At 41.2% G+C, this 53,708-nt stretch overlaps 1 protein-coding gene and 1 pseudogene across 6 annotated transcripts; one reads left to right on the top strand and one right to left on the bottom strand.

The window, feature by feature from the left end:
- Window positions 1-2,093: 2,093 nt before the first annotated feature.
- On the bottom strand, window positions 2,094-3,326 carry LOC112585474 (annotated as a pseudogene).
- An 8,193-nt stretch (window positions 3,327-11,519) lies between these two features.
- On the top strand, window positions 11,520-50,877 carry PIP5K1A (phosphatidylinositol-4-phosphate 5-kinase type 1 alpha). 6 transcript variants are annotated; one of them, XM_025287863.3, is made up of 16 exons: window positions 11,522-12,050; window positions 20,940-20,978; window positions 28,575-28,606; window positions 33,545-33,625; window positions 36,122-36,252; window positions 36,670-36,787; window positions 36,969-37,121; window positions 39,173-39,472; window positions 41,779-41,984; window positions 43,303-43,386; window positions 44,200-44,248; window positions 44,452-44,536; window positions 45,683-45,829; window positions 46,029-46,158; window positions 48,873-48,921; window positions 49,249-50,877. In XM_025287863.3, exons 1-16 carry the CDS (start codon window positions 11,969-11,971, stop codon window positions 49,249-49,251), a joined length of 1,689 nt encoding a protein of 562 aa, XP_025143648.2. In that variant the 5' UTR covers window positions 11,522-11,968; the 3' UTR covers window positions 49,252-50,877. The 6 variants fall into 6 exon arrangements, with proteins under 6 accessions (XP_025143650.2, XP_025143652.2, XP_025143648.2 ...); XM_025287865.3 differs by lacking the exon at window positions 45,683-45,829 and having other exon boundaries at window positions 11,520-12,050; XM_025287864.3 differs by lacking the exon at window positions 20,940-20,978 and having other exon boundaries at window positions 11,523-12,050.
- The last annotated feature ends 2,831 nt before the right edge of the window (window positions 50,878-53,708 follow it).

The following is a 53,708-nucleotide window of genomic DNA, read 5'->3' as shown; positions in this document are numbered from 1 at the left end:
CAACAGCATTGACTTTTATTCATTCATGTTGTCACCTGAAATGTCATCTGTTGGATTTAAATGTTCATTAATGTAAGTGGCTGAACAAATCTATTTTAATGGATATTCAATTCATTAAAAAAACCTCAATATCCCACATAGTTAAAGTCACTTCCACATAGCCTTGTGACAACTCCCACACCAAAACAGTACTTTATTTTGTAAATTTTGACCCATTATTACTCCCATGTTATGGTCTTTTCAGCTGTCAAGCGTACAAGGTGAAGAAAAAATTTAGTTAGATGGGGGTTGCATCTGGAAAACAAATTCCTTAAACTCCACATACACATTTCAAAACTGCTGGGTCCCAAGTCCATCTATGAACCCCCAGGCTGCCAGTATCATGTGCAGCATACTAAAGCTATACTATCTGAATAGCTTATTCATTCTGCATAAATCAGGTCAATCAAAATGTCAACCTGTAACAGACAGCGCACTTTTAACTGAACATGCAAAATATTCACTCTCTTGAACTTTACATCATCATTTGATGTCAAACAATGAGGCAAATCCCAACAGTATATACAAAAAACAGCTTTGCATTTACAAAAGATTGTTTCCCATACTAATTAATCTGGACAGCTAAATGCTCAAAATTCTCCAAGCCAGGCTTCAGCAATACATGAACCATGAACTTCCAGATGTTCAAGCTGGTTTTAGAAAAGGCAGAGGATCCAGAGATCAAATGGCCAACATCCACTGGATCATCAAAAAAGCAGGAGAGTTCCAGAAAAGCATCTATTTCTGCTTTATTGACTATGCCAAAGCCTTTAACTGTGTGGATCACAATAAACTGTGGAAATTCTGAAAGAGATAGGAATACCAGACCACCTGACCTGTCTCTTGAGAAACCTGTATGCAGGTCAGGAAGCAACAGTTAGAACTGGACATGGAACAACAGACTGGTTCTAAACAGGAAAAGGAGTACATCAAGGCTGTATATTGTCACCCTGCTTATTTAACTTATATGCAGAGTATATCATGAGAAATGCTGGGCTGGAGGAAGCACAAGCTGGAATCAAAATTTCCAGGAGATATATCAATAACCTCAGATATGCAGCTGACACCACTCTTATGGCAGAATGTGAAGAACAGCTAAAGAGCCTCGTGAAAGAGGAGAGTGAAAAAGTTGGCTTAAAGCTCAACATTCAGAAAACTAAGATCATAGCATCTGGTCCCATCACTTCATGGCAACTAAATGGGGAAACAGTGGAAACAGTGGCTGACCTTTTATTTTTGGGGGCTCCAAAATCACTGCAGATGGAGACTGCAGCCATGAAATTAAAAGACACTTACTCCTTGGAAGGAAAGTTATGACCAACCTAGACAGCATATTAAAAAGCAGAGACATTACTTTGTCAACAGAGGTCCATCTAGTCAAGGCTATGGTTTTTCCAGTAGTCATGTATGCATGTGAGAGTTGGACTATAAAGACAGCTGAGCGCCGAAGAATTGATGCTTTTGAACTGTGGTGTTGGAGAAGACTCTTGAGAGTCCCTTGGCCTGCAAGGAGATCCAACCAGTCCATCCTAAAGATCAGTCCTGGGTGTTTGTTGGAGGGACTGATGTTGAAGCTGAAGCTCCAGTACTTTGGCCACCTGATGCGAAGACTGGCTCATTTGAAAAGACCCTGATGCTGGGAAAGATTGAGGGCAGGAGGAGAAGGGGACGACAGAGGATGAGATGGTTGGGTGGCATCACTGACTCAATGGACATGGGTTTGGGTAGACTCCAGCAGTTGGTGATGGACAGGGAGGCCTTGTGTGCTGCAGTTCATGGGGTAGCAAAGAGTCAGACATGACTGAGTGACTGAACTGAACTACACTCATTGGTTTATGCAACTTTATTGAAAAAAATAAATCAATTACTAGCAGAGCTATTAGTTGATCACTTATCCATTGACAACTTGCACCATTTATTCAGTGCTATATTAAACAGTGTATTGGAAGACAGATTAACTCCAAGTTAGAGCTCCAAGCCTCCTAACAATTTAAATGAAAATTTAAAAATGTTTGAGACCGTATTTTTTAATACAAAGTGTGTTTGACTTCCTATTTCCATTCTCTGTAGAACAAGAACAGGTCATTCCTTTATTGACATGCATAAAATACATCACATTTTCTGTTCTGCTGATGCTATAAATTCAATAAATTCTCCAGCCACATCAGTTATGAGCATAAAGTATATCATGTAACCTCAAATCTCTAACAGTGGAATGCTTAAACAAGGATGGATGCTGCTAGAATAATGCTGCTTCCTTTGATGTGACAACTCAGCATCCATCTCCCTCCCTCTCAAGATGATTCTTCAGCATGTTAGAGCAGTGAGGAAAGGTTTTAGTCTCATAACCAAGTTAGAGTGAACACATTGGCCACATATTACACATACTACATTTTTTAAAAAATTCTGAATCTTGCACAACTATTCTCTTATAACTACTTTACAGTTTCTAAAAGCAGTTGTTGTCCAAAGCTGGAAGAACTTAAGTCTTCTCAGATGAGCATGTGAATGGAGGGAGGTAAACAAAAAACATGAGGTCTGATACGGGAGCAGTCCGGTAAGAAAATCAGAAAAGCAACACTGATTTAAAGTTTATCCCAGCTATAATACAGGTTATTCTGTCTTTAAGGTAGAATCACATGGCATACTTCTGAGTCCATTCCCGAGATATTCTGTTGTACTTATCTCTGTCTGTTTTATAGATCCATGCAGTCTCGGGCACTAAGGGGTCACCTGGGTTTGGATCACATAGCAGTGAACAAATGGATAAAAGAACTTTAGAAAGTTAAAGCAGGAGACCACTGTGATCTTAGAATATTGAGACAAATGCTGCCATTACTGTTAATATTTGGATCATAAATTCTTATTGTAAATACAACCTTAGGTGGTTTGAAGGGGTAGTCTGTAGGAAAATAAATTATCAAAAAGAACACACCATCTTGATATGGGCTGTTATTAGGTCCCATAATTGTGACTTGCCAATGAAACATATCATCCCCCAACTGGACTTGCAGAACATTGTGCTGGAGGGTCACGGGCCAAATCACTTAGTTCCTTATTAGTGTGTTTCAGCACCATAGTCTGTGCTTTTTGTCTGGCTCCTCACTATCTTGATGTGTGCTGGAAGGTCCAGCCAAAACTCTTGATTATCCCAGTGACTGGGAAGGATTGTCTATTTATCTCACATCAGCTCTGCCAGACACAGGCGCTTGGTATCGAGGAGGTGGATCTCGCGAGAACCTCGAGGCTGGTTTCTTCAGCACTCAGCCTTCTTTACGGTCCAACTCTCACGTCCATACATGACTACTGAAAAAAAACATAGCTTTGACTAGACAGATCTTTGTCGGCAAAGTGATGTCTCTGTTTTTTAATATTGTCTAGGTTTAGCACAATTGCACTCATCTCACACGCTAGTAAAGTAATGCTCGAAATTCTCCAAGCCAGGCTTCAGCAATATGTGAACCGTGAACTTCCTGATGTTCAAGCTGGTTTTAGAAAAGGCAGAGGAACCAGAGATCAAATTGCCAACATCCGCTGGATCATGGAAAAAGCAAGAGAGTTCCAGAAAAACATCTATTTCTGCTTTATTGACTATGCCAAAGCCTTTGACTGTGTGGATCACAATAAACTGTGGAAAATTCTGAAAGAGATGGGAATACCAGACCACCTGATCTGCCTCTTGAGAAATCTGTATGCAGGTCAGGAAGCAACAGTTAGAATTGGACATGGAACAACAGACTGGTTCCAAATAGGAAAAGGAGTATGTCAAGGCTGTATATTGTCACCCTGCTTATTTAACTTATATGCAGAGTACATCATGAGAAACGCTGGACTGGAAGAAACACAAGCTGGAATCAAGATTGCTGGGAGAAATATCAACAACCTCAGATATGCAGATGACACCACCCTTATGGCAGAAAGTGAAGAGGAACTCAAAAGCCTCTTGATGAAAGTGAAAGTGGAGAGTGAAAAAGTTGGCTTAAAGCTCAACATTCAGAAAACGAAGATCATGGCATCTGGTCCCATCACTTCATGGCAAATAGATGCAGAAACAGTGGAAACAGTGTCAGACTTTATTTTTTGGGGTTCCAAAATCACTGCAGATGGTGACTGCAGCCATGAAATTAAAAGACGCTTACTCCTTGGAAGGAAAGTTATGACCAACCTAGATAGCATATTCAAAAGCAGAGACATTACTTTGCCAATAAAGGTCCATCTAGTCAAGGCTATGGTTTTTCCAGTGGTCATGTATGGATGTGAGAGTTGGACTGTGAAGAAGGCTGAGCACCGAAGAATTGATGCTTTTGAACTGTGGTGCTGGAGAAGACTCTTGAGAGTCCCTTGGCCTGCAAGGAGATCCAACCAGTCCATTCTGAAGGAGATCAGCCCTGGGATTTCTTTGGAAGGAATGATGCTAAAGCTGAAACTCCAGTACTTTGGCCACCTCATGCGAAGAGTTGACTCACTGGAAAAGACTCTGATGCTGGGAGGGATTGGGGGCAGGAGGTGAAGAGGATGACAGAGGATGAGATGGCTGGATGGCATCACTGACTCAATGGACGTGAGTCTGGGTGAACTCTGGGAGTTGGTGATGGACAGGGAGGCCTGGTGTGCTGCGATTCATGGGGTCGCGAAGAGTCGGACACGACTGAGGGACTGAACTGAACTGAACTGAGCATAGCTTTTCTTCCAAGGAACAAGCATCTTTTAATTTCATGGCTGCAGTCACCAGCCACAGTGATTTTGGAGCCCAAGAAAATAGTCTGTTACTGCTTCTCTAACAGAGCAGGATGAGCACAGCCCTTAGCAGGTAGAATTGCTGTGTCTCATTACTCTGCACCTTGCAGGCAACAGGTCCTGTTCAGCTATTGGTCAGCGCTGCAGTGGGTCCTGCCCACTGGTAACTGTCAACAGGGGACCATTAGGGAAATGATTCAGTCAACAATCCATGGGGTGGTGATCATGAGATGGAGAGTGAGATAAAAGGCAGATGCAGGCCTTCTCCTGGAGGCCCCCCAGCTTACCCAGCCTTGGGCCAGCAGGTGAGCTGGAGGACCCAGGGAGCAGACTAGGGAGCCCAGGGACTATGTCCTGCAGGGCTCCAGAGCCCTCACTAAGGCCCTCCACTAGCTGGGGCCCAGACTTGAGAAGCAGTGAACCTCTTCCCCATCTCTGTCTCTGTGACCCACTAGCAGTGGCCGTCTGTATGAGTCACAGTCTGTGAGATCTGGTCTCCCCATTTGGATGGTCTGAGGAGATTGAGGGCCACTTGGGTTGGATGCCTGGCTCCGTCAGGGATGACAGCTGGGCAGGATATGGGAACCTGGCCCTGAAGGAGCTGCCAACTGAGATCTGCTTCCTCTCAACCAGGACTGGGACCTTGGAGGGTAAAAGTTGTGCCTTGGGACTTTGCCCTTTCTGGTCAAGACAGAGAATAATATTCATCTGGTAGAGATTTTCAGGAACATCATTATCTGACCATGACCTGACCTTGAGAACAAAGGATCTGACACCCAGAAGTCTATAACAACTAACCATGCCGATCCCTCACCTTTTCCTTTTAAAGGGACTTGCTGACAGCTTTCAGCAATTTGGGGGTTCTAGGATATGAGCCACCCATCTTCTTGTATGAATCTGTAGTAAACCTTTCTCTCTTCCAAACTCTTATGTTTAGTATTTATGGGCCTCACTGTGCATCGGGTGCATGGACTTGCGATTTCGGTAACACTTCCACTTTTCCCTCTTCTACTTGCCATAAAGTGATGGGACTGGATGCCATGATTTTTGTTTTTTTAATGTTGAGTTTTAAGCCAGCTTTTTACTCTTCTCTTTCACCCTCAGCAAGAGGCTCTTTAGTTTCTCTTCAGTTTCTGTCATTTAGAGTAGTATCATCTGCATATCTAAGTTTGCTGATATTTCTCCTGGCAGTCTTGATTCCAGCTTGTGATTCATCCAGCCTGGCATTTTGCATGATGTACTCTGCATATGAGTTAAATAGGCAGGGTGACAATATACAGCCTTGATATACTCCTTTCTCAATTTTGAACCAGTCTGTTGTTCCATGTCCAGTTCTAACTGTTGCTTCTTAACCTGCATACAAGTTTCTCAGGAGACAGGTAAGGTGGTCTGGTATTTCCATCTCTTTAAGAATTTTCCACAGTTTGTTGTGATCCACACAAAGGCTTTAGTATAGTCAGTGAAGCAGAAGTAGATGTTTTTCTGGAATTCCCTTGCTTTCTCTATGATCCAGTGAATATTGGCAATTTGATCTCTGGTTCCTCTGCCTTTTCTAAACCCAGCTTATAGCTTACACATCTGGAAGTTCTTGGTTCATACTGCTGAAGCCTAATTTTAAGGATTTTGACCATGCTTTACTAGTATGTGAAATGAAAGCAATTGCATGGAAGTTTGAAAATTCTTTGGCATTGCCCTTCTTTGGGATTGGAATGAAAACTGACCTTTTCCAGTTCTGTGGCCACTGCTGAGTTTTTCAAGTTTGTGGACATAGTGAGTGCAGCATTTTCACAGCATCATCTTTTAGGATTTGAAATAGCTCAGTTGGAATTCCATCAACTCCACTAGCTTTGTTCATAGTAATGCTTCCTAAGTAATACTTTTGAATTGTGGCGCTGGAGAAGACTCTTGAGAGCCCCCTTGGACAGAAAGGAGATCAAACTAGTCAATCCTAAAGGAAATCAACCCAGAATATTCATTGGAAGGACTGATGCTAAAGCTGAAGCTCCAGTACTTTGACCACCTGAAGAGCTGATTCACTGGAAAAGACCCTGATGCTGGGAAAAACTGAGGGCAGGAGGAGAAGGGGGTGACAGAGGATGGGATGGTTGGATGGCATCACCACTCAATGGACATGAATTTGAGCAAACTCTGGGAGATAGTAAAGGACAGGCATGCTGTAGTCCATGGATTGCAAAGAGTTGGAAACAACTTAGTGACTGAAGAAAAACAACAGTGCTTCCTAAGGCCCACTTGACTTTGCACTCCAGGATGTCTGACTCTAGGTGAACGACCACACCATTGTAGTTATCCAGGTCATTAAGACCATTTTTTTTTTAATGTGGACATTTACTACTTAAATCAACTCGTTTGATAAAAAAACATTATATTTTAAGATAATACAAATACATATTAAACTAGTTATAAATTGTGATTCTTTTGAGTGCAAACGAGTGGTTACCCAAAGAAGAAATAAAACCTCCTTGTGTGCTCAGTCGCTAAGTTGTGTTCGACTCTTTGTGACCCTACAGACTGAAGCCTGCCAGCTTGTCTGCTGGGGATTTTCCAGGCTAGAATACTGGAGTGGGTTGCCATTTCCTTCTCCAAAGACTTTTTCTGTATAGTTCTGTGTATTCTTGCCACCTCTTCCTAATCTCTTCTACCTTTGTTAGGTCCTTACCATTTCTATCCTTAATTGTGCCCAACCTTACATGAAATGTTCCCCTGATATCTCCAATTTTCTTGAAGAGCTCTGTAGTCTTTGCCATTCTATTGTTTTCCTCTATTTCTTTGAATTGGTCACTTAAGAAGCCCTTCTTATCTGGCCTTGCTATTCTCTGGAATTCTGCATTTAGTTGGGTATATCTTTACTCTTTTCCCTTGCTTTTTGCTTCTCTCCTTTTTTCAGCTATTTGTAAAGCCTCCTCAGACAACCACTTTGCCTTCTTGCATTTCTTTTTTTTTGGGATGGTTTTGGTCACTGCCTCCTGTACAGTGTTGGTGCAACTGTTTATCACATTTGGCCGTTAATCAAAAGGTTGGTGGTTTGAGCACACCCAGGGACGACTGTCCTTGAGGCCTTTTTAAGAAACATTTCTCAAAACCCAGATTTTGTCACTCTTCCACTCAAAACTGTCGAATGACTCCCTGTTGACTGTAGGATAAAGTCCAAAATCCTTGTGGCAGAATAGTAGTGTGATTACTTTAGAGTCAGCCAAACGTGAGTTTGCATTTGAGCTTAAATTCTAGCCATATGACTTTGTACAAGTTACTTTACCTCACAGAATTTTAGTTTTCTTATCTGTAAAGTGGGAGTGATAGGTATTAACCTAAGTATTAATCTACCCTTTAAGGTGGTTGAGAAGATTAAGAAATGTAATCCTTATAAACTGCTTAGCACAGTATTGAGTAAGCACATAGATGTTTAGTAAGTAATAATTATTAACACAGTCATATCCTTCATAATTTAGCCTCTCCCTGCTTTTCATGGCCTCAACTCCTGCCACATCAACCTATTCTAGCATCATTTCCCTGACACCAATTCTCTGTAGTGCCTCTATGCTTTTCTTCTCCTTAAAAATCTCTTTCTTGTCTATCTGACAAAATTCCAATTCTATAATACAGTGACGTCTTCTCACATACCCTTCCTCTCTTCCCAAAGTTTCTAGAACCATTGAGATCATGCCTCCTAGAACTTCAGGAATAGTTCCAATCTCAAATAGTTTGTGGTGTCATCAAGAATGTATCTAAATAAACCCATTTGCATTGACATGGATGGCCCTAGAGACTGTCATACAGAGTAAACTGTGTCAGAAAGAGAAAGACAAATATTGTATATTGTTTATATGTGGAATCTAGAAAAATCATACAGATGAACTTATTTGCAAAGCAGAAATTGAGTCAAAGATATAGAAAACAAACTTACAGTTATCATAAGGATAAGGAGGATGTGTGATGAATTGGGAGATTGGGACTGACATAGATACACTATTATACACAAAATGGGGGTTCCCAGGTGGCACAAGTGGTAAAGAGCCTGCCTGCTTGATGCAGGAAATGTGAGACTTGGGTTTGATCCTTTGGTTGGGAAGATTGCCTGGAGGAGGGCATGGCAACCCACTCCAGTATTGTTGCTTAGAGAATTCCATGGACAGAGGAGCCTGGCAAACTACGGGCCATGGAGCCGCAAAGAGTGGGACATGAATGAAGAGACTTAGCATGCATACATAAAATAGGTAACTAATGAGAACTTACTGTGTAGCACAGGGAACTCTACTCAATGCTCTTTGATGGCCTAAATGAGAAAGAAATCTAAAAAAGAGTTGATATATGTGTATCATTTTGCTGTACAGCAGAACTAACACACCATTGTAAAGCAACTATACTCCAATAGAAATTAGTTTAAAAAAAGAATGCATCAACTTCTCTTCCCCATTTTTATTCTGAAAATATGGTTTTCAAAACACAGCATTTGTGCATACTTTATGATGGCACCTATTATGTTTTAATGATTTCTGTGTCTGTCTCTCATTAGTCTGTGATCTTTTTGCAGGCAGAGACTTTATCATCTGTGTATGCCAGAATTTCCCATAGTTGAGGACATAGCTAATTCCATGAATTAATTAATGACTAATTGAGTGAATAAGGTATCATTGTCTTATTTTGCCTCTGTGTTGAACTAACCACTCCATTTTGACCTGAGGTACTGTTCTAAGGCATGAATGTCATGTTAGTAAGGCTGTGTGTGTCTTTGTGTGTGTCTGTGCATACACTTTGTCCTTCAAGTTCGTATGTGGGGCCCTATTTTGAGATCACCAGATTGCCCCCCTCTTTCCAAAGTGTATATTGGTAAACTCCCTTTTCCATTTCCTCGGGGGCACCAGGCCAATGTGTCCTGCTTTGCTCCTGTTTCCACACACTGCCACATCACTAGAGTATTGCTATGCAAGGAATGTTAATGGGGAAGAGTGGCTCTGTGACTCAGAGGCCAGCCCAGGGATTAAGCTGTAGTGGAGGGAAAGACAAGGTTTGGGGGAGAATACAAAAAACACTGTTGGCTTTATGCCTAGTGGCTCAGATGGATTGTTGGCTTTATGCCTGGTGGCTCAGATGGTAAAGAATCCGCCTGCAATGCAGGAGACCTGGGTTCTATCCCTGGGTTGGGAAGATTCCCTGGAGAAGGAAATGGCAACCCACTCCAGTATTCTTGCCTGGAGAATCCCATGGGCAGAGGAGTCTGGCAGGCTACAGTCCATGAGGTTGCATAGAGTCAGACGTGACTGAGTGACTAAGCACACATGTAGAAAACACTGTTAACTCCACTTTTTGATTTTTGCCTTCATCCATTCATATATTCAGTAGACATGTATTGGGCACCTACTCTGTGCCAGGCACTATTCTAGACGTCTGAGATATAAAAATGGATAAGAGGTCATCTTTGCCCTGATATGTTCAATCTTTGAGGAAGAACGAGTAAACAGACTGACGTAATACAAGATGGTAGGAGTAATAGTGGCTATTTTCTGGTACATAAAGGATAAACAAAGACCCCCAAAAACTACAATACAGGGTTCTCTTGTTTCAGGAAGCTTGAAATCTAATTCATAGATCAAATTCAAGGGAGGTGATCCCTCTCTTGACCTATGCCTTGGTGAGTCAGGCTAAGAGGCAATCCAAGCATTTGAAGTTTGTCTACTTTCACTATAAAAAAAAAAGATGAATAACCCAGCAGGTGGCAGCAGGGAAACAATTATTTTACATCTTGATGAGGGACGAGTAGAAAGCAGAGGTAAATGCTTGGGATTATGTTCTGGACGGTCAGGTACTAGGTTCCCTTTCAAAGACCCAGAAGACATTCGGATAGAGAATAACTAAGCCCATGTTGGGGGCTGCAATACCCAGGATTTTAACCCCATTCATTTTCATTTATTCATTCCACAAATAATTATTGAGCCCTTACTATGTACAGAGTTACATCATGGGAGGAGCTGGAGATACAAGAATAAAACAGTCCTTACTCTCTGGCAGTTTAGTCTGTTCAGAGATAGGTCTTCATATTTCCTATCAAGGTTCAGAATCTCCAGGGTATTTTATTAAAACTGAGCGGGGTTAGTACGAAGATCAGACTAGAAAGGGGAATTTCTCTGAGTCTCAGTGACCTTTGGAGAGGTAACAGAGAGGCCAAGGGCTCGGATCACAGGAAGACTGTTGTTGTTTCTGATCGTCTTCCGTGGCCTTTTAGACAGGACTTCATTCGTTTATTTATCAAATATTTACTCAGCTCCATCACTGTGCCCAGCACTGCGCTTGAGGCAAAGTGTGGATCTGTTTCGAATGTCATTCAAAGGAAGGCAAGACACGCACGCTTGTTAAATAAAACAAGGCAGTAAAGTCGGAAGAATACTTGGTGGCATGTGATGTTTTGTGATACTTAACTGTTTAACGTCTTTGACTAGACACCAGCGCTTCAGTCGGGAGGTCTTCCTGGGCTCTGAATGCCAGCCCGGCATACTCTTTTCTAGAGCTCAGACTTCTCGATTTAGTCCCGTCTGAGACTCCCTTGTATTTTGACTCACCAAGCCACCGTAGACAGAGCCGCACTGTCTTCCTTCCTTGGATATGCCAAGGCGCGAGGGACCCGTGTCATGTGACCAGACTCAGCCTCCTGATTGGCTTGCCTCCTCTCAGGGCCTCCCTCCTCCCCCATTGGATGGGGTGGCCGCTGAGAAGAAAGTTGGGCGCATGCGCGATGCCAGGATTTCCTTGGCCACCGGGAGCGAAGCTGTGGGGTTGGGCGATAAACAGGCTGTGGCTAGGGAGAAGGGGGAGGGGAGTTCGCTCCGCAGGGACTTCTCATTCCCCACCTTTTTCTTTTAGGTGTGGTTTGATCCAGACGCAGTTTCCCGGCAGCCGCTTGAGCTTACTGTGTTGTGAAAGGGGAAAGTAACTCCTGCGGAAAGAGCTTAAAGTTGCTAAAACGGTGCGAGACAAGAATTGTCCCCCATGCCATCCTAATGGTTCCGCCCTGAGTTGGTCCCGGAGCCGGTGCGGCGTATCTGAGAGAGGCCCCGGAGGGGGCGGGGAGGTGGCTCGCAGAACGCGGGTTCTGTGAAGATACGTGGGGAAGATTCGACTCCGAGAAGAGGAAGAGCGCGATAGAAAAAGAGACGCCGCTGAGGGGGAGGGGGCTGCCAAGATGGCGTCTGCCTCCTCTGGGCCGTCGGCGGTAGGGTTTTCATCCGCGGATTCCGGCGTCCCTCCCTGCACCTCGGCCTCAGGTAATCAGGGCGTGGCGTGGGCTGGGGGCTGATGACTGTGCGATGGCAGGAAGAGCGAGACCCAGGAAGGGCACCTGTAGCTGAGTATGTTTGAGGCGTTGCCGGTAAGGAGGACCGAGAACTAGGGTTTCATGTAGCTTTCAGAGCAAGCAGAGGGAATGTGAGGAAAGGATGGATTTGATTGAGAAAAGGGAAGCTGTCAGAAACACTGGCTGTCTTCAAGGAGACCGAGTTGAGGACTTTGAAGGAGTAGGGTCAGAAAAGGATGGAGATTGACGGTGGGAGTAGGGAGGAAAGAGAAAGGGAATCGAAGGGAGCAGAGAAAGAGTAAATAGAGGCTTAGACTCCACGTTGATTGTGGGGTTAATTGGACAAAAACGTGGAAGAGAAACCATGGGACCTAAAAGGTATGGAATCGTTATGGGATGCTTTCCAATGCTGGGGCGTTAGGGGATTGGGGATTTTGTTGGGGGTGGGAGTGAGTTATTGGAGGCTCCTGAGAGCCTCCCCCTAATGCGTCATTCCATCTCACTTCGTGCCTCCCCTCCCCCCAAAACGCGCGCGCTCGCTCGGACAGATACACCTACACGTTTTATCAAACATTCTCCTCTGGAGACTCCCATCTCTTGACTGCCCAGCTTTGGGAAGGAATGGGAAGTTTTTGAAGAGAGCCTGAGGTATGTGGAAAAGCAGGGTTTAAAAGACACTGAAAACATGGAGAAGGCGGAACGATGGAGTCTCGAATTGCAGTAGAAGTTGAGGGAGGTGATGCAGGAAATTAGGCTTGAAAAGGATAGGGTGGGGATGGTTCTAAGTGCTGTGTAGGAATATTGCATAATAGGAAGTGGACTGGAAGAATGCTTAGGCACGAAATTGGCACTTGGAGAAGGGAGCCAGGGAATCTAGCTCAAAGTAGTTAGAAACTGTTGAAGATTGAGGGAGGGCTAAGGAGCCCACAGGAAAGGCAACAGATTGCGTGTAGGAGGGGAAAATGTGTGGTGTTGGGATGTATGTTGGAGGAGGGAGTGGAGTTTGAGTCAGAAACTGTTCTAGAGCTTCCATCAGAAATGTCTGGGGTTCCACGGTGACTGTTACCTATACACTGGGAACAGGAGAGGCCGCCAGATGATGGATGCTCTACCCGAGACTTTGACACTTGCTTAATCCTGGGATTGCATCCTACTCGTTTTGAGTTGACTAAATAGAGGGTTCCACCTTTTCCTGTTCAGTTCAGGTGAACACATACTTGGTCATAAATATCTTCTTCACAAACTGGAGTTTTGTTTATGTACAGTCTATTTTTAGTTTCTTGAGAGGTGTTTTTTTGCCTTTCCTATAAAAGATTAGTGGGCCAGAACAACTCCTGTTACATTCTAAGTGTGAAGAAGGATAAAATTAAAATGAAAGTTTTTAAATACAGTAGCTTCTTAATTTAAAACCTCTTTTTCCTCTCACCCGGTGGTGAAACAAGAATAGTTGTGTACAGTCTTTAAGCAGACTTCTTAACCATCAGGTCATGTATTAGAAACAGCTTAATCTTAAAAGCCTTGTATTTTTGTGTTTATATCCCAGAATTTGATTCAGCCTCTATCTCACGAAAATATTGTCCACATGGACAGATTTAGGAGTAAAAATATTTCTGTCATATAGTGATGTCTTCAGGTTTTTGCTCCTACTTCAGATAGTCCTACTAGTTTTAGGTGTCACTATTTGATACTTTTGTATGTTTTTATATTTTTTGTCAGATCTAAGACTAGCAGGAGGTTATTCAGATAGTGTAAATGTTTTTTGCTGTTGTGTTTTCACCAGAAAATAGAATAATAGATTGCAGTCAATTTTACAGCTTCTTGGCTTTATTGTGTTCATATGTGAGGTCAAGATACAAAAATGGCTACAAGTTTTTTAAAAAATGACTAAAAACAAATAGCTTTGGATTCCTTTTTTTTTTTTTAACTTTTTTTTTTCACCTTCTTTCTCTGTTTCTTTGGCAAATATTGAAACTGTTGGATTAAGAAATTCAGAAATATTCTCATAAATATTCCTGAAAGCATGGGATTATTGTGTACAGATACACCGTGTTGACTTCTTTTGCATATCTGTATGTTCACTTCTGTTTTGGCTTACTGAATTCAATAGAATATTTCATATTTCATTTCAAGGATATGTTTTTGAAGAGGATAAGGTGTTTGATTTAGATGCCAAAAAGGCTGTTGAGAATGTGTTTTGTGGTTGGAGGAGAGTGGTGCTCTATCTGGATACTACCAGGGGAATAAAGGCATTGGCAGGAATAAATTGGTTTATGGTCTCCTAAATTGTTAAATGCTAAAAGGCTAGCTTTGTAGAAATTCAAGGTAGGAGTGTGTGTGTTTGTGTTTTAATCATTCTAAAATCAACTTATTGTCCTTGGATGTTTAGCTGAACTCACTTAAATATTGGTGAAACTGAAATCCTAAAGGTAAGATTCTCTGGCAGTGTATACAAAACAAGAATGTTAGGATTCAGGGACAGATTGATGTTTTAGATAAGTCATTCATAACCTTTTAAGGTTCAAAATCTTTTGGCATTCAAATTAGAAAGGATGGGTAATTTAAAATAGTTCTTCCCTGCCAGTATTAAACCCCCGTCTATATTATTTAATCATTAAGCTGGAGCTGGTCTTTTATGCTGCTGACAGGTTAAATACAGGAGTTAAAGCAAACCATACACTCTAAGAGATGTTTGAGAGGTCTTTTCCCATTGGAGTAATTACCATGTTTGGATTAGTGGGAGGTGATTATAAATTAATGTCAATCTTACAGGAGCCATCATCATTTCCTTGTTCTTATACTTTGTTAATAAAAGGTGATGCAGTTTGCGCTCAGCTGTTCGATGTGTAAAGGAAATTTATTCCTTTTCTTCCTTTCTGTCCTAGCCTCATCATTTGGTCAGTGGTACCACTTAAAAAATAAAAGCACTGATGAGATGCTGTTGACAGTGCTGCCGTCTGCCACACTAGCGACAGTATAGAGAGCCTGTTCCCCTGTCTGCAGTTTGACTAGTTCATCAAGAATTTGAAAATAAGCCACCAAGTCTCCTTTTTACTACCAGAAAGGGAGTAAAGTTTCTATTTTGGCGACTTGATTTGAATTTGGTGGAGGAGTTAAAAAGTAAAGTTAGAGTATTAAAGTGTCCCTTGCTCCCCTAAAATAAGAGCTGTAATAAAATCCTGTGTGACTCCCCTAAGAAAAAGCACTTGAAACCTTAGAAAATCATGAACCTCTAGCTCCTTTTGCTTCAGACCAGAACATTTCTGAAATTGTCACACATTACCAAATGATTCTATCATGAGTACAGATGATTTGGAGGTAACATTTATAGCTCCTTTTCTGATTTTCCCTTAAACTGCCGAGGGAGACCCCAAAAAACACAGGAAAGAAACATTTTTGCCCAGAACTTTTGTAGTAGAGCCAGTCTCATCAGTCCTTGATTCTGGTGGCTTTGTCCTTCCCAGCAGAGCTCCACCAGTAAATGTATGCTGTGATCTGATAACTCCAAATGGTAGGAATTTCATTGAGGATTTTTTGTCTGTGTTCTTTGTGTACAGTGTAAGCCATTTGTAGACTGATCTCTTCCCCTTTAATTTTTCTATACTAGTGAAAAGTAAAGCAACTTAAGCCACATTATTGGGGGGAGAAACTGGAGTTTGGAACTGTAAAGACAGAACAGAATGCCATGTAATGAGAATATCAACAGGTATCCTTTTGGTTGATATTTTATAAGTAAGGAGAGATTTTTCTTTATGCTTTTTCCACAGAGGGCTTACACCCACATAGCCCTTCTTTTTAATTTTGTCACCTTGGTAGATTCTTCCAGAAAAGTGACATCAGAATGTCACTGTTTTTTAATTATCCATTTATTTCTGCCATGACTGCTCAAGCCCAGGGTCAAGTATAATTATATAGACTTAATAGGTATCTAGTATCTGTTATTAATTGGTAATGTGTACTTAGAAATTAGCCTTGAATATCAAAATACATATTATGTCTTGTTAATTTCTTTGTTAATTTCTGTGTGCTGTTCTGAGTTGATGTAAAACTTCTGATTAATAACTGTGCTCAAATATGTGCTACCTACTAGTTATTACATGTTTTATCAGCCTATTTTTTAAATAAAAATAATGGAAACTACAACTTGTGAACAACTTCACCAGGCCAAACTCAGGTAACTGGTGAGAAGTTCTGAGTTGGGGTTGGGGGGTATTTTACCCATTAAGCTGGATGTTTACTTTCCTAGAATTTTGGCATAGTCTTGCTTGACATGAAGAAAGCAAAAAGACCAACGTTGTCAGTTTGGTTTTTGTTTTTACTGAGTGTGTTCTCTTGATCAAGGATAGAAGTATACTTCAGGAAGTATGCCAATTTCTGATAGCCAGGCAGAGGGAATCTGTTTCTTTTGTGTTCTAAACCCCAGCCCATCATTCAGTCTCAAAGAGAGAGTGATTGGACTGATGGTGTTTCCTAGAGGAAACCCCTTCCTGGCTCATTTCCCCTCTTGCACTTCACTTCTCCACCCTTTCCTATCGAAAGAGACAGTTGTTTCATTTTTACATATGTGTTGATCCTGTTTTATTCATATCTCCTATGAACTGTTGTTTTAATGTTTTCTGTTTGAAGTGAAATTTTTTCCCTCAGCTCCTCCATCTTTTAAAACTTTGTCACTGATTATTTTTCTTTTTTCTCCTATTAAATAATCTGTTTATTTGTAATGGCTGTATGCAGAATATATTAATCTTTAAATATCTGATTCCCCAAAAGTCCCCTTATTGTTGGAGTCTGAAGAAGACTGGCAAAAAGAGAGAGAAGGGTAGATTCCTTATAGGCAATTAAGTGTATCTTACTCTTTGCTGTGTATTAAACTGAGCTTTATGGAGTTAACCTAGAATAAACACCATCTCAAAGGATCAGTAACATTGATGGGGAGTGAGCAAAGGATGCAGGAGAGAATGGGAAGAGTTGTTTTTTTTTAAGGATATATGAATAGCTTAATACTAGCTTTCCTTTAGCATGCCTGATAAACTTCAAGTTCTCATTGACAAGAATCTGTATAAAAGAAATGGTAGAGAAGTAACTTGGTCATATCTCTGTGATTTTCTTGCATTAGGGTCTGGGGGGTGATTGAAGTGCATTGTTGGGACAATTAATACTCACTGTGATATTATTTTGGAGAAGGCAATGGCACCCCACTCCAGTACTCTTGCCTGGAAAATCCCATGGATGGAGGAGCCTGGTGGGCTGCAGTCCACGAGGTCTAGAAAAGTCAGAACGACTGAGTGACTTCACTTTCACTTTTCACTTTCATGCATTGGAGAAGGAACTGGCAACCCACTCCAGTGTTCTTGCCTGGAGAATCCCAGGGATGGGGGAGCCTGGTGGACTGCTGTCTCTGGGGTCGCACAGAGTCGGACACGACTGACGCAACTTAGCAGTGATATTATTTAAGTTACTTTCTCAGTTCAGTGTATGTTCCAGGCCAGCAATACTGCTTTTTTTTTTTTTTTTTTTAAGATAGAACCAGGTTTGGAAATAGAATTGGGAGGTGGTGAACTGCTGGAAATCTTAACTGCTCCTTAGCTTTGGATTGGCTTATCCAAGAGACTCAGGTCTTTTAAAGAAGGACTCAGATATCCAACCTCCCACCCCCCAAATTTCAACCAGAATTTTAGTGCTAAGAGCTACATATTTGTGGACTGAGAATCATGAAATGTGGCTTATAGAACTAGAAGCAAAAGTTTATTAAAGGGAAATGTAGAGATATTTTAATTTAACCCTCTTATTTTCCAGATTAGAAAACTGAGGTTCAAAGACATTGTTAATAGTGGCAAAGACTTTGCATAAAGTCTGTATGTTATCACGATGAGTCTTAGTACATTTGTGATTCATTCCTTGCTACTTGGCTCTTAGCCGAGCCAGGTTGACCCTAGGACTGGTAGATCAATGAGTTTTGAGCTTTTGTTTCTAAGAGCATCCTTGCCTTTCAGACCTTTTTCTAGAAAATTCTAAAAATTGACACCTGCTAGGAACAAAATCCAACCAGTCCATCCTAAAGGAAATCAGTCCTGAATATTCATCGGAAGGACTGATGTTGAAGCTGAAACTCCAGTACTTTGGCCACCTGATGCGAAGAACTGACTCATTTGAAAAGACCCTGATGCTGGGAAAGATTGAAGGCAGGAGAAGGGGACGACAGAGGATGAGATGGTTGGATGGCATCACCGACTCAATGGACCTGAGTTAGAGTAAACTCTGGGAGTTGGTGATGGACAGGGAGGCCTGGTATGCTGTGGTTCATGGGGTCGCAAAGAGTCGGACACGACTGAGCGACTGAACTGAAGAAACAAAATTTAACTTTTCTCTAAGATGTGGCTTGATTTTCACGATTGACTTGGTTTAGTTCTTACTGAGGGTATGATAACAGTGCCTGGCCCCCACCACCCAACACTATCTCTTAGAGCTGTGTGTTCAGCAATGCTTCTCATTAGGCTGGCATTTCTGAGTATTTTCATTTGGATAACCTGTTATACCTCCTACATGCAGGGGTATAATTAAAGTGGCATTCAGTATTTCAGGTTAAAGAGGACTAGAGAGATTGTTTAAGATAGTCCAGCAAATAACTGTGTGATTTTGTTCAGGTTTTTGCTTTTTTAAAAAAATCTCTGGCTGTCAATATTATCAACCAAAACACCCCCTCAGAATTATCATTTTGCTTCCCAAAAGCCTGCTTGTCTCTTTCTGATTTCTATAGGAATTGACAGATTTATGTAGTAATATTGGTGGCTCATTAAGCTAAGTTTGTGGAATCTCTTCTTTATGACCTGTTCAGGCAAAACTTGTCTGAGGAATGCACATCCGGCCCAGTTCTAGCATCCTGAAATTATGTGTGTACTTCAAGCATTAAAGTCAGTTACAGGCTGCCTCTTAGTTTCTCATCTGGAAGATGATGTCATCTCATCTTTGACGGAAATGTTTCTGCTCTGAAAGCACTGGGAGAGGCTCTGGTATTAAGGCCAACTCTTGTTTTGTTCCACATGCTGAGGGGGGGTGGGGGAGGGGAATGACAACTCTTATTTTGGAGCTGTGTGCTGTCTGAAAATATCTCTGTTTTGATTATCTCCTCTTTTAAGGCCAGCTCATTTCTCCTCTAAAGTTTACCTTTTTCACACTTCGCAGAATTGTATTAATTTTCTTTTCTTCCTTTACATTTTCTCCTTGCTCTCATAGTAAGTCATAGCTGCCAGTGCTTTAGTAGCTGCAAACCAGTTTATGGAGAGTCCTAGTGATGTTTTTGCCAAGTGACTAGAAACCAGCCCCTTTGGTACCTTTTTCATTACAAACACAATTTAGGCTGGGACTAAGGACCAAAATGGAGTGCTTCCTTAAGACTATTCAGAGTTACTCAGAAAAATTTTCTGTGACATAGTGTGATGATTCAACTTTGTATTTTAGCAAGAATTGATTGGATTATTTCCTCTGGCACTTAACTGGCTGTTTCAGTTGTCTTGAAATTATTTTAGTAACATTAAAGATTTCTCAGCTAATTTTCATAATTTAGAGGCTAGATCTTTATTTTTCAAATATCCAGGAGATACCCTGAAATTAGGGATACCTGTTTTATGGGAGAATATTGGTACTCTAAAGGATATGAAAGATAAATTCTTCAGAGAGAACCTGTTAGCATATGCGCTGATACAGGTTTGTTTCAGGTTGTATGAGAATCTCAAAGTAATAATGGAGAATGGGAGTGAGTGTATAGGAGTCATGCTTTATCTGTAGCTTGCAACTGTCAGCAGCTTTCTAGACATCATCTTTCACATTTTTCCTTCTAGTCTATCTCTGTAGCAGCATAATATGTTGTAATGAGCTCAAGTTAATGTGTAGGGAGGGGATTGATGCTGATCTTTATGTGTGGAACTGTTGAGCACTAGTTTACTGGGGAAAATGGGTTATAAAACAACAATAAAGCCATTCCCACATATCTCTATAATTGTTAAATTGCCTGTTTGTTATAGAAATTTTATATAGATAAGGAAAAATAGAAACTTAAACTTAGAATATCACCTTAATCATACTATCCAATATAGTCATATTTTAACATTTTAGTCTATAATCTTGACATTTTTTATGTGTATAAATACATGTGACTATAGATAAGCGTTTTAGAAAAATTCTGTACTATATAATTATTTAGCTTTTTCCATTATACAGTTTATTGTGACAGCCTATCCATAAATGAACATAAAGATAATGGTTCTATACTATTCCATTTTATGACTATACCACAACTTATATCACCTATATTGTATATTTAGATTCTTTCTAGTAATAGTTGTTTTACATACAGTGCTGCAATAAATATATTTGTATATATGTCTTTATCCACTCGACCAATTATTTTCTTAGGATAAATTGTCACTTCTGGGACAAATGGTACATATTTGCTTTTAAGGCGTTTTGCTAGATATTACCAAATTGCCCTCACAAGTGGAAGACCCTCAAGTAAAATGTATACACATTCTTTTTTAAAGTGATAGAAGCCTGTGTGCAAGGAGCTTTATACCTGAATTTTTTTTTGCCAACCTGAAGTCATGCAATAGTGAAATTGTTTTGGTTACAAGTTTTGTGATCACTCCTGGAATTTTTTCTGCCAGAGCTGCTGCTTTTTTTTTTTTTTTGGCTTCTACCTAGAACTGCAGAAAATCTTCTCACATTTCACGGTACTGGGGATCAGGTCAGGTCCTGTTAATAATTTTAAACTTTAGAGATGTCATGTGAGTTTTTTAAAAATATGCTTGTTCTGTTGTAAGCAAGTAGAACCCCAGAAGTAAGTGATAATTTTCTGTTTTTCCTCATTTAGGTCTCCACATTCTGTGCTGTGGGGTCAGCCGTAAGAGAGGTAGATCTGATGTGTATCTGTGCTGAAGAAGCTTGAGCTCCTTACAGTTACTAGCAGAGGACTCCTCTTCCCCATAACAATTGCAATTTTTTTTTTTTAAGTAGTGTGCATGGCCTTTTGAGAAGGCTGTGAATGTCCTGCAAAGATTATTTGACTTTAGCTTCCATTTCCCTCTACCCTCTCCAAAAAAATGCTACCTTAACATAGCAGGTTCTTTTCTCACAGTTCCACAATATAAGATGAATCCATTGACTATCTTTTGTCTCCCTCAAAGTCTTCCCATAACTCCATTTCCTTTTGTTTCAGTAAATGTGTCTCTCTTTTCCCTTTCTGTTGTACTTCTCATTTCCCCTGACCCTTCTCATCCTGTAGATGGGGTTTTATAATTCACAATGATAATAATAATTGCTAGTATTTACAGAGCATTTATTACATATTAAGTGCTATATAGGATTTATTTAATTCTCATAACTATCCTATGATGTACATGTTGTTATATCTCCATTTTATGGATGACGTAACCAAGGCCTAGAGAGTTCCAACCAACTTGTCAAGGTTATCTAGTTAGTAAATGTAGATCTAGTATTCAAACCTAGCCAACTTAGGTGTACTGATTTCAGAGCCCACATTCCTGCCCACAATACCTTACTGCTCTCTCACTAATCTAAAAGTCTGTGTGTGAACTAACTTGACTTTAAACCAGATTAAATATTTGTTGTTCAACAAAGAATAGTGCAGAGGGGAACTTCCCCTTCTGATTTGTGCTGTCAAAATTCTGAGCTCCTCCATGTGTAATACCTGGAGTTATTGATCATTCTTTCAGAAAATATTTTAGAAGTTAATGTGGATTTTTGCCAAGGATTGGTAAGTGATTGTACAGTCAATTTCTAAGATCATTAAAACAACAAGAGTGCCTATCAGATGCCCTCTTTTTGTCATTGCAGATTCAGTGATCATAACTCTTATGCTTTTAATCAGATAGAGTCTGGTCCCACTGACACCAAAAAGAAAACTCTTAATCTGAGAAGAATTAAAAACTTTATCTCTGTTAAAGTTGTTCATGTATTTTTGTGAAGAAAAGAGGTACTTTGTACTGCTAGTGAGGACCTTAACATCTGTGAAATTGCTCTGTCAAGTATCAGTTTTGAAAGGCAGCCTCTGCTCCTCTAGAACACTGGCATTGTCTGTTTGAAAACAAGTATAGTCTCACTGAAAGAAAAGAAAGGTACTTTCCTGCTGTTTTTGCCGGTGACATTGATGACCGTTGCTGGAGGAGCAGAGTAGTGGCATTGTTAATTCCATTGAGAGGAACCAAGGGAGGACTCTTTATCCTCATATCAATGAAAGTGGGAAGGGGAAACCTCAGGGGAAGAAAATATGTGTTCATACTGTCCATTAGCAGTTGTAAGATTTATTTAGTCTGTAAAAGCATTCTTGTTCCTTTGGTGCTTTCCTTTCCCCCTTAGACTCTTGAGTGGCCAGGAAATTGAAAACAAAATATGGTTTAGAAGAAGGAGAGTTGAACTGGGGGATTAGGAATGTGAATTCCAATTCTGTCTCTATCACCACCTTTGCTCTTTAATTTTGAGCCCATCCCTTATGCTCTGTTTATTTACTTATAATAGATTAAAATACATCTTACTATTAAGAATTGGGCTTCCCTTGTGGCTCAGCTGGTAAAGAATCTGCCTGCAATGCAGGAGACCTGAGTTCAATCCCTAGGCTGGGAAGATCCCCTAGAGAAGGGAAGGGCTACCCACTTCAGTATTCTGGCCTGGAGAATTCCAAGGACTGTATAGTCCATGGGGTCCCAAAGAATCAGACACAACTGAGCAACTTTCACATTAAGAATAGGTTAAAATCTCAAAGGCCCTTGTTGAATGATTTTTTAATATAAGTTGTTACTGATTGGTTAGCTTAAATGGGCATATAGGTTCATATGTGGCTGAAGGGACTGAGTTCTCAACTTGTTCTATTTAAAAATCAATTTTCATTAATATCTATAGATCTCAGCCAGATTGAGCCTGCCTTGGTCAGAATTTTTTAAAAATCCCTGAAGTGAATACATCCTTGTTTCTCTGAGTCTTTTGTTTGTTTAGTTAGTAGTGGACAACAAGCCAGTCTTTATTAGTAAATATGTAATTGAGTACAGTTTTACACATTGGTCCTTGTTTATGTTCTCTAGATCTTTTTACATTTTCATCTTTTCCACAGAGGAACTGGTACTTGATGAAATCACCACGATTGGCTCTGCATCATATATTGACCCACTTAGAATTAAGCTGTTTATACAGTTATTTTTCTGACACAACCTGTTTGTCATGGCTTTATTTTTTGCTGCCAGTGGAGCAACATTAGCCTTTTGTTTAGAATTCTTCTTGGTCCAGGGCCTATTAATAAGTAGGAACTACATGACCATGAAGGAAACAAACAAACATGAAGGAAACGTTTTTCCCTGAGGAGGAGGAAGTTTACCATTGGAACTCAGTAGTAGTTATTGTTCAGTCGCTCAGTTGTCTCCGACTCTTTGCAACCTCATGGACTGCAGCGCACCAGTCTTCCGTGTCCTTCACCATCTCCTAGAGATTGCTTAAACTCACGTCCATTGAGTCAGTGATGCCATCCAGCCATCTCATCCTCTGTTGTCCCCTTCTCCTCCTGCCTTCAATCTTTCCCAGCATCAGGGTCTTTTCCAGTGAGTCAGCTCTTTGCATCAGGTAGCCAAAGTACAGGAGCTTCAGCATCAGTCCTTCCAATGAATATTCAGGATTGATTTTCTTTAGGATTGACTGGTTTGATCTCCTTACAGTCCAAGGAACTCCGAAGAGTCTTCTCCAGCACCACAGTTCGAAAGCATCAATTTTTCAGCGCTCAGCCTCTCATGTCCGTACATGACTACTGGAAAAACCATAGCTTTGACTAGACAGACCTTTGTCTGCAAAGTGATGTCTCTGCTTTTTAATATGTTGCCAAGGTTTGTCATAGCTTTTCTTCCATGGAGCAAACGTCTTTTAATTTCATGGCTACAGTCACTGTCCGCAGTGATTTTGAAGCCCAAGAAAAGAAAAGTCTGTCACTGTTTTCCACTGTTTCCCCACCTATTTGCCATGAAGTGATGGGACCGGATGCCATGATTTTAGTTTTTTTAATATTAAATTTTAAGCCAGCTTTTTCACTCTCTCTCACCTTCAAGAGGCTCTCTAGTTCTTCTTTGCTTTCTGCCGTAAGGGTGGTGTCACCTTCACATCTGTGGTTATTGATATTTCTCCTTGCAGTCTTGATTCCTGCTTGTGATTCATCCAGCCTGGCATTTCGCATGATGTGCTCTGCATAGAAGTTAAATAAACAGGGTGACAACGGATACTTCCTTGACGCACTCCTTTCCCAGTTTTGAACCAGTCTCTTCCATGTTTGATTCTAATTTTTGCTTCTTGACCTGCAGTTTCTTCACCCAAAAAAAGGATGCTATATATGGATTGTGGGTATGGATTATAAGATGATAGTTTATACTTATCAGAGTATTTTTTACACAGATGCTAGAAAGAAAACTTTCTGTTGACTGATACTCTAATCTTATCCTAATTTAGGGATAAATCTCATTCTCCTTAAACATTGGCTGAGTGGGTGTTGCCATTGCTGAGTTGGTATTCTTTTCTCTTCTTACTGTTTCCAATCCCCCACCCCCTCCATCTCCCATCTCCGCGTTCCTCTGTTTCTGCTGCTGTTCCTTCTGAAGAGAAAGCTTGATTAAGAAGAGGTGAACAGGTACAGTGCTGGTGACTCTTCGGTCTCAGTGGGCGTTTGCTCATTGGCATGAGCCAAGTGACCCAATCCATCAAGCCTTAGCAGTGGTACTTTGTTCCCTAAAATGTTACTCTGCTGTTCATTGGGTTTCTTTTCTACCAAGCTGGATGTTATAGCAACATTGATATGATTCTCTTCTTTTCCTATCCATTCTTTGGTAGTTTGTGGGAGTTCTGACCTGTACCCTAGGAGCAAAACTTAAGACAAGGAAGAGAATGAGTCTTGGTTCCTGATTCTCCTCCCTGTTGTTACTTGTTTTGATTATTATTTTTAAGTAATTTTTATTTGTGGCTGCACTAGGTTTTTGTCCCTGCACACTGGCTTTCTCTGGTTGCCGTGAGCAGAGGCTACTCCTACGGGCTTCTCACTGTAGTGGCTTCTCTCGTTGCTGAGCACAGATTCTAGGTGCATGGGCTTAGTAGTTGTGGCTTACGGGCTTACATGCCGTTCGGGATGTGGGATCTTCCCAGACTAGGGATCAAACCAGTGTCCGCTGTATTGCATGATGGATTCTTAACCACTGGACCCCAATCCTATTATTATTCAGACCCCAGTATCCTTCCCACTGCCTCAGCTGTAGTGTTTTGAGGATTAATCCAAGTTTTGCAGTTGTAGATAGCTAAGTAATTGGCACCATGTTCCACTGAATTAAGTCCTCCCACCCTCATTCTGGGTACTTTGCAAGAGTGTAGCAGCCCTGGAGCTATGTGTTTATGAGATAAAACTAGGAAAGGTAGCAAGGTAGAACTTTTTAGGGAGTAAGAAGGCCCCAGACTAGCACTCTGCCTTGAATTCACTTACCTGCTTTTTTGGTTCATTGTTGAACTTGGTCCAGTGACTCCTTACATGAAGAGGTTGTTCTGTTCTAGGAGAAACTGTCAGTCTAGGATTGGACATTGGCTCTTGGTTCTGTCAGATCCCTCCAAACCCCTTCCTTTGGGGTAAAAGAGGAAGAATAAGCCAAGTACTGACCAAGGAGTCCAGAATCAGTGTTGTTTTCTCAACTGAAAGAATGCGGATTTCTTCATTGAGAATCACTAATTCTACTGTAGTGTGTATACTTGCACAAGGGTTTGTTGGGAATATGGGGAGGCTAAGGGTTTGGGGAGCAGCCAAGAACTTTGAGGTGCGTCTAGGTAATTGAACATTAAAGCTTCCTGAGGGCCCAACTTTGCTCTTCCATAGAACTCACATATGACAACATATTTGTGTAGCACATCACAGTCCATGAAGTACTTTGATTTAGTTTATCTCATCTAATCTTTACATAAACCTTCTAATATAGATTCTTCTTTTTTAGTTATTAATAGAGAATAATTTGCCTGATGTAACAGGGATTTGAGGACTTCCCTTGTGGCTCAGTCTGCCTGCAGTGTGGGAGATCCGGGTTTGATCCCTGGGTTGGGAATATCCCCTGGAGATGGGAATGGCAACCCACTCCAGTATTCTTGCCGTGAGAATTCCATGGACAGAGGAGCCCTGAGGGTTTGACTAATTTTTTGTTAGTGAGTGCCTTAAATTTTACAGTTAAGTTAGCAGTTTTAATCTTGAATCTGAGTTGTGCTGACTTATTGTTCCTTGGAAGCTTTAGCTTACGGTTCCAGTCCTAGGTTCCAGGTCTTTCTCCTACCTGAACTTGACCTGATGAAGATGAAGCATCCTGCAAGAAACATAGATTTTTGGGCTTTGCTGTTTTTCTAATTTTCTGGGTCATTTTGTGCAGCACATCTTCCTAACAGCTAGATGACATTTTTCTTACCTCCTTTTTTGGAAAGAGGAATGAAAACTATCTGTTCCCCATAATTTTGCTACTCTGACTTATTAAGGAAATTTTGCTGCTCTGCTTATTGGTACCAGAAATGCTTTTACCATTAAACCTTACATATGGATCAGAACTGAGATTTTCTTACTCAGCTACTAACTTATGTTATTGAGGATTCGTCCCATTTGGATTCTTCTTTCTTTTTTTTCATTTATTTAAGTTATTATTTACTTGGCCGCATCAGGTCTTAGCTGCACGACACTGGATCTGTGTTGCATCACGCGAGCTCTTTGGTTGTGACACGTGGACTCTCTTGTTGTGTGGGTGCTCAGTAGTTGGCAGTACACGGGCTTAGTTGTTCCGTGGCGTGTGGCATCTTCGTTACCCAGTCAAACCTGCATCCTCTGCTGTGGAAGGTGGAATCTTAACCACTGGACCATCAGGGAAGTTCCTGGATTCTTTTAAATTTTCTTTAATGTGGCTAATCTTTATTCTCTTTGAATTCTTGAACTAGATCAAAGTAATATATCAGTAGTCTTTGAAGAAAAAAGACCAACAGTTTTCAATATGAAGGGGAGAAAGGTCTGTCTGCCTGAATGATTATGTGTCTCACTGCCATAGTGATCATGGGTGAAGTCTTTAGGATGGCATACCCTTAAGAACTGACTTAACCTTAAGAAAAAAAAGATTTAACCTTTTGGAGTAGTTTTCTGTGGATAGTGGTCTTTTAGTTACTTTCTAAACATATTCTTGAAATCTTTTCTATATTTAAACTGATAAAAGTCATAAATAATATTTAACTACACACATATCTTACACATCTCCACTGATTAAATATTTAGTAAGTAAACAACAAATTCCTGTTGCATTTACAGCAGGATCAAGATGAAGATGTAAGGATATAGATCAGGTTTTGCCTACACTGAATGCTTTTTCATTTTTTCATCATTGCATTTTCCCATCCATAGCTTCTTCATCTCTACAGACCAACTCTTTTTTTAATTGAAGGATAGTTGATTGACAATATTATTTTAATTTTAGGTATACAGTTAATTATTCAATATTTTTATAAACTATACCCCATTTAAAATTACTACATAGTAACGGCTATATTTCCTTATGCTGCACAATATATCCTTGCTTGCTTATTTATTTGCTTATTTATTTTATATGTAATAGTTTGTGTCTCTTACCCCTACCCCAGCTTGCCCTTGTGCCCTTTTCACTTCCCACTGGTAACCACTAGTTCTCTGTGAATCTGTTTTTGTTATATATATTTGTTTTAGTTTTTAGATTTCACCTAGCAGTGATAACACAAAGTGTGTGTTTTTCTCTGAATTATTTCACTAAGCATAATACTGTAGGGCCATCCACATTGTTGCAGATGGCAAGATTTCATTCTTTTCTATGACTGAGTGGTATTCTATTGCATACAGATACACACACATGCACACACACAAACACCCACAGCTGCTTTATTCATTGATATGTTGATGAACACTTAGGTGCTTCCATATCTTGGCTGTTGTAAATAAAGCTTCTGTAGATCAACTCTTTACCTTTTTTTCTGAAATAATTAGTAGAAGTGCAAAGCACCATAGATATGCTCTAAAGCTTCTTACCCTTTTAGCTCTACAGGGAACATTATTAGTCAAGTCTAGGCTGTCCACTAACTCTGGTATCTCTTATGCCTTTTCTCTTTCAACCATGGTATCAAATGAGACACTTAGGGCTCTGATGGTTAAATGTATCAAGAACAGATGTATTTCCTAGAGAAAATATGAGCACTTGGATAAGCAAAAGGAACTAGAAGAAGGCTGGAATATATATAAGGGCTCTATGAGTATGGACGAGGAAAAGGAAGGGACATTTAAAATCCCTGTCCAAAAGGATCTGGTATCACTCACTGAGGCAGGAACCCATTGTCAGATTTAGTTTGACTCAAATCCTGTTTCACTGAGCTTGATAGAGATCATGCGAGTGTGTGTACATGTTTATAGTTATGTTTGTTTATTTTTTTTTTTAAACAGCATCTGGAATCAAGAGACCCACGGCATCTGAGGTGAGTTTTATATACTGATACACAGTGGTTCTAAAACCTTAATTCTGGGATAGAAGGATACCCGTTTATGACATCCTTATTTCCCCCCTACTGGGGTCTTGAAATCTATTGATAGGTATGGTTCTCACATCTCTCTGGTAGGCTAGTGGTTATACAACTCTACTTATGTCACAGTTTATTATGAATATTAACAACAGCTCAGATTTATTGAGTATTTTTATTTTTTAAATTTATTTCTCTGCATCAGTCTTAGTTGTCGCATGTGGGATTTAGTTCTCTGACCAGAAATGGAACCTGGGCCCCCTGCATTGGGAGCACAGAATCTTAGCCACTGAACCACCAGGGAAGTCACTATTAAGCATTTTTAAATGTACCAAATGTAGTGTTCAGTTCAGTCGCTCAGGCGTGTCCAAACTTGGCAACCCCATGAACTGCAGCACGCCAGGCCTCCCTGTCCATCACCAACACCCAGAGTTTACCCAAACTCATGTCCATCGAGTCAGTGATGCCATCCAACCATCTCATCCTCTGTCGTTCCCTTCTCCTCCCGTCTTCGATCTTTCCCAGCATCAGGGTCTTTTCAAATGAGTCAGTCTTCGCATCAGGTGGCCAAAATATTGGAGTTTCAACTTCAACATCAGTCCTTCCAACGAACACATGGGACTGATTTCCTTTAGGATGGACTGGTTGGATCTCCTTGCAGTCTAAGGGACTCTCAAGAGTCGTCTTCAACACCACAGTTTAAAAGCATCAATTCTTCAATGCTTAGCTTTCTTTATAGTCCAACTCTCACATCCATACATGACCGCTGGAAAAACCGTGGCCTTGACTAGATGGACCTCTGTTGACAAAGTAGTGTCTCTGCTTTTTAATATGCTGTCTAGGTTGGACATAACTTTCCTTCCAAGGAGTAAGCGTCTTTTAATTTCATGGCTGCAGTCACCATCTACAGTGATTTTGGAGCCCCCAAAAATAAAAGGTCAGCCACTGTTTCCCCATCTATTTGCCATGGAGTAATAGGACCGGATCCCATGATCTTAGTTTTCTGAATGTTGAGCTTTAAGCCAACTTTTTCACTCTCCACTTTCATCAAGAGGCTTTTGAGTTCCTCTTCACTTTCTCTCATAAGGGTGGTATCATCCGCATATCTGAGGTTATTGATATTTCTCCTGGCAATCTTGATTCCAGCTTGTGCTTCTTCCAGCCCAGCATTTCTCATGATGTACTCTGCATATAAGTTAAATAAGCAGGGTGACAATATACAGCCTTGACATACTCCTTTTCCTATTTGGAACCAGTCTCTTGTTCCATGTCCAGTTCTAACTGTTGCTTCCTGACCTGCATACAGGTTTCTCAAAAGGCAGGACAGGTGGTCTGGTATTCCCATCTCTTTCAGAATTTTCCACAGTTTATTATGATCCACACAGTCAAAGGCTTTGGCAGAATTAGATGTTTTTCTGTAACTCTCCTGCTTTTTCGATGATGCAGAGGATGTTGGCAATTTGATTTCTGGTTCCTCTGCCTTCTCTAAAACCAGCTTGAACATCAGGAAATTCACGGTTCACATATTGCTGAAGCCTGGCTTGGAGAATTTTGAGCATTACTTTACTAGCGTGTGAGATGAGTGCAATTGTGTGGTAGTTTGAGCATTCTTTGGCATTGCCTTTCTTTGGGATTGGAGTGAAAAACTGACCTTTTCTAGTCCTGTGGCCACTGCTGAGTTTTCCAGATTTGCTGACATATTGAATGTAGCACTTTCACAGCATCATCTTTTAGGATTTGAAATAGCTCAACTGTAATTCCATCACCTCCACTAGCTTTGTTCGCAGTGATACTTCCTAAGGCCTACTTGACTTTGCATTCCCGGATGTCTGGCTCTAGGTGAGTGATCATACAATTGTGATTATCTTGGTCATGAAGATCTTTTTTGTACAGTTCTTCTGTGTATTCTTACCACCTCTTCTTAATATCTTCTGCTTCTGTTAGGTCTATACCATTTCTGTCCTTTATCAAGCCCATCTTTGCATGAAATGTTCCCTTGGTATCTCTAATTTTCTTGAAGAGATCTCTAGTCTTTCCTATTCTATTGTTTTCCTCTATTTCTTTGCATTGATCGCTGAGGAAGGCTTTCTTATCTCTCCTTGCTATTCTTTGGAACTCTGCATTCAAATGGGTATATCTTTCCTTTTCTCCTTTGCTTTTTCCTCTCTTCTTTTCACAGCTATTTGTAAGGCCTCCTCGTACAGCCATTTTGCATTTTTTGCATTTCTTTTTTTGAGGATGGTCTTGATCCCTGTCTCCTGTACAATGTCATGAACCTCGATCCATAGTTAATCAGGCACTCTATTAGATCTAGTGCCTTAAACCTATTTCTCACTTCCACTGTATAATCATAAGGGATTTGATTTAGGTCATACCTGAATGGTCTAGAGGTTTTCCCCGCTTTCTTCAATTTAAGTCTGAATTTGACAATAAGGAGTTCATGATCTGAGCCACAGTCAGCTCCCTATCTTGTTTTTGTTGACTTTATAGAGCTTCTCCATCTTTGGCTGCAAGGAATATAATCAATCTGATTTCAGTGTTGACCATCTGGTGATGTCCATGTGTAGAATCTTCTCTTGTGTTGTTGGAAAGAGGGTGTTTGCTATGACTAGTGCGTTCTCTTGGCAAAACTCTATTAGCCTTTGCCCTGCTTCATTCTGTATTCCAAAGCCAAATTCGCCTGTTACTTCAGGTGTTTCATGACTTCCTACTTTTGCATTCTAGTCCCCTATAATGAAAAGGACATCTTTTTTGGGTGTTAGTTCTAAAAGGTCTTGTAGGTCTTCATAGAACCATTCAACTTCAGCTTGTTCAGCATTACTGGTTGGGGCATAGACTTGGATTACTGAGATATTGAATGGTTTGCCTTGGAAACGAACAGAGATCATTCTGTCATTTTTTAGATTGCATGTAAGTACTGCATTTCGGACTCTTTTGTTGACTATGATGGCTACTTCATTTCTTCTAAGGGATTCCTGCCTGCAGTAGTAGATATAATGGTCATCTGAGTTAAATTCACCCATTCCAGTTCATCTTAGTTCGTTGATTCCTAGAATGGCAACGTTCACTCTTGCCGTCTCCTGTTTGACGACTTCCAATTTCCCTTGATTCATGGACCTAACATTCCAGGTTCCTATGCAGTATTGCTCTTTACAGCATCAGACCTTGCTTCTATGACTAGTCACATCCACAGTTGGGTGTTGTTTTTGCTTTGGCTCTATCCCTTCATTCTTTCTGGAGTTATTTCTCCACTGATCTCCAGTAGCATATTTTGGGCACCTAGCGACCTGGGGAGTTCATCTTCCAGTGTCCTATCTTTTTGCCTTTTCATACTGTTCATGTATGTAGTGTACCAAAATGTAAATAATGTATCTAAGTTGGTATTCTTATTTAATCCTGCAAAGAACCTCTATTAGGGTAGCTACGGTTGTTATCCATGTTTTTTAGATGAAGAAAGTGAGGATTAGTGGTTCTTTAGCTTGCCCAAGGTCTCATAATTAATAATATGGCATTAAGAAGGATAGGATTCAAAGCCAGTCTGACACTAAAACTCACTCTATTGTTTTGTTGTTATACCTCCTGATTGCATAGCTTCAGTGAATATGGCAAACTTATTTTAACCATACTGAAGCTGTTGATTTCCTGTATTTCTTTTTTGTGCAGAGTATGTTGTATTTGTTTAATTTTCTTCTCATGATGTGTTTCCCAGCTCTCTCTTTACTTCTTGCATCTCTCCTGGGGTTTGTGACGGGGCGGAATGTGGACCCTTTTGGCATAGAAGTTTAGGCTTTTCTCTCAGAACATCTTCCGGGGTCTGTCAGGTTATTTATTGAGGGTTTTCTCCACTAAGGGCCTTAGTAAGAATAGTAGAACTTAAATATCAGGTCCTAAAACGGTAACCTGCTATTTCCAATAGTCTTTTTGCCTTTTGGCTTTATTAACTGAATGAATATTGGCATCATGAAGAATACTTTCGTGTCTATTGTGCTGGCATCTTGGCTGTGGAGAATAGCCTTCTAGTTTCTACTCCACTGGTTTTATTTCTTCCTTTTTTCCGAGGCTGTCATGTGAGTAGAAAACAAAGCCATATCATATTCTCAGGAATCTCTTTGAGGCAGGGAGGCCCTTTTCTTAGAGAATTTGTCTCATTACCTCAGCCTTTTAATATCTGGACTCAAAGTACTTGTATTTGCCAGTGGCTAGTTCATTTCTGCTAGTGAAGTCAGTTTGAGCAAATAGTATTCAGGTTGGGTTGAAAGTAATTTTGAAAGGAGTAATTTTGAGGAGGAGTAATTTTGAAAGGAATCTGGGTCTGTGAAGCTCTATTTCTGTCTTGCTTTTTTGTACTGGGGGTCTCTCCTTTTTCCTGGGGGTGCTATTAATATCTCCTACTTCCCCTGTTTCTGCTTTTCTTCAATGATAATCATTTTAATTTTCTTTGTCATTTTTCTGAGGACCACAGGTGAAATATGTATCCTTTGGAGTGCTTTTAGTCAGTTGTAATTCTTTGGGTTTCCCTGGTGGCTTAGAGGTTAAAGTGTCTGCCTGCAATGCGGGAGACCTGGGTTTGATCCCTGGGTCGGGAAGATCCCCTGGAGAAGGAAATGGCAACCCACCCCAGTATTCTTGCCTGGAAAATCCAATGGACGGAGGAGCCTGGTGGGCTACAGTCCATGGGGTCACAAAGAGTTGGACACGACTGAGCAAGCGACTTAATTCTTTGGGTAGCAGCACTGTAACTTTGTGTTTGCATGGGGTAGATCTTCTGAAGATTTTATAAAATGTTCTTGATCCTAAAAAGGGTATGTTCAGTGTTTTATTTTGATGTACCATCATGGTAGCAGTTTGATGTGTTATGTGGAAATTATATACTAATGTTGACTCTTCTCTTTATAGGTGCCTTATTCCTCTGGCATGTCCATGAAGAAAATAGGTCACCGAGGTGTTGATTCCTCAGGAGAGACAACATATAAAAAGGTGCGTCTGAGTGCAACCCTTTCATCTTATTCCAGGAAGGGCTAGTTTTGTCTCTTTGATTATATTCTCCACATTCTATCCCATTTCTTGATACCCTAAACCTTTGCACAATAGCCATCATATGACTTGAATTTTAGAATTTACATCACAAAGGGTGAATTATCCAACCACCTGTATATGTGTTTAAATAAGAATGTTCTTAATGGACAAATCTGATGTTAGATGAATTTTCACTGAGCTGAAGCAATTGTGTTTCCCTGTTAAGATATAAACATGTAATGGCAACCCACTTCAGCATTCTTGCCTGGCAAATCCCTTGGACTGGCAAATCCCCAGTCCGTGGGGTCACAAAGAGTCAGACACAACTTAGTAACTAAACAAACAAATAACAATAAGCCCTCAAGGCCATTTTAACCTAGCTTTGGGGAACCATGTGTTTTGAAGTTTTTCTGTCTTTACTCTGGTGCTGGGTGTACATAAAGTAAAGGCTGGATCCAGTTCAGCCTGGTGATATAGACAGCAGGTCAAATGTGTTTCTTTTCTTCTTTGTGTGTCCTTTTTTTTTTTTTTTTTTTTTATTTATTTGGTTTTGGCTGTGCTGAGTCTTTGTTGCTTCGTGGACTTTGTTCTGGTTGTGAGCAGGGGCTGCTGTCTAGTTTGGTGTGTGGACTTCTCATTGGGATGGCTTCTCTTGTTACAGAGCACGTGCTCTAGAGCTCACGGGCTTCAGTAACTGCCGCATGGGTTCAGGAGTTGTGGTTCTTGGGCTCCAGAGCACAGGCTCAATAGTTCGGTGCACAGGCTTAGCCACTCCACGGCATGTGGGATCCTCCTGGACCAGGGATCAAACCAGCGTCCCCTTCATTGGCAGGCAGATTATTTATCACTGAGCCGCCAGGGAAGCTCCTGGGTTTTGTTTTTTTAAGATTATAGTTTCAGTTGGTGAATAGAGCCTAGAGCACCTGATTTTGAGCTAGAGATAGGAAATGGATTGAAAAGGTAGTAGTAATAACCAAGAAGAGAAAATTGAACTGGTGAAGGGAAAACAGAAGAGAAGCGTCCTGGGGTGATCCAGTTCTTCAGGTCTGGACTAATTGGAGATGCTTAGGTTTCCTGGGGTAGAGTGTTAAACCCCTATATGGCACCTGTACTTTGTCTGGCCCATGTCAATTTTCTTGTGTCTGTTTTCTGTCTTACCGCATTGTCTGAAGTGACAGAGGTAGACTCACTCATTCTCCTTCAGGGACATGACTCTCCCCAGGAATGGGCTCTGAGGCCTCTGTCAATTCAACAGACATTTATTGAGCTCATTTTATGTGCTGAACACTGAGACAAAAAGCTGAGTTTCTAGTCTAAGAGAGGCAAGCACTTAAAAAATTCATTATAATTTTAATGCCCCATGAGGACTAAGTAGAAAGGCAAGTAATACTTGGTAAGAGTTGGGGATAAGGGAAATTGCTTAGAACAAAACTGTCCAATATAACTTTCTACAGTGATTGAAATGTGCTATACCTGTGTTATACAGTGTGGTAGCCACTAATCATACCTGAATGTGTCTAGCAAAACTGAAGAAGTGATTTTTAAGTTAAATTTAATTTTAATTAACTTAGAATTAAATAGTTGAGTGTGGCTACTAACTACTGTATTAGATAGCACAGATCTAGTTAATATGACATTTTCTCATGACATTGGAATTCTGGATTGCAAGAATGGGGCTCTTATATTTGTATTTTGACCATAGTATGATAATGGGCTTCCCTGGTGGCTCAGATGGTAAAGAGTCCACCTGCAATGCAGGAGACCTGGGTTCAGTCCCTGGGTTGGGAAGATCCCCTGGAAGAGGGCATGCCAGCGTACTCCAGTATTCTTTCCTGGAGAATCCCTATGGACAGAGGAGCCTGGAGGGCTACAGTACATGGGGTCACAAAGAGTCAGACACAAATGAGCAAGTAAGCACACACACATGATAATTTTAAAGCTAAATACTTCTCTCAGAAATAATTTTAATCTTTCAGGCTTTTTAGTGGCTTTTTTTGGCCACTCTATTGGCCTTGGGATATCACTCAGTCCTGGTCTTAGAGGACTGAGCTTCAGTCAGTCAGAATATCATTTAATTTTAGTTACATTCTGTATCTGATGAATAAAATGTTTGGAGGACTTTGTATGCTTGGGGGCAGGAACCTTTGGAGTGAGACCTAAGATTGTTCTCTCATTTCAGTGTATCTTCCAGATGTCGGTGTGGGTTGGAGGGAACACTTTGCCTAGTGAAGGCTGGCTCCCATAGTCACACCTTTGCTACTCTGTATCTTCATGCCTCTCCAGTCTTTTCAGGCTTCACTGCTATGTGGAGCCATGAGGATGGGGAAATTGGATTGCCCCAGTTCAGAATGAACCACTGGGAGGGCATTTGCTTTCCATTGTTTCTTCTGGTTCTTCTCTCCTGAGTTTTTACTTCTGTAATCAGATTTAATACTAGAAACTTTCCTCTTGTTTCAGACAACCTCATCAGCCTTAAAAGGTGCCATCCAGTTAGGCATTACTCACACTGTGGGAAGCCTGAGTACCAAACCAGAGCGAGATGTCCTCATGCAAGACTTCTACGTGGTGGAGAGTATCTTCTTCCCGAGGTACAGTGGTTAATGTTCAGAAGAATGTCCTGGGAAATGTGGCTTTTTTATATCAACATTAGGACATTTTAGAGATTCATACCTAATTTAGGCACGCATCCAATCCTTAGCCTGATTTTAATCAGTGTGATGTGGGATATCACAATTTGGACAGCAAATGCTATCCTTTGGATGCTTCTGTGAGCCCTGAAAAGCAATTCAGGGCATTGGATAGGGGGTAATATGATCCCCTGCTCCATGTCTTAATCCCTGTGTTGCACCTGTGTCCCATTATGTAACTGACTCATCCAGTCCCTTTGGTTCTCTCAGGAGGGATATATTGACTTGCCTCTGGGTGACTGAGTGTCTTCCCAGGATTGTGGACTCCCTGAATTATAGGGACTGGTAAGTTATGGCTTCTTCTATTTAACCCCACAGTGAAGGGAGCAACCTGACCCCTGCTCACCACTACAATGACTTTCGGTTCAAGACCTACGCACCTGTTGCCTTCCGATACTTTCGGGAGTTATTTGGTATCCGGCCTGATGATTACTTGGTACGCTTCTGGAACTCAGGACTCTGGGACTCCGGTATCAGAGGAGTACTTCCAAAGGAAGACCTCTTCACATTCTTGCTCTTATTTTTTATTTTAGAATAGAATGGCATCTGTAGTTGATTTCTGATTGGGGAGGCTGATTGATCTCTGAACCTCTTGCTCTCTTTTCTTTGGGCCCTAGTACTCCCTCTGCAATGAACCACTGATTGAACTCTGCAACTCTGGGGCTAGTGGTTCTCTCTTCTACGTGTCCAGCGATGATGAATTCATCATAAAAACAGTCCAGCACAAAGAGGCAGAGTTTCTACAGAAGCTGCTTCCAGGATACTACATGGTGAGAGGACGAGGAGCACCAACTGCTCGAGCTGCCCAGTCCACTCCTGGACAAGGCTGGGGAGGCTGCTGTCGGGGGGAAGGCAGTGTCAGCGCTGACTTAGGGATGTAGTTCATCTTTGTGCTTTTGGTCCCATCTCTTTTGTCTCTCTGTGGCTAAAGGGGGTTTTGTTTATCTGTCCTATTTTAAGTGTTACCTAGTTTAGATCCTCCTACCCAAAGACAAAACTCAGTGATGTTTATTTATTTAGAGTAGAGTTGATTTACAATGTTGTGTTAGTTTCTGATGTACAGCAAGGTGAGTCAGTTATGCATGCACGTAATGTCTTTTTTTTTAGATTCTATTCCCATGTATAGGTCATTACAGAGTATTGAACAGAGTTCACTGTTCTATTCAGTATGTTCTTATTAATTATCTGTTCTATTTACAGTAGTGTGTATATGTCAATTTAAGTCTCCCAATTTACGCCCTTCCCTTTCCCTCTGGTAACCACAAGTTTGTTTTCTACATCGATGACTCAACTTCTGTTTTGAAACATGTTCATTTTTACCATTTCTTTATATTCCACTTAAAAGTATTATGTATTTGTCTTTCTCTGACTGACTTCACTCAGTATGACAGTCTCTAGGTCCATCCATGTCACTGCAAATGGCATTATTTCATTCTTTTTTTTTTTTAATGGCTGAGTAATTGTTCATTGTGGGGCTTCCCAGGTGGCACAGGTGGTGAAAGAATCCTCCTGTCAATGCAGGAGATGTGGGCTTGATCCCTGGGTTGGGAAGACCCCCTGGAGTAGGAAATGGCATCCCACTGCAGTACTCTTGCCTGGAAAATTCCATGGACAGAGGAGCCTAGGAGGCTATAGTCCATGAGGTTCAAAGAGTTGGACACCACTGAGTGCACGCACAGAATAGTCCATTGTACATATGTACCACATCTTTATCGGTTCCTCTGTCAGTGGACATATAAGTTGCTTCCATGTTGTCACTATTGTAAATAGTGCTGCAATGAATATTGGGGTATGTGTATCCTTTCAAATTATGATTTTCTCTGGATATATGCCCAGGATTGATATGGCTGGATCATATGGTAACTCTAGTTTTTTTAAGGAACTTCCATACTATACTCCATTAGTAGCTGTACCAGTTTACAGTCCCACCAACAATGTAGGAAGGTTCCTTTTTCTCCACACCCTCTCTGTCACTGTTTGTAGATTTTTTGATGATGGCCATTTTGAACTATGTGAGGTGATACATCACTGTAGTTTTTTTGATTTGCATTTCTCTAATAATTAGTGATGTTGAGCATCTTTTCATGTGCCTCTTGGCCATCTGTCTTCTTTGGAGAAATGTCTATTTAGATCTTCCACCCATTTTTTGATTGGGTTGTTTTTTTGTTGTTATTGACCTGCTTGAGCTGTTTATATATTTTGGAGATTAACTGCTTGTTAGTTGCTTCATTTGCAAATATTTTCTCCCATTCTGGGGATTTCCTTTTATTTTGTTGATGTTTTCCTTTGCTGTGCAAAAACTTCTAAGTTTATTTGTTTTATTTTTGTCTTTATTCAATGATGATTTTGCTTTCCATTCTTAGTCCAGCTCCTAAATCAGGGAATGAGGTTGGTTACTTCTCTTGATAGTACTATATTCATTTTTATTGATACCTCTTGGAGGTGCTGGAGAAGTTAGGGAACTCTCCTTTGCCTCCCATCATACTCAACAAAAATATGCTATAAAGAAGGCTAAGGGTTATGACTTTTTCAGTGCTGTCTTCCCTTAAACCTCTCTAAAGGAATATATTCATCATATTTGTAGTATCCTGACTGTTTAGTGTATTGGAGGATCTGCTGCTTGGCTTGGTGATGATCCCATTATTGAGATAGATACATTGGGACATTTTAAAACAATTACAATATGGGCTTCTGGGCAGGCAGATTGTATCTGAAATCTCATGAGCAGACAGAGGAAGGTGGGTGGCAGGTTTTGTCCTTGAGTTTCATTGAAAATCAGCTGACTTGCTCTTCTACTTCTTTTTTACTTTCTTGCCCTCAGAACCTCAACCAGAACCCTCGGACTTTGCTGCCTAAGTTCTATGGACTGTACTGTGTGCAGGCAGGTGGTAAGAATATTCGAATTGTCGTGATGAACAATCTCTTACCACGGTCAGTCAAGATGCATATCAAGTATGACCTCAAGGGCTCAACATACAAAAGGCGAGCTTCCCAAAAAGAGCGAGAGAAACCTCTCCCTACCCTTAAAGATCTGGACTTCTTACAAGACATCCCTGATGGTCTCTTTTTGGATGCTGATATGTACAATGCTCTATGCAAGACCCTGCAGCGTGACTGTTTGGTAAGTCTGTCATATTTCCTTCTCTCTCAGGCACCAGAAATCTCAGTGACTAAAACAGTTTGGTGGTTCTAAGGCGTTTAATCTGTAAGAGATGGGACTCTGTATAAAGTATGTGTCAGACTTCATTTACAATATCTTTTACATTAGATCATTTATGCCTTTACATTTTTACTTTCTCCCTCTTGGTCTAACTCCCCTCCCTGTCTTTTTTTTTCTGTCTACCTGTCCTGGGCCTCATAATCATATATTCTCCTTGTTTCCATACCAACACCATCACTATTCAGATTTTGATTCTGCCTGACAATTCAAATTTATACCTTGGAAGCTGAGTGCTGCTAGAAAAAAATCACACAACTATGTATACTGGCATCTCTACAGATTTTTTTAATACCATTTAAAAAATTATATATTTGGCTGTACCAGGTCTTAGTTACAGCATGCTAGATCTTCAGTCTTTGTTGCATGCAAGGTCTTTAATTGTGGCATGTAGATCTCCTTCCCTGACCAGGGATCAGACCCAAGCCCCCTGCATTGGGAGCATGGAGTGGTAGCCACTGGGCCATCAGGGAAGTTCCTCTATAGATTTATGATATCCAGTTCCACTTGGGCCGTCAGTGTTACTCATTAATGCATTTCCTGTTTCTCTCAGAGATGCCAAGTGATTGGTACTCTCTTCAAACAATTTTATAACTCCCATCCCCCCAGCCTTGTTTCTCAACAAGCTACCTCAACTTCTGTAGCATTCCTTTGTCCTGCCCCCATCATCAACTTAAAGTTTAGGAGAGTTTTTTTCAGTGTCTTCATGTAATGATGCCTTCCTTTCTCCTTTGCCTTTCTCTTCTCTTGCCTGCCTTCCTGCCTCTATGTCCTGGCTTCTGCTCTCACACTTCCAGTTGAATTGCTCTCTCCAATGACCACCTGGATGCCAAGTAGAGTACTTCTTAGTCCTTCCTTGAGTTTTCTGTGGTGTTTGACAGTTGATTGTTTCCACTTTCTTAACATCTTTTGGGTTTTGTGACATCTTTCTCTTGTTTTTCCACATCTTTTTTATTTTTGCAAGCTGCTTTTGTAGGATTCTTATCTGCTCAGTCCATAGTGTTATCATCCTTGCTTTCCTTTGCTTAACTCAGCCTCTTCTTCCAGGATAATGCCCATTTTAGTTTGACTTTCTTGGTTGTGAGGACTGGAGACTTACTGGAGCAGAGAGGTTTTGTAAATTACACATTAAGAATCAGTCCTGTATTCTCTTTATCCTTTACCCACCTATCAAAACAGCCTTGGGTGAACTGTAGCACCAAAGTGAGCTACTGGAACTGGTGGAAGTATACCAGGTTGAGAACTGGAGAGACAGTCCACACTTTTTAATATGGCTCATCAGGCCTGGCATTGTCTGCCCCTCCCATCCTCTCTCATATGCCAAACACCTACACTTTGCCTCACCAGACTCAATGGATGTGAATTTGAGCAAATTCCAGGAGATAATTAAGGACAGGGAAGCCTGGCATGCTGTAGTCCATGGGGTCACAAAGAGTCGGACATGACTTGGTGACTAAACACCACCGCCGGATTATACCCATCTGCTCGTGGCCTGCTGTTTCATGCCTCCAGGCTTTGGCATTATTGCATTATTCTTTCCTTCCTTTGTTTACATGCACTTATTTTCTTTCTAATCTGTCCCTCATAAACCTATTTATATACCTCCTGACCTCCTCTGTAGTATTCCTCAACCATGTATGCACTTCCATTATTACACATGCTAGACTATGTTGTATTTATTTTTATGTTTGTTTCCCTTACTAAATTATGATATCCATGAGGACAGATGGTCTCTTAAGTGTCTATATCCATACAAGCAGGCACAGAGCCTACCTACAGATGGTGAGGCTTCAGCAAATATTAAACCGAGTTGAAGCTGGCCATATAAGGTCCTGCCACAGATCTGCACTGTCACAGAATATGCTTTTACCTGACCCTCCTGTGGATTTTTTTTTGAGCTCAGATACGTATTCTTTCATTGAGTATATAATGTTCTTTTCATGAAGAGACACAAGGAAAGAACAAACAAAGAAGGTCTTGTGGACTAGGCTGTGGTCTAATTTGTATTTACTCTGGTGAAGGAAAGCTGAAGGAGTATCAGTGATGGGAGAGCAGAGAAGGTCAATGTACTATTCTCCAAGGAGTAGGAGGAGCAAAGGATAATCCTGTGGTTAGCTCTGGAGGGTGACTCCAGTAGTTAGACCTATAAGATCCTGAAAAAAGATTCTCATACCTCCCAAGGTTCAGATCATGTTTTTTCCTTCCATTAGGTTCTGCAGAGCTTCAAGATAATGGACTATAGCCTCCTGGTGTCAATCCATAACATAGATCATGCACAACGAGAGCCTTTAGGCAATGAAGCACAATATTCAGCTGACACTCGCAGACCAGCCCCCCAAAAGGCTCTCTATTCCACAGCCATGGAATCTATCCAGGGCGAGGCTCGACGAGGTGGCACCATGGAGACCGATGACCAGTGAGTGGACTTGGGCACCAGGAAGGAGTGTGTAGGCTCAAAGCATTTTTTTCTGGAGAGGGGTACACAGCTTCTGAGAAGGAGTAGGCTTTATTCAGCAGTGAAGTCAACATTAATACTTGAAGAACTATAGAGTGAGCATTCCTAAGAATGTAAAAGGAAAGGAAGATTCTTAAATTTTGGATTTGTAAACCTGGAAGAAGTGCCATTCAAAATTAAAGAGACTCTTAAAAAATGTGGCTCAGAGTCTTAGATACATACCTGCAAATTATAAGAACTTCATCAAAAACCATTTATTACAGACTTTTTTTATGGAAGGTGTCTTTGTTACATTCATGGATCAAAGAAGTAGTTACTGAAGTATCGAGTGTCTTTCAGGTGGTTTCATTTAAAAAGTATTCTTTATCATGATTCTCAAGAACCAGCTCAGCTGGTAAAGAATCTGCCTGCAATGCAGGAGACCCCAATTTGATTCCTAGGTTGGGAAGATCCCCTGGAGAAGGGGTAGGCTACCCACTCCAGTATTCTGGGGCTTCCCTAGTGGCTCAGTTGGTAAAGAATCCGCCTGCAATGCTGGAAATCTGGTTTCGATCCCTGGATTGGGAAGATCCCCTGGAGAAGGGAAAGGCTACCCACTCCAGTATTCTGGCCTTGAGAATTCCATGGACAGAGAAGCCTGGCAGGCTGCAGTTTGTGGGGTCACAGAGTCAGACAGGACTGAGCGACTTTCAATTTTTTATGGAAGGCATCTTTGTTACATTCATGGACCAAAGAAGTGTAGTTACTGAAGTATCAAATGTCTTTTGGGTGGTTTCATTTAAAGTATTCTTTATCATGATTCTCAAGAAGAGTGTCTTAGTGGGCATAAATTAAAGTCCTAGGGAGGAATTTGCTGGCGGTCCAGTGGTTAGGCCTCTGCTTTCACTGTTGAGGGCCTGGGTTTGATTTCTGATCAGGGAACTAAAATCCCACAAGACACATGGCAGGGCAAAAAAAGAGAGAGTACTAAGAAAGTTTAGAGTTAATTAGGAGAGTATTCCTAAAATTGCTGAGTAGGGGGCGAATTTTAGATTCTTTTTGGTGAAATTGGGGTGGGAGAGGCAGGCAAGTGAAATTTGGAGAGCAAGAAGTTGTATATAATATATACTCCAAAGTGGTTGGGGTTGGGTGAAGGCTCTTACTCTTCCTGTTTGTGGAAGATGGGACAGTTGTGTTTAGGTCTCAGTTACAGCTCTTGATTGGGTTTGAATTTAAAAAGCAGAAGCTCCTGCCTGCTAGCCAGAAGATATTGTTACTCTTTCTTTCTTGTCTTCCCCAGTATGGGTGGCATCCCGGCCCGGAATAGTAAAGGGGAAAGGCTGCTGCTTTATATCGGGATCATTGACATTCTGCAGTCTTACAGGTGAGAAACATATCAATCCCAGGGTCAGAGTGGATGTAGACCTACTCACCTTGCTCTTTTAGATGGGTTTGTCACCAAATTCTTCCTGAAGCAAGAACAGTAAGTTGCAGTCTGGCTGCTTGCCTCACTGGATTTCAAATGGTGATTTATTTCCTTGGTTATGCCTGTCTTTTGACTTCTTACCCACCATCTCGCAAACATAGCATACACCTTTGTGGAAAGCTGAGTCAGTCCTCAGAAGCAGCAGGGTGGAATACGCCATCCTGCTGGCTCTTTGTGGAAAACCTGTGAGATGAGTCATACTCCACATTGGGATGCAATTGGAAACACATTCCTCTTTTCCATGGAAGAAAAACAAAGGGATCACTATTCTGTGAAAAGTATTAGCCTGTGGAACTAAAGCAGTGGATGGTAGTGAGGGAAGAGCTGGAAATGTTAGACCCCAGTTTTGCTCCTGTAAGATTTCAGACACTAGTGAGGACTGGACAGTATTTGACCTCCCTTCAGGCTTGCCTGTCTGTCCCTCCAGTTCCCGTTTTACAATAAATATTCTTGTCCCTGACTTGCCAGGATGTATTAAGTATCCTTTTCCAGTGAGAGGATAGTTGACTTACTCTAAAAACAGCTTTAATCTCCATGCTGAATAAGCACTACCCTGTCTGTTCTTTGAAAAACTATAGCACAATAGTGGGAGTGCTTTCCTGGCTTCTGTCTTTTCAAGTTTTTCTACTGTGATAGCTGAAGTCTTTAAAATACAGTCTACAAGGTCATTCATTTAATGTGAATTCATGATGTATACATTTTTCTTGACAGGTTTATTAAGAAGTTGGAGCATTCTTGGAAAGCTCTGGTACATGATGGGGTGAGTAGCAGTCAGCTAGAGGCGCTCCTCTTTCTGTCTCTCTCACTTCTGATTTGCCCTCTCAGTTTCCTCTTATCTTATTTCATTTGTGGGTTTTACCTTTTTGCTAGGGTCTCAGCCTAGGGAAAAACAGCCTTTGGACTAGCGATTCTCTTGCTGGGCCTCCCCTTCTCTTAACTCCAGCCATCTTGTTTCCTCTGCAGGACACCGTATCAGTGCATCGCCCCAGCTTCTACGCTGAACGGTTCCAGCGTTTCATGTGCACTACAGTTTTTAAGAAGATCCCCTGTAAGTGGCTTCTGCCAGATGACCCTCCAATGGCTCTCTTACTTCAGGAGGTGGGGGCAGGACTCCCCTGTCAGGGAACTGCCAAAGCCAGAGACTTCTCCTCCTCTACCCACATCCCGTGAGAGCTGCTGCCCGTCCTTATGTCAGTCCCTCTGCCCCAGTCGTTACCAAGTTGCTGCTTTCCCCCCTGGCAATCCCTACAGGTGTCGTGGAGGTGAGGGGCATTTCTGAGAAACTGATGGGATTGTAAAAATACTTAATTGTGGGTGTAGGATCCATGCCACAGGCTGAGGTAGGCAAAGCCAGACTTCTGTGGACAGAGATAGGCAAGAATATTACTGTATCCCCAAGGCCATGGAGTTCTCAGATTAGGATCAGAAGGTTGGAGAAGCATTTACTCATGTCTGCTTAGCAGGTATTAGTCAGCTAGAGGCTCTCCTCTTTCTGTCTCTCTCACTTCTGATTTGCCCCCTCAGTTTCCTCTTACCTTATTTCATTTGTGGGTTTTACCTTTTTGCTAGGGCCTCAGCCTAGGGAAGGGAGTTGGGAAGTGCCAATGTTCTTCTTTCCAAACCTTCCATGCTACTGCCACTGGCAAATTCCAGCTCCTTCCTATCTCCCTCTCCTTCCTATCTCCCTCTCCTCATCATAGCCATTAGTGATCCCTCAGTGAGGCAAAGAGGACCTATGCATGCCAAACAGTCTTAACAAACATAGAATAATCTTTTCAGAGTCTTTTTAAAATGATACATAAACAAGTGTAAAGTATCATCATGGTGCTCTGTGTGTCAAGTTCTACAAGGATATAGAGTGTCTGATTTAACTGAAGGCTACTATTGAAAAGGAATTACGGATTAGGAGACATGTCATCCGGCAGAAGCAAAGCCATCAAGGTTGTAGGAGGGGAGAAATACACATCCCCTTTCCTCTGGGTTGTCTGCTGTCTTTTCCAAAATGACGTGAACTGAGATGCCCCCTCCTCTGATAAGCAGTTCATAGAGCCCATCTTTGTTGACATTAACCATTTTTCCTGCTTTGCAGAAGAACAACCTTGGGTTTTTGTTGGGACACTAGCAAGTTGTATTTATGTCTTGGTGACTGTTTCTGAGGTAGGTGCTAAGTAGGCTTTCTCTTTCCCTTTTGAAGTGAAGTCCTCTCCTTCCAAAAAGTTTCGGTCTGGCTCATCTTTCTCTCGGCGAGCAGGCCCCAGCGGCAACTCCTGCGTAACTTACCAGCCATCGGTCTCTGGGGAACACAAGGCACAAGTGACAACAAAGGCGGAAGTGGAGCCAGGTCAGCGCCAGAGTTGGAGTCCCCGTGTGACGGGTGCTCCCTCCCTTCCTTCTGAGCCCTCATCTTTTTCTGCTTAGGACCTCTGTTCCCCTTCCTGTTCACGAAAAGCCAAGTTGCTACATATTTTTTCCTATATTTCCCCCACCCCATTTTCTCTTCTTTTTGATTTATTGATTTTCTTCCTCTTTCTTTTTTCCAGGCGTCCACTTGGGTCGTCCTGATGTTTTACCTCAGACTCCACCTTTGGAGAAAATCAGTGAGGTCTCGACTATTCCTGACCCCTATTTCTCACCTGTAGTTGGAGAGACTTTGCAAACGCTAACTACAAGGTTGGTTCCTTGGCCTCTTTCTCCATGTAATCTTCTCATCTCTCTCTCCAGGTCTTTGAGAACTTCCATAATTCTGTTGGTTTGTTTTTTTCGTTCCCCAGATTTTATTGTCTTTTGCTCTTCACTATATTTTTGCATGTTCATCTTCCTAAGAGCTCATCTTTAGTGATTTGGAAAAGTGTATCAACATCTCTGTATTTTTAGGGGGTGGTGGGAAACCCTTATGTACAAACTTCTGATATTCAATCAGAATATCTTAATTAATGCTTCATTTCCTGATGACTTAAGTGAGAATTCTTAGCTTAGGATTTAAGGTTGGGAGGATTCCTAGGCACTGAATACAGTGAATAATCAGCTTTTCAAAAGGATCCATTATATGGATTGTGAGTTCGTTTTGTTTTTGGTGTGTTGATCATCTATTACATCATAATGTATTACCCCAAAACTTAGTGACTTAAAACAACAAACATATATCATGGTTTCTGTGAGTCAGAAATACAAGTGCAGTGTAACTGGGTTCTTGGCTCAAGGTTTCTCATGACATGATAGTCACACATTGGCCAGGGCTAGGCTCATCTTAAGGCTCAGCTGAGAGGCTTCACTTCATATTTATGTGCTCTTTGACAGGATTCAGTTTCTGGTGAGTTGCTGGACTATGGGCCTTAGTTCTTTGCTGGCTGTTTTCTGGGGGCCTCCCTAAGTTCTTGGCCACATGAGCCTCTCCAGAGGACAACTCAGAATATGGCAGCCGGCTTCACTTAGCATAGGCAAGTGAGAGCGCATGTACCTAAGCATGTATCAGGAAGTAGGGATCACTTTCGACCTGTGAAACTAATAAAAGAGACAGGCTGTCTTCCCACACACCAGCATACTGTGATGAGACAAACAAGAGAGAACTTCTTTACACATTCCTGCACGAAAGAGGGAGAACAGGAAGTACAGAGGAGCCTAAAATCCAGCAAATGCTGGAGTTTTCTTTTATCACGTCTCAAAGCATGAGAATAATTCATGACTTTTAGCTTTACCTTTTAGACTCTTGGTTTTGCCTTCTGAGTCTTCATGAAAACTAGAATGTGCTGAGTCATTTTCTCAGCCTACTTGGCAGAATTTTGAGGATCCACTGGTTTCTTCATTGTGTACTATTTCTGTCTTTTTTAGTCCAAGCAGGACAGTGTGTCTGTTGGTATAATGCCCTCAGAGATTTTGTGGGGTTCCTATGAATCTCACTGGAATTTACTGCTAGACCAAAGCCATACCCACAAATACCTTCTTGATAAGCTCTATGCTTCTTAGAGATCCTATTCAAGTTGAGAGGATCTGAGAGACATACCCTTAATCTTTTGAATGTCGTTTCGCATAACTGAATAGTACTCTTGAGTTCTTAACAGATGTTTTATAGTCATACCCGTGGCTTCATCTGTAGACCACATTTTCCTAGCAGTGCCTTAGATTTTATCCATTTCTTAATTCTAGCATTATTTGCTATCTAGAGAGGCTCAGAATTTTCAAAACCTTCCAGTCTTGGCTTCTTTTTGTTTCCTAGTCCTTCCCGTCATTTATTTTTCTCCTCTCATATTTTACTGTAAGCATTAAGAAGAAACCAGGTAGCACCTTCAGCACTTAATTTAGAGATCTCCTTAGCTAGGTTACCCAGCTCATTAGGCACGTATTCTACTTCCCACATAAGTATAGATGACATTGTCCCTACACTTTGTTCCACTACATTGCAAAGATCACCTTTCCTTCAATTTCCAATAAGATTTTTCTCACTTCCCTTTAAGCCCTTACGGGCAAACCCCTTACAGTCCAGAATTCTTCAGGACACTTTTAAAACTTTACTGTATCCTCAAAGCCCATTTGTCTCTTCTAAAGCCACTTCTACATTTTAGATTTTTATTATAGCAGCACTTCATTTCCAGGTACAAAAATCTGCATTACCTATTGTGAGATAAATTACCCCAAATTTTAGCAGCTAAAAACAACAAATACTGTTATCTCAGATTTTATGTGGCTTAAGAATCTGGATATGACTTAGGTGGGTGCCCTTGGCTCAGACTCTCAGAAGATTACAGTCAAGCTATTAGCCAGCAGTGTGGTCTCATTTGAAGGCTTGCCCAGGGGGGAGGATCTACTTCCAAACTTATGAGGTTGTTGGCTGGATTCAGTTTCTTGCAGGCTCTTGGCCTAAGGGTTCCTCATTGGCTATTGGCTGGTGGTATTCCCTCAGTTCCTTTTCACATGGTCTTTTCCATAATGCATCTCACAGATTTGCAACAGCTTCCTCAGAGCAAACAAGTTGGAGAGCGTGTGCCCAAGAGGAAGCAACATGGCCTAATCTCAGAATTGATTTCCATCACCTTTGGTGCATTCTCTTCGCTAGAAGAGAGTCACTAAGTTCAGGCCACACTCAAGAGGAGAAAATGACACTATGGCATGACTGTCAGGCGGCAATGATAGTTGGGTGCCTGCCACACCTGGGGATTGAAAGCAGTAGTGGAGGAGGGTGGTAAGGAAGTATTTTATGAAAGTCAAGAAACTGTTAATTAAAAGAATATGCTTCCAGATCTAGTAACTCCTTAGTCCCTTCTTTCTGAATTCTAAGTTGATTCCCAGTGAAATACAGAGAAGCAGTCTGAGATGTGACCTGAGAGTTCTTTTTCTCATTTATTTACTAATTCTTCTTTCTGCCCCCGTTTTTTCCCCACTCCTGTTAGTTCAACCCTCTTGGAAAAACATGAAGTTCCAGAGTCAGAGTTCATCCATGTAAGTTTCTGGGATGTGGGGGAGGTGGCTGCTTTGAAAGGGTATAAACAGCATTACTGATGGAGTAGAGCAAGGAAGTAGTTGTCAGGGTTAGGGGGACTGGGTGCCCACCTTCCCCTAAATCTGACTTTAAAAACTTTTGGTTTTGAGTGGGGGTGGATTTTTTTTTTTTTTTTTTTTTTTTTTGGTACTGTGTACTTGGAAGCTGAGACTGGACTAGCAGGAAACTCTTTAGGTCTGCCATCTAGGTTGAAATTAACTTGAATTCCTTTGCTGTCCCCTTATCTCATACTCCTCGTCCTTAACTTTATACCCTTTACCTTTCAGTGAGCAAAAGTCCTCAGAAGACTTGGAGCGAGACTCAACCACCTCTGTGATCCCAGGATGTCAGCCCTTGACCCAGAAGTGCTGAGTTTTCTTTTTCTTGGTCATCAAAAAAGGAGTGCAGTGGAAGCTAGGAGAGCTCTCCATCTCCCCCCGAAGAAGAAGAACCTTTCTCCTTTCCCTCCCTTATGAACGGGCATTAGTGCTGGGACAGTTGAGGACAGCAGCATCCTCTCCACTCCCAAGCTGGGTGAAACCAGTTTTCAACTCACCAGCCTTGGCTTCCACAACTGAATGGTTTCAGATCCCCCTTCTTCATGTTGAAAGTGGGATTGCTGGACTTGGCGATTTTCTTCCCCCCTCATCTACCTTTCATCGGGAGCTGGACTCTTTAATTTCCTCAGGACAGACTGGCTGGTACATTATCCCTACCTTAACTCTTTCTCTGGAAGAAGATGCCTGTAATCTTCGTAAAGATTTTCTGGGGGGGTGTTTAACCTCCCAACCCTCTCCTTTTGTTTCCTTAAAAAAGGAAAAGGAAAATAGCACACAATTTCAAACCAGTTTTCAGATAAAAACTCCAGAAGTATTGGAGAGATGCCTATTCGCAGGGTTCCCTCAGAAGAGTCCTGGTATTGGAGAAACAGAAGGTGGGGACTGCTGTGCTGGGAGCAGCTCCTCTTGACTCCTCCTCTCTTAGTGAATGTCTTAAGGCTGAAGGAATGGAGAGAGTGGGACACGGGGTCGTCTTTACCCCTTTTGTTAAACAGTGGTGCAGTCTTGGGGCTCACAGGTCAGAACCCTTCCTAGGCAGAACCCTACTCACTGCCAGGCCATAATCATTATTACTCTTCTGCAATTTGAAATGTATTCTGCTTGTTTTTCTAAATATGAAGACGTATCAAATGAATTTTAGATTTCTTCTCCAAAGGAGATGTCTTCCTTGCTCTTGCACCTTTTCCTACAGTGTTCTGCTGTTGGAGCTGAGATAGAGACGGGGTACCTGTCTGTTGAACAGGTAACTGTGAGGCTAGAGAATGTTCTCTCAAGCGCATGGGGAGCCAGCAGATTCTTGCCTTAGTGCAGTCACTGCTGTGCCCCGCGCCCCGCCGCCTCTCTTCACGCAGAGAACGTGGAAATGGGGGCTGTGTAATCCCTCTTCTCCCTGAGTTCACTATCTGATCCTCCTCCTCGTGGGGGGAAAAGGGTCCTGGTGTGTCTGGCAGATTGTTGATCCCTGTACTGTCCCCTCTCCATCCTACCCTGCCTTGATAGTAGCTTAGTCCACACCCTGAGTAACTGTCTATATTAGACACCCCCAGCCAGTTTCTGGCTGCCTGTCTTTGCTGCCATGTTCTTTTTTACAAGAAGGAAAGAAACAATTCTTGCTATTTTTTTTTTCATAATTTACTATTTATGATGTATTTAAGTGTTTTATTCAGGACAGAGTTCTGTCAGGGGTGGGAGGGAATATTTGAGGGAGGCTGGGTCTTAAGGACGGGGATGGGGAGTCAACATTTTTATGAAGTGTCACTATTTGCCTCTACTTTGTATTGTTCAGAAATGGCAAATACAGTATAAAAGCGATAAGTATCTGGTTTTAATGCATTAAACTTTTGTCAGTTATTTAGACTTCTTGCTTCCTCTTGATTCTTTATCGTACACCATCTGCTCCACCCTTCTACCCCAGGCTGTTTTGTTCATACTGCCCAGAATGAATGCATCCTTTCCAGTTTTCCTCACTCCAGCTTTGGACTAACTCAGGCTGAGAGAAATGATTTCATTCATTACCTTCTGGCCACCTCCTCCATCTTAACAACTTAAACTTGACAAGGAAAAGCTGTGAATGACTAGAAAAGGAATTCATGTCGGTCTGTTGCCTAGGGATTTGGAGATCCAAAGCTCAAAATTTTGCTTGGCTTTAGGAGGAAAAGAGAGGGACAGTAGGAAAAGCAAGCTTAAGATTTGTTGGCCCGAGGATTCTCTCCCTTTCCTTCCCTCAACTTGGCTCCAAGTTATCTTAAAAAAGTATAGAGACTGCTTTTCTCAGCTATGTGTTTTTCTAACTTCTGTGAGGTTGAGCTTATGATGTTCCTTTCCACACCACTATTCCCTACTTTGTTAAGATCATTCTACAAATTATGCAGCAGCTAATGAGTAAGAACAGTCAGTGCTCTGGGTAGTTGAAGGTTAAAAGAAGTAATTGATCTTAAAGGGTTTACAGAGTCCAGAAGAGTACAACATACATGCACACAGAAAGAATACATGAGATGTGATTTCTGAAAGAGTGGTACAGAGCATAAAATAAGAAAATTAGAAGTGGACTTCCCTGGTGGTCCAGTGGTTAAGAATCCCCCTGCCAAAGCAAGGGACATGAGTTCGATCCCTGCTCCTTGAAGATTCCACATGCCAAGGGACAACTAAGTCTGTGCTGTAGAGCCCACTCACTAGAACTAGAGAAAGCCCATGCACAGCAGGGAAAACCCAGTGCAATCAAAAATAAACACTTTTTATTTTTTAAGAAGGAAAATTAGAGGTTACTGTGGGCCTGAAGTGTTGGGGAAAGTTTCACTTGAGCACAAGTGCCTTAGAAGTATGAGAATGGGCATGAGCGCTAGACAGTCGAGGACAGCAGCATTGTCTCTACTCCCAACAGAATGGCCTGTTGCAGAGAGCAAGGAAGAGACCATGGTGAAAGCAATGGTAGAGGGAGATCTGAGGGAGAATATTGGAATAAGCATGGGTGGAGGCAACACTGGAAACCCTGGCTGCTAAGATGAGGGATTTTTATTTTAAGCTGTAGTCAGTGAGGGAAGTGTAGAATGTTTTTGTCATAAGTGGGACGTAAAAGAATTCCAAAGCCAATCTGATGATAGTTCTATCACAGCAGATAGAAAAAGTTGACAAGTTAGATGGATAATTTAGGTGTGAAGTAATGTGCATTTAGGATGATGGCAATACCAGCTGGAGAGGAGGGAAGAGAATTGAGATGGTAATAAATTTTATGATAGAACAAGTAACTGGAATAAAGGAGGAATTGAGGATTCTCAACGTTTTGAATTTTAATTTAAGTCAGAGGCTCAGTCCTCCTTTAGATTGGATAAGAAGATTTTTTCCCAAATAGGAATTAAATCTGAATGTATCTTAGAAGGAAAAATGATCCTGCTGCTGCCCTTAAGCTTGTCACTTCAATTTACTCAGGCAACTAGGGGTATACTAGATACCCTCTGATGGTCAGAGGGTCCCTCTAGTGGTGAGCAGCAGCTACTACTTTACAGCTGTACCCTGCCATCTAGATTCACTTGCAAGTAGGGCCTATTCCAAAAATGAGGAAAATCAAACTATAGGATATATAACCTGGAAATCCTAGTCTAATGTTTTACTCTTAAACATGTCAAATTCAGCTAGTCAAAAAAGTTATTTACCACAGATGGAGTCTCGTTCATTCTTTAAACAAAGAATTGCTAGTTAAAGTAGATTTCAGATTAAATTGTTCATTCTTTAGCTTTTCAAAGACACAAAAACAAATCAGTATCGTTTGTAAAACTACTTCTTAAAAGTTCATCAAAGGGACTTCCCTGGTGGTCCAGTGGCTAGGACTCCGCACTCCCAATGTAGGGGGCCCATTAAAAGTTCATTAAATGCATCACACACACACACACACACACACACACACACAGAAGTCGCTCAGTCGTGTCCGACTCTTTGCGACCCCATGGATTGTAGCCCACCAGGCTCCTCGGTCCATGGGATTTTCCAGGCATGAATACTGGAGTGGGTCGCCATTTCCTTCTCCATTAAATGCATCAGCTGTTTCCAATTTTTCCTGTCTTTTAAAAAGAATTTTTAAAAAAAATTTTATTACAGAAAATTTCAAGCTAAAAATAGAGTAAATTGACATGTATGCATCACCCAGCTTCAATACTTGTCTGTAAATAAGGCCAATCTGTTTCATCTATACCTTCTACCCCACCCTTCCCTTCTCTCTGCACCTCCAAAGGATTATGTTAAATTCCACACAGGGATTCACCTGGACTTACATGGTGGTCCAGTTGCTAAGACTCTGCTCAGTGGAGGGGGCTTGGGTTCAGTTTCTGGTTGGGGAATTGAATCCCACATGCTGCAACTAAGACCTGGCACAGCCAAATAAATACTGTTTTTAAAATCCCAGACAAAAGCAGCTACACCCCAATAAAAAAAAAATCCCAAAGCGTATCATTTCATGCATAAACACTTCAACATACAGGTCAAGAGCTAAAGGTACAATACAACAATATTACCATGCCTTTAAAAATTAGTAATTCCTTAATAATATCCAGTGATCAAAGTTAGAAAACTTGTCTTAGAAATGAATTTTTACAAATAGCTTTTTGACCCCAGTCTCTTGAACTCTAAGGTCACTGATGACCTTCATGTTGCTAAATATATCAGTCCTCATCTTACTTGACAGGTCAGCAGCACCA

This window comes from Bubalus bubalis, chromosome 6 (assembly GCF_019923935.1).
Source record: "Bubalus bubalis isolate 160015118507 breed Murrah chromosome 6, NDDB_SH_1, whole genome shotgun sequence".
NCBI lineage: Eukaryota > Metazoa > Chordata > Mammalia > Artiodactyla > Bovidae > Bubalus > Bubalus bubalis.
Note: the sequence above shows the minus strand (reverse complement) of the source record. Positions and strands in the feature narration are given on the sequence as shown.

Bases quoted from the DNA above. Each gene is read 5' to 3' on its own strand.
- PIP5K1A (XM_025287863.3), top strand. From the start codon at position 11,969: ATGGCGTCTGCCTCCTCTGGGCCGTCGGCGGTAGGGTTTTCATCCGCG. The intron at 36,253-36,669 runs GTACAGTGGTTA...TTAACCCCACAG, and splicing joins GAGAGTATCTTCTTCCCGAG to TGAAGGGAGCAACCTGACCC. The intron at 46,159-48,872 runs GTTGGTTCCTTG...CACTCCTGTTAG, and splicing joins TTGCAAACGCTAACTACAAG to TTCAACCCTCTTGGAAAAAC.